Source organism: Arvicanthis niloticus, chromosome 1 (genome assembly GCF_011762505.2).
Source record: "Arvicanthis niloticus isolate mArvNil1 chromosome 1, mArvNil1.pat.X, whole genome shotgun sequence".
In the NCBI taxonomy this organism is placed as follows: Eukaryota; Metazoa; Chordata; class Mammalia; order Rodentia; family Muridae; genus Arvicanthis; species Arvicanthis niloticus.
Window position 1 is genome coordinate 166,111,208 of NC_047658.1, and position 72,089 is coordinate 166,183,296.

At 38.7% G+C, this 72,089-nt stretch overlaps 1 protein-coding gene across 2 annotated transcripts; it reads right to left on the reverse strand.

Annotated features, from left to right (window-relative positions):
• Positions 1 to 11,613: 11,613 nt before the first annotated feature.
• Fam204a (family with sequence similarity 204 member A) lies at positions 11,614 to 39,800 on the reverse strand. 2 transcript variants are annotated; one of them, XM_034487217.1, is made up of 8 exons: positions 39,291 to 39,800; positions 34,027 to 34,277; positions 33,454 to 33,541; positions 33,295 to 33,325; positions 33,006 to 33,105; positions 24,923 to 25,012; positions 12,914 to 13,020; positions 11,614 to 12,431 (listed from the first exon to the last, which is right to left on the reverse strand). In XM_034487217.1, the coding sequence occupies exons 2-8, from the start codon at positions 34,267 to 34,269 to the stop codon at positions 12,380 to 12,382; spliced, it is 711 nt and encodes a 236-aa protein (XP_034343108.1). In that variant the 5' UTR covers positions 34,270 to 34,277; positions 39,291 to 39,800; the 3' UTR covers positions 11,614 to 12,379. The 2 variants fall into 2 exon arrangements, with proteins under 2 accessions (XP_034343108.1, XP_034343117.1); XM_034487226.2 differs by having other exon boundaries at positions 12,239 to 12,431; positions 39,743 to 39,795.
• Between the last annotated feature and the right edge of the window lie 32,289 nt (positions 39,801 to 72,089).

A 72,089-nucleotide genomic window follows, 5' to 3' on the forward strand; every position in this document is an offset into this window, starting at 1 on the left:
CCCATAAGTTTCCCTCTGACCCCTACACATGCTGTGGCACACAAAAACCCACGGACTCATATCCATACCCACACACAAAAATAAAAAAATGAATAACAAACAAATTGCAAGTGGGAGAAGGCAAAGACAGGCAGATACCTCCAGCAAAATTAGCCTACTTGAGAAGTTCCAGACAAATAAGAGATCCTGTCTTAAAAAACAATACAGCAGGTATGTCATATGGAGAACCCACTGCTCCTACACACACACAAATAATAGGGACATTAGTCCATTCCAACAGAATGTTGGGATGCTGACTCTGCATTAACACCATGTTTAGGAAATCTGACTCCCATGCTTAATCTTTGACTCTGCTTTAATTTGTAGTTTTGATCTGACTTGACCCCCAGTACGACAATAGGTCTGTATCATGTGGAACATCCTTGTTCACAGTCCTTGTCTGACTGAGGCTGTTCCAAGTAAGAAATCAGCAGCCTTCTGATCAGCAGCCCAACGTGACATCTCATGTGCTCAAGAAGATAGTATAACAAATGCATTGTAAAATAAGGAGCCCAGAGGAAGGCTTCTGGGGGCTGCCTCCCTCTACTACACACTTCATCTGTGTCAGAGCTAAGAACTTAGGTTTTGGTTTCCCTGGTTTTGCTCCCAACCAGCATTCAAAGGCTTCTTTCTGTGTTTTCTCTGTGCTTGGGATATATCCTACAGAACTAACAAGTAGCTCTCTTTTAAGCATTTCTTCAGTGTGCTTATAATTGCATGAAAAATAACACGACCTCCACTTTGAAGAATCTGATACAACTGTATAACTGAACAGAATTCATTGTCTTTACTTTGCAATCTATGAAACAGGCAGCATCTGCTGCAGTAGAAACTTACAGCCTAGTGGAGAACCGAAACGAAGTCCAACAGTGCAGTGTGTATGGGACAGGGGCAATAAAGAAAAAAGAAACTTTCTGTACCCATAACTGCCCTTTGGACAGCCAACGGCTACAGTTAAAAACCTACAAATGATGATTATAGTGACCATCCTGACATAGCAAAAGATTCGAATTATGTCCATTTCATCCTGGTTACAAAAGCACAAGGCATTAGTAGCTCATTCTAGAAGTATGTCTATACAAATGGCCTAGTGTGATTTTAAATGCTAGTACATTTAAGTGCCCTAAACTGCTCAATGTTCTATGTCCCACCTCAGAGGCACAGGCTAAAATGCAGTCTTCTATGTATGTGCCACACACAGAACAATGAATGCACCCACATGTTAATTTGGAAGGAGAAAGAGGGCCACCTCCTCCACAGCACAAAGGAAATAGAGAAATAAGATTGACACATTGACACAAGGACAAATGAAGTTCAAGCAAGAAATGACTTTTCTTCTACACCAGTCATGGATGCAGGGCATTTGAAGGACAAAGATGGAAGAAGGCCTTTCTGGAATAACAGGATAGATAAGAGGTACGTAACAATCAGAAGAGAGCAGGGTTATAGTTTATTCTAACACAAACAAACAAAAAACCTTGCCCAAGGCCACAGAAGTATGAAAATCAGAACATAGCTGTCCATATACCCTTCTGAGGCCACACAGCCATTTAGTGTGTGTTATATCAATCAAGGAGCTAACTTCATGTGGATGGCAATACATTCTTTAGCACCCAGGCCATGGAATCAACCACTGACTTGCCCAGAATCCCTTCCAAGAAAGGTCCCACAAGCAAAATGCTGAATCCACTGATACTTAAAAGCATAGACTATGAGCAAAGTAGATGACAGGCTAGAAGGAAATCTTTTGTAATTCTGATTGTATATACATTTTTGCTGGTCACGCGCTTTCCCTTATACAGGTAGCTACTGTCTAAAACTGAAATGCAAACAGATTCCTACATAAAAATGCTTATTTTTATAACATGCACATTTCTCTTTATGAACCTGAAGCATTCCTTGTGCAGACAGGTATCGTTTCCACATCCTTTTCATATCTACACATGCTACATCTTCAGGTGTCTACAGAGCAAACAGGCTGGAGTGGCATGTTACCTACTGTTGACCAAGCTGTACTGAAGGAGACACTGCTTTGGTACAAGCTGTAGTGAGGAGCAGGGCATAGCAGAGGATGGAGAATATTCAAACTAGATCTCAGGCTTGAGTTGCAGAATATCAGAGACTATCATCATCATCATCATCATCATCATCATCCTTCTTCTTCTTCTTCTTCTTCTTCTTCTTCTTCTCTCTCTCTCTCTCTCTCTCTCTCTCTCTCTCTCTCTCTCTCTCTCTCTCTCTCTCTCTCTCTCTCGTATGTGTGTGTACCATGAAATATGAGAGGACAGGTGATAAAATGTCTTAAGATTTCAGCAAACTGTCACTATTACCAAATATCCCACCCAAGAGTAATATAACCTTTACAAAATCTTCACATTTTCATTGTTAGTATCACTGGTAATTCTGCTACATTACCTTTCTTGTTTAAAAGTAAATTAAAACAATCTAAGAAGGCAGATAATGTTTAATGGAAAAGGGCAGTAATGGGCTAATGGTTGCTTAGCAACCACTAGACATTGTTTGCTGCTTCACTCCACAGAAGCCACAATGGTGGCTGTAATCCTTCTGCAGCCTCCTGGACAGTGTACAATGCATGACAATTCCCTCTGGGTGCAAATAATTCCATTCTTTGTCTTGTGGATGCTTTCTTTTTCAACCCTAAAAGGAGAAAACTCACTGCTTAACTCCTGAATATTCTAATGCTTGTATCTTTCCAGAACTCCAGCTGAACTTTCCAGATCATCCTTTGGGTGGCACTACTTAAGGATTTGCATTCTTCCTCCCTTTGATTTCCCCTTCCTGTGGACCAATCCTGGTTCGGTATTTCTGGAGGTCAAGCAAGGCACCTGATATGGTTGTTTGCCTTACCTTCCCTCCTGCTTCCAGGAAGGTCTTGAATGCTCAATTCTTTATGGGTAAAGGAAAATCGTAAGTGGTAAAAATACAGAGAATTGTCGGGACTATAAACATAGACAAGAAAATACATTTCTTCTAAATAATACTTAGATTAGTTTGTTCTGACAATCGTAATAAGGAGCCTAAAAATGTCTGAAGTACGTTTACCTTTGCTGTCCCTTAAGTCCCAGTGTGACTGGAAGTGGGTCTTATGTGGCCTCAACTAGAACATACTTAAAAGTGTGGTTGTCCAGGATGGCTGGCTGAGCAGGGCAGCATACACAGAAGCCAAACTGACAGCTACATTTTAGCTAGGCAACCCAGGAGTACTTAAACAAGTGTTTTCACAGATGTAAGAAACTTAGAAGACAGGTGGACTAATGCTGTGTACGAAGTAGTATTTATGTCCATATGCACATCTACAGAGAAGTTTTGTAGTCTTCAAGTAGCTTAAAATTCAGTAATAGCAGATGAGAAAACAGTACTGTAAATGTCTCTGCTTTCAGAAAGACATACTAAGAACAATTTAGTGCAGAAATATCTCAGGAAGGGTAAAATTAAAAAATCTGTTTGTTCCTAAGTTCACTAATTCTATCAGTAGATATTTACTGAACACTTTGCCATATATATGAGACACTGAGAAAGGTCCTGTGATACAGCATAAGAAGACCTGCTGGGCCATGGACCACAGCCTTGGGCAAGGACTGAGCATACTGAATGCTGTATTTGTGTACATTTATATCAAGCTTGTTATCTGACCTTAACCTTGAAATATCCTCTACTGGCACTCTGACTGTTAAGAGCCTTGGGTAGCCCTCCCTGCCTCAAGGCTGGAGAGATAAAGGGACTGGACAAGGATCTTGCAGGCAGTAGCAGGGAGATCACTTCTAATGGACCCAAATAATTTACAAGGTTCCAACTACAAAATTGGTTGCATATTTATTTCATAAAAACGTCTTCCAAGATACACAGACACATCTGAGGACTTTGGGTTGTTCACCACTGGGAACAAAATTTTTATGCATACGGACTTTGGGTTTACTTTAGAAGCACTGCTGGCAATGAAGCAAGGGTCAAGTGAGGATTCCACATGAATCTTTGACATGGATGGAGCCAGCCTACCTTTGCTTTTTCTTTGTTACCTAAGTGTTTTTAGTGAGTGGAGCCAGTAATAGACTTCCTATTTACACTAAATAGCATACTTCTTTCCAAGTGATATTTGGCAATATGTTGGCTGGTTTGTCTGTCTTTCCTATTCCAGTTTCTTCATGTAGGAAAGAGAGCCTGTCTTTAGTGTTAGGATACACTACTATCCTGACTAGTGTTAGGACACACTAGGCACAAGACTGTGTTTTCACATGTATACACATGTGTGGAGGCCAGAGGACTTCAGATGCTGTTTCTTGTGCCATCTACCTCAAAAAAGGACCCTGACATTTATATTTTAACATATGATTCTGTAACAAGTGGGTGCTGATGACGCCAAGGACCAAGTATATTATATATAAATCAGGTTATTTGGTATACTATTATGGAGGCCAAGAAGTCCATGTGGCATCTGCTTAGCATCCAGAGAGGGTCTCCTTACTGTACTGCACAGAAAGAGCACACATGCTAGCTTGGGTCTCTTCCCCAACTCTCACAATCTCACTTAATCCTAGTTAACCCCAAGAGGCTCCTCCAAATACCATACACAAACAAAATCTATCTGGATTGGGGTCAGAGGATGTGAGCACCATGCTAAATACCAAGCAAAATCTAGAAGACTAAGGGTATTTAAGATGAGACCCAGTTTCAGGAACTCTGAGTCAAGTCAGAGTTTAGCTTCAGACATCTAGCCCAGTATATTCCTCACCTAATCCTGGCGGCCAGGTAGACTGGGCATTATCTAAACCCTTCTGGCTTTGAGTTCATCACTGCATATTGCTTTGTCTACATAGATCTCCTAGGACAGAGGCTGACCCACTAGCCACATCCAGGATGTCTTGCCCAAGTGCTTGCTGCACACTTGAGCACTTCTCTCTTCAGAGTAGCTATCATCTTCAGTATACATCAGATAGCTATCTCAGTGGGTACATTCTCCAATGTTGTCTTGCTTGGTAAGTTCACCACTATTCTGAGAACTGCCCTGCACTGAGGAAGACTTCTCGAGCAGAGGCTGCCTTTCCCGACTCTAGTGTAAAGAGACATGGGCAGGATTCATGTGGAGCTCTGTCTGCCCCTGGGTGTTAGTGTTGCTGTTAAGCCATTTCAATCTTGTCAGCTCTGCACCATTCTCTTTAGATGTTTCAAGTACGTAGTGTCTACATTACTTTCAGAACAGACTTGAGGTATCACTTGGAGGAAACCTACCTAAGGCACCACACACTTCCACCCCAGCTTAAGGAGACCATAACTTGACTCCCTGCCATCTGATGCAAACAGCCACATCTTCACTGTCCTCTTGCTGGAAGGTATTCTGCAGCATCCTTTTCTGGCCCCCATGTTTCTAGAGCTGTCCATTTAACATTTCTAGCACATTCCCTAGGATCCTTGAAGTAGCAAGTCTAAATTATGACTGGTATTCCTTTGACATTACTTAAAATCAGAAGCCTGCTTTCTTCCTTTCCTTGCCATGCATCAGGATTCCGTGAATACCCCATTCCAACCAGGTATGGATCCAAACTCCCTGGATCATCTACATAGCAGGGATCTGGTTCAGGCCAACTCTGAAGCTTCATAGCCTTCCTGATTATCTTCCTTTGTTGCTCCTCAAGTGCATCTCCTGCTCCTTCTGCCTGGGATGCTTTCTTCAAATGTCTTCATGAGACTTGGCCTCTCAGTGCCTCTACCTCACTCTCTGAGCACAATGACATCCATTCAGCACTTGCTCTACCCTGCCACCACACACTACATTGTCAAAAGAGGCTATTTTAACAAAGCTTTGACAACACACCTGAGTGAAAATGACTGTACCAAATGACAAAGAGTAGTCTGTGTTTCATATCAGCAAAGCTTATCTCACCACAGCATGGCCATGTGTGATTGAAGCAATGCAACAGATGCTTCCAGCCACTCATTTAAGTTGATTTCCTCTTCTTCCTGAAAGCAGCAGCCTGCATTCCTCAGCCACCCTTGTTGTAACTTCTGGATGATTAAGGTGGTGACACTTAGGTTTCCTAAGTGAAGGTAGAAAGTTGCTGGCAACCTGGATCTTTCAATGATTGCATGGAGCAGAGGCTCCTGGTTGCAGAATCAACCTTTGCCCCTCAGGTGAGCAAAAAACCAATTCCTACTATGTTTGAGTTATTGTATTTTGGAAGACACATTCATGACAATTTTCTAACATGGACAGGCACTGAGACAGCCTTTCTAATGTAGAGATATGCTAATACCATTGAGAAACTCCCAGCTTAAAATTATGAAGGGATGTATAAAGCAGTATGCTCATTCTTTAGTCATACACCACCAATAACAGCTGGGACAGTAAGGGCATTGACACACCTGTTCCCCATGAGCACTAGAGTACCAAGTCATTAAGCTAGACAGCAACTACAGCAGCTAGGGACCGGGACATGTGGCAAATGACCAGGAACTACAGTCTGTAGGCCTGAGCTACTTCAGTTAACACATGTGGATCATTTCTTTACATTCAGCAAAACAACTGAGTCATTAATAACTATGTAAATGCTAAGTTGTCTAAGATTTAGTCTATAGCATTTCCTACTAGAGTGCATTTACTCATCTTTGAATGCACCAGAATCACTTCAGAGCTAACAGAGAGGAGGACTTCAAGAAATGTTTCTCAGATATTACTGGGGCAGGAATTCAAAGGAACTCAAAGCTTCATGGTTTCACCACTCCCTGTGACATTCATAATTACTTCTAGTATCATCCACTTTACAAATAAATACACTTTTCTTTCTGGGCACTCATAATTGTATGCTATCCATCAAATAATAAAACCTCGAGAGCTGAGACATTTAGCCTGGAGATGAAGTGATATATTAACTTCTTGATCAAATGCCAGAGCTTGCAGATGAAAATAAAACAGACATCAATAATTACAGCTTGTACTGAAGTTGGTTTCTTAAGCTCCAGGTTCAATGAACAAGTAATAACTGGACAGACACACCCTTCAGAAATGAGAGGTGGGAAAGGATTACCTCATTCCATCCTCATACCTGGAACTGAGCAAGCCCCTTACAGCAATTTAACAAGAGGTGGCCCACAAACTCAGGAGGTGGCAGGCAGCAATTGTTCAAGTTGTACCAGACAGACACAGGAGAAACCTGGCACAGAAGCATTCGAGAGTGGAAGCAAAGCCCTCCCCCTTTTCATTCCTGTATATTATCACCTTGAGAAGTCTGATCTGAATATGGAAGACAGATACTAAACACCCAATGCTTAAAAATGCCATCTTACTTAGAAATTTTTATTGTTTTTTTCTTGACTTTAAAAAGGGATTACTAACACTAATAAACTGCAATTATGTCTCAGTTACTTCTTAATTTTACAAGATCTGAAAACATAAGGAGCTTTGTGGCATTTCATAAACTGTACCACCAGAGCCTGTAGCTGGGTTCCAGAGATAGATTCACCAAAGCCAGCAGGCAAGAAGTTACTCCAAGGGCATAAGTACAGTTGAAGACACCCTGGGAACAGCCACAACCACCTGCAGAACACTCACCAATGAACAGAAGGGGGAGATGGCAAAGAGGCAACATATTTCATTCCAACTCCAGAGCAAATATCAGTGAGTCTAAGTTTCTTCATGGCCACCACAATTTGCCACTGCCTTGTTCTTCACTGAGTTCAAGGGCTTATTCTACAGTCAGTCTGCTGGTTCTGGCCACAACACCAACATGTAGATCAACAGTAAGGACAGGAATAAAACAATACAGACTAAAGGATGCAGCTCTGCATATTTGTCAAAACCATACTGAATCTCCAAGGCAGAAAATGATTGTTCCTTTAGTATCTTATAAAGATCAAGAACACATGTTCAAAGCTCACTGAACATTGTAGACTAGGGAACTAAAGCAAAGAAAGAACCAGGGGATGGGAGGATGCTGTCACATGCTACCTCCTAGAGCTGAGGTCAGCGCACACGAGGCCTGCACAAGATCAAGTCAGTGGACATTCCAATACAGGCAGGATGAAACTCATGAGGCCCCGCCTCCCTAGCTGGAGAGCTATTGGCTGGTAAAGGCTGCTAGATGAGGACACTTCTTTGGGGTAGTGATCGATTGTAGATTACCGAAGCTCTGGTGGAAGGACTCACACCCCTACGTATGTAGGCAGCACTAATAAGACCCAGAAGATTATTATTATCATTGTCATCCTCAATGTCATTATTTTTACGTAGATGAAGGTGAGGGGGCATGTTGGGAATGGGAGGAAAGAGGTAGAGTGGATATGATCAAGATATATTGTATATATGTATGAAACTGTCAAAGAACAAAAATGTTCTTTAAACTATTAAGAAATTTTAAAAGTAAACAAATACATTTTAAAAAATGCCTTGATACACTAGGATAACATTAAGTTTGAAAAATACAAACATGTTCTGATTAATTCATGATAAAAGTAAATCAAGTGGCCTGAGGAGATGATGGCACAGTGCTGCGAGTTAGAGGCCTGGAATTCAGATTCCTGAAATACATATCAAAGTCGGCATCCATAGTGGCCTTCTAATCCTAGCACTCGGGGTAGGCACAGGATCCTCAGTCATGCTGACTGCTGGACTGAATACAGACACACACACACACACACACACACACACACACACACACACACACACACAAATATGCATAGTGAGTGAGGAAAAGCACATAAAACGTGCTTGCTGCCTTGAGTCTTTAAAGCCCCCAGCTTTACACAACACTTTAGGCTTGTTACCAGGTTAGAAGGCACTGATCCACAAAAATACCAATCTACATTTGCTTCTGGAAAAAGATTTTGCACATTTTGTCCAAGTATTGCTATTTATTTCATCAAAGTCAGAGCTAAGACTTTAGTAGAGTGTAAATTTTAAGCCAATAAATAAACTGCTGGCTTTAAAAAATATTAAATTGACATGCAAAGTGTTTTTTTACCCCTGCCAGAAACTAAAAATAGGCAAATTCTGCCAACACAAAAAACTTGAATTATATCAGTTTGTTCTGAGTTTGATGACCACGTTTCAAAATGGAACCCAAAAAACCATCCATTTATTGCCTTGTATAACATAGTTATTAAGATATATATTTCCAAAAGCATAGCCATTAATTTTTTCCTAATAAAATAAATGCAGACATTTTGAAAGTAATACACTTATATTTTGAGAATGTTAATTTCTTAGGCTGGAAGATGACTCAGTGGATAACAGCACTTGCTGTGCAAGGAGGAGGCCCTGAGCCTGGATTCCACAACTCATGTAAAAGCCAGGCATGTCCACGTGCAGTCCTGCCTAACAGGCTCTAGTCTCACTCCAAGTTCAGTGAGGTAGAAAGGACTAGAGAAGAATGCCCAGGCCTGCAGCAGCACACACCACGCATACACAAACAAGGGTTCCAAGTTTTCCTCAGCTGTTAATAACCTCAGTTACTACAGTACTTACTTCAAAGACAGTTTAGACAAAAGGTGTAAGTGGTATCAGATTTTAAGTGTGAGGTTTACAGTTGTTACCTAACATTCAAACAGCGTTTTATTTCTGTCAGAGGCCTGTCTTTCCTTCATCTGCCTGTCCCTAAAATAAGTGCTTGAGATTTATTATCAGTGGCAGAAGTCAGACTTTAACTGCTGATTTACAGTCTTGGCTGAGGTATTTAACTGTCATCAGAACTAATTATAGCAAGCTTGAGATTATATATTCAAACTCTCCTTTTGGTGAAAGAAATAGAATGTTCTGCTGAAATCAGAAACACCCCGAGGGCTCCTCAACAAGAATGCGCTACCAACTTTACTTCTCAAAACCAAGCAGTAAAGCTCAAAATTACTGTTCTTCAGTACGCCGTTCTGGCCTCAAGTACTCAGACAATAAATCATGGTATATTAATGCCATACCAATGGCCTAAAACATATTAATCTCACTCAACAGTAACTGACAATCACATTGCTAATCTAATTGAAGTGTTCTGGAGGTAGTAAATGCACATGTTGAAGCTTCAGGGACCAAGGTTATTACTGACCCACTGAGAATCCTTATTTTAATGTGGCCAGAATAGGAAGACCAAATGACTACACCCTGGGGGCAACACTGGTATTCTAGGAATAATGCTACCATTTTATTGTTCTAATGAATAAAGTACCTATAAATTATATTAAAGCTCATCCCAAATAAAACTAATACCAAACAGGAAACCAGCAGATATACAAAAGCACCGTGACCCTTCTCCACCCAATCCTTCCTTTCTGGCCACAGCAGCATAATTTAAAACTCTCTACATTCCATGCCCACGAGACTAGGAAGTTGGGAGATGTGACAACTGAGTCCCCTTCTCTGTCTGACCTGACTGACTATTCTCCACTCAGTTAAAATGTCCTCATAGACACAGCCAGTCCCAGAATGCGGGAGTGGCATAGCTAAGGTCCAGAAGTTAAGGGCACTGGCTGCTCTTCCAGAGGATCTGGGGAGCCACATGGTATCTCACAACCATGACTCCAGTTCCAGGGATATGACGCCTCCTTTTCTGACCTCCACAGATACCAGACATGCACATGGTACACAGACATACATGCAGGGAAACATCCATACACATAAAATGTAAATAAATATATCTTAAAAAAAAAATAAAACCTAGAATGGGCATTGAGAGGCAAACTGCTAGCACCGGTGTGGGTGAATAGGGCTTTGGTGACTAGACTGAGTCACAGGCTCCTACGTCTGACCCAAATGGAAAATATGGTGTCAAAAGTCACTAGACCTACGGAAGTAAATGTATAGAAATAAAAAATTTATGGCAGTGCCCTAAGAAGAACTCATGTTCTAGGGCCTTACATACAAACCATCCATACTAGGAATTAAGTATACAATGGGTGGAAAAAAATATTTCTCTATTGTTAAACACATATTCACCCACTAGAAAAAAGTAGGTTGCTGTAAGTCAACAGTCCTCAGTAACATCTATAAAGACACCTTTTCAGTAAGACCAGTCACTGGATATCCAATCTCCTACTGGTTCTTCTCAACTAAATGAAGGTAACATTTGATATTTGGACTACTTTTTTAAAAACACTCATTGGCTTCCTTGATTGATTGATTGATTGACTGATTGACTGATTGACTGATTGATCTGAGTACACTTTAGCTGTCTTCAGACACACCAGAAGAGAGGATCAGATCCCATTACAAATGGTTGTGAGCCACCATGAGGATGCTGGGAATTGAACTCAGGACCTCTGGATGAAACCTGAGTGCTCTTAACTGCTGAGGCATCTCTCCAGCCCCTGATAGTTGTGCTCCTAATTACTCACTCACTCTTCATATAAGGGAAACCTTAATATCACCATAAGTTAAAAAAAACGGTGACTATTTTAAGTCTAAAATGATATAATCCCATTCACAACTCAAATGATTTCCAAAGCCTCTTCCCCTAAGGACTGCAAACACACACCTAAAGACAATGACTTCCCAGGTATCAGTTCTCTCTTTTGTCTCATTAATTCATTCCATCTTTCAAGGAGTATCAGGGAGAAGGAGTTAAAACAAACAAGCCCTTAAAGACAATCCAAAGTTATGTTATTTTGAGTTACAACTGTCTGTCTAGCACAATCAGACCATTTCCTTTTCATAAACAATCATAATTTAAAGAATGGCATGGTTGAGAGATATTGAGAAAGGCATTTTCTAGGCAAATCTAAATTTAAATCATTCTCTAGATATTATAGTATGTCCACCTTTTACTCTGATTATTTCCACAGACATTACACAAAAAAATTAATCAACTGCTTTTACATGTAACTAAGTAATATTAATTTTACCTCCAAAAAGAATCAGTAATTATTTTTTAAAGCATTAAAGTAATTAAAGTTATTTGTAAAACCACTAACAATTGAAAAAACTTTCTATTTATGACTAATCCATTATAAACAAAGCCAATTTTAAACACACAATCCTAGGAAAAGTGCAGTTATGCTAAGAACAGATAAGAAAGTCCAAGGACCTCACAGGCTAGGCTAGACCAAACAGATCAAACACAAAATTGATTTTAAACTGTATCCTTATACAAATAAATAAATAAAATCCTACCCTTTGTTCTTGTACATGTGTTTAGAATTTCTTATATAAATATAAAAATGTTCTTTTCCTTCAAAAACTTATGAGAAAAAAGACCAAAAAGGGTTTATAATCAGCTCTGATGTTTTATGCTTATCTTTTTCTATCTTTATCAATTTCCTGACATATTTAACCTAAGCAGAAAATCTTTTCAACAAAGCGAAGCATGACAGCCTATAAATAAATGTCTTGAAGAACTCTGCAAGGTCACATATATCCCATGTTGCTTTTGGTTTCCCATCTCTTCTTTGCTTCAAACCTAAAATGAAGAGCATAAAAATCTCAACTTATTTCTAAAATAAAATACTCTACTAAAATAACATGTTCAGTAAGCGCCCAAAGCACTGCCCTTTCAGACATCACCGGTTGAGGAAAGGCCTCCACATTTATAGCCTTACAGCTACTTCACTGAGACAGAAGACCTTGGGTAATCAGCCTACAAACTAGATTACATGGATGAGCAGACTTTCTACAATTCCTACCAAGTCAACAGAATCATGATTTCCTTTTTTTTTTTCAATTTTTAAAAATTATTATTATTTTACGTGCCTGGTTATTTTTCCTGCATGTGTCTGTTTACAACATGCATGCTTGGTCCCCACAGAGCCCAGAAGAGGGCATCAAGTCCCCTGGAACTGCACACTTGTGAGCCACTATGTGTGTGCTTGGAACCGAATCCTGGTGCTTTTAAATGTTGAGCCAGCTCTTCCATCCCAGGACACAAGTTTTAAGTGGACTTACCCCCATGCCAGTTTCTTCTTCTTTCGAGCAGCCTGTGAATTTTCAGCCTCCTTTTTGGCTTTAACAAACTTGTGGCAGGCAACTGCTTTGGCAATTTTTACACCAAGCTAAGAATTATGGAAGAAAAAAGGAAAAAAATGTGAAAAGAAATATTCTAGCTAGTGCAAGAATTATAATAAATAGTACAAAACAATGGGAGCACGTGGTTCAGAAGCCATGTCTAAAACTGAGAATCCTATGCTCAGGCCCCTTGAACAAAGCATAACAAATGTATAGATATGGTCTCTATTTCTCTCCACTACCCAAATACCCTGTCCTACTTGCCCCATCTTCTGGACAGAAATCCTTCCCAAACTCAGACCTTTCAAGGTCCACTAAGGTAGTCATGGGACCCTTCAAGCTCCCTCAGCAACTCTGTAGGCTAAGCAGGAATTTACCCTGATAAGGCTGAAAACAGACTGACAGAGACGTCAACTTTCTTTGCTCTGGGCTAGAATTACAGCAGCTCAGTATGGTCACACCAGTTATCTCATGCTGATCAGAGGCTCTGATTGGCAGTCACAGATGGGATTAATGAAACATGGGGAAGCTAATTACTACTTCATAAATACACTCTGCATGATGGGCAACAGCTTTTAAGTCTCTCAAAGAAAAGAATATAGGGGAAATCAGAAAGTAGAGAAGCTGGACTCCAGGACCCAGCTGTTCCTGGGCAGCAGTCCTGCTCATTCTTCCCTGACTGCTAACTGCTGCCCTACAAGATTCATTTAACATGAACCCCAACCCAGATGTCTTCTCTAGCTCAGCCCTAAGTCTCTGCCTCTGTACTCCTAGCACTCGCCAGGCTGCAAAGCATTTCCTAGGCAGCAATTCCGGCACACAAGTTTAATGGAAACTCTGTGTGTGTGTGTGTGTGTGTGTGTGTGTGTGTGTATGTTTCAAATCCATTAAGAACTGGGATGAGGCCAGGTTGGCATAGTGGGACACCTGGAATCCCAGTAAAAGGATACTTACTATCCAGTGAGGCAGAGCTGTACGTACTGCACAGTGAGCACCAGGCCTCTCAGGGATACATAGCTAGACTGCCTCAAAACAAAGAAAGCTTTATACCAACAAAGGCTTTCAATCTTTCTGATGTTTCTTCCATTTTCTATTCTTTCATTCAACTAAACAGATATTAGAAGACAGGTAGACTCGTAGAACAAGAACACATAGGCAGGCAGTCAAATTAGCCTCTCAAAATCTGAGTTTTAGAGATCTACTTAGCAGCTTAGGAAGGCATGGTAGGAACTTAAGAGCTCATGTACAAGATGTCAACTTAGGAAGGTGAAATCTGCAATGCCTGACACATCTCTCAGCTGATCTTGGCAGATCTCTAAAACTCAGAAATACCTCCTCTAGGGCAAAACACACATCTGGCAAGGCAGGGCAGGGTAGGGGACCATGACATAGATCTCAAGCAAGATGGAAAAAACAATATTCGAGGCTATTCTCTCTCTACACCTGAACTATAGAACATATGTGTACATATGGGGGGGGGGAGAGGGAGGGAGGGAGAAAAAGAAGGACGGAGGGAGAGAGAGAGAGACAGAAAGACAGAGAGACAGAGAGATTGAGAAAAATGTTAAAGGCTAATCAAGAGGCTGGGCATCACTATACCTCAGGAGAAAAGGAAACTCAGAGAAGATGCATCATTTTTCACTAAGATGAAATTCCCTTTACTGAAACCCTATGTACTTGTCATACATGAAAAAACCTTAAGTTAGCACCGATGCTCAGGTTAGTGCAGTGGCCACTGTAGTGTCAAACGAACCCACAACCAGCAAAGGCTTAACTTTTATTTGTTTCACTTAAGTCCCAGAGGGCCGACAGGGCCTTCACACACCTTGTAGTACCAGAATGTGGCAGAACCAGCGGGTCTAGGAAAGTGACACAGACACTGTTTCTGATCAGAGCTAATCACACAGCTGCAGCTAAATGCAAGAGGACTGAGAAGTGTAAGAATAAAACTGGACACCCGAGGAGCACTAAGTGAGCCTAAGAAGTTGTCTTCTGTCACAAAAAGCACCTGTGACCTATGTTGAAGATGCACAGCAAGATGCCAACATTCACGTGAATGGCAATGTCCCATTCCCTGAATATAATCCCACCCCTTTGTATTACAAACCAAATAAGATGCCCCAGTGGTACAATCGGTTAGCAATGGTACAATAAACCAGATAAAACAGCGAGGGGTGATACAGTTTACTAACTCCCCAGGTCAAAGTCCTATTTACCTCTCAGCTACTCTGTATTATATTTAAATTCACAATATGATGGAAACCATATATTTGCTATACACCATTACCATGAGTGAAGTTCTTTCCCAAACTGTTGGAAAACCAAGCTACAGCTCTATTATTAACTTACTGAAGTTCCCAGTCTGAGTTGCCCAGATATAATACAGACAAATCAAGATGCTCCAATGAACTGACTCTCTACCTGACCACAGCCAAATGGAATGCTTCCAGTATTCTTACAAAGCTAAAAATAAAGCCAAGCACAGAATCACCAGCATTGTGATAAAGTTACAGAGACTACAATCAAGGCACAAAATAACCTTTTAAGAATTCTTTATACTGCACAGTGGGCTCCATACCAGGTTCCTAGGAGCACTTTCACACAATACTCATAAAGGGTGTGTTTTCTACCCACTTTAGACTAAGGGCCAGGTGAAATGAAATGTTCTTCACTCAACCAATAAACATTAAAAGCAAGGCTGCTCTATGTAGAGTGTGTGTGTGTGTGTACTTACAGAAAAAAAGCTTTTGGTTTTTAAGGATGGTGAAAATCTATAGTAGTTTTGATCTTTGCATGCTTAAATGAATGTGTTTTACTTATCTCTGTGGAGAAAGAAACAGAACAAGGATATCTAGAAATACAAAAGGATAATAAGGCCTTTAATGAAAAACCCATCAAGAAAAAACATATTTTTTAGTCAAGATGACAAATCTGAGTTTCAGAATATAAAAGAATATTGTACTGTATGTCTCTATGACAAACAAATAAAATAGGCAGACTAGAATTACCCTTTCACTTCTATAAAAGGAAGAATTCATCTTCCTGGCCAACATAAACACCCCAAAAGCTTGTTCAATAGCTTTTATATTAAATAAAAAAATAATAATAAAACAGTTTGGGGTCATCAGATAACTATAGTAACACAATGTGAGAAGACTTTTTAATGAAAAAAAATGCATACAGAATTTCTTGTATGTGTAGCCAAAGTATCAGCATTTTCCATATAGAACATCCAATATTTTGCTGCATTTTAATTAAGGTGTCTAAACATTATCACAAAGAACTGCAAATTGGTCAGAGCATGCGGTAAGGAAAATTAAGCTCTAAAGGCTTTTTATCACCATATTTCAGGAACCAAGGGTGTAAAATGTTCTAATTTGGGATATATTAAAAGCCATAAAAGGTCTTTCAAAAAGATTAATGGTACTTTGCTTGGATTTAAGATAAGGGCTTTAGCTGGTTGGAAAAGCAGGGCCCTGGCTGGACCCTTGAGGCATTCATCTTTACAGCCACTTGGAAGATTTGTGAAGGCGTCTGCACAACCTCGAGCAAATGCACCGCGACATTTTTTTAATTCCTTTCAATTTAAGAGGTTCAGTGTGTGTAAATCATATTGGGTCATAAAATAGATATAATGGCACATCCTTATAAACACAGTGGAGATTTCAAAAAAAAAAAAAAAAAAACCTTCAAAATAAAGTTAGTACCACTTGCAAATGTTGCTATAAAGTTTCCTGATAATCATTTGAAGCATCTGATTCCAACAGCTTAATTTAATACAACTATAAACTGCTTATCCATTTTATAAAATATTTTAGTCATCTCAAAATTACTAGCTTGTAACAGAGTCATGAAGTTTTTCTCCCTTTTGAACACTTTCAAGGCACTTATTTTAAAATACCAATTATCATACTTTAACTTTTTATAGAATAATAGGTCTCTATGAAAAATATTTATGCCATTCTCTTTTGTTCTTTAATTAAATGAAAACAGATGTTTTCTGAAGTAAAGCGGAACCATTACTGGAGTACTTAAAGTGTTAAGGTCTTTAATTTTTATATCAGTTTGGTCGACAATTCCTGATTGTCTTTACTCAAGCTCAACATTAATGTCAAGCAAGTTACCTAGGAGACGAAAGAGATCAAAGAGACAAAAAACCCTCCAATGTCTGATTAATCAAGCCTGCAAACAGCTTATTTCTTTTTGCCTGCATGCAAGTATGAAAATGAGATTCTGGGAGCCGAACATTGTGCAGATTTGTTCATTCTTATCAGAACAAAGCCAGCGGCAGCTTATTTCATGGATCATTGGCACTGTCATCAGCGCTACACAGAACGGGTGACAGCTCCTCATTTTGAAGCTTGAACAAAATTAGCAAAAAGTCGGCACAAATTAGCCTCTCATCTTTTTAGTAATATGACATTATTCATTTACTTTTTATCCAATTTTTAATTTTTTCCTTGTCAGCTATCCCTTTCTAGTGTCTCTCGCATGCCATCATAAAATGCCTTCTAAAAAACAAGCAAAGAAACAGTCAGAGTTGAAATAACACACAAAGTTCAAGAGCAAAGAACAAGCATTTCCAATGGCCGGTTCTGCTGTGTTTTAAAATTAAGTTTCAAAACTTTACAAAATTGATTTTTAAAAACAGCTTAGGATGCCAGTGTATTTTAAGAAAGGACATAGAAAGGACAAGGCTAATAGGTTTCATGCAAACCTACCCTAAGGTGTGTCTGCCACAGTAAACTTTAGATGCTTATGTCACATGGGTCTTTCTCTCCATGGCCACACCTGGGATGCCAGAGTTCTGACAACAGCCCAAGCTATGGCCCACCTCACTGTTCAACAGACTTTTCAATCAAATTCTTTTCTTTGTATTATTACATCTTGTTTCATGGTCATCTTGAAGTATGCATACACAGACTGACATGTTTGCCTATGTTTATATACCACATTAGTGTCTAGATATACAACTAAATATATACTTATTTACTTTCATAGTGACCTATAATTTCCTGCCAGTTTATTTCAATCATAACCAACAAATCCCAATTTAAAACATACTAGGAAAATAGATACACATATACAAATGCATATGATATGACCCATACACTCAACTTTGATTTAATAGTAAAATAGTTTACATAATGCCTGTTTCAATAACTTCAAATCATATGTAGATTATAGTATTCTAAACAAAAGGAAAAAATGTTACACTGTTGAAACTACTCCTGGATACTGACATTTATATTCAAGCAACTTATTCCATTCATAAAGGGGAAAAAGGCATTAAAAAATTAACCATAAGCTGTTAGATGCTTTACACAGCCCCCATAAGAAAGACAGTTTTTTGAAAGAACTGTAGTACTGTTTTCAGCAATTTCTTTATCTCTGTTCTTCTAAGTAAGAAAGCCTATTAACAAGCTTTGAACTTAAAATCACATTTACAATAATGTGCCATCAACAGTTTTATAAGCTAATTAGAAAAAGATTAATTAATGACTGGCTGCTAATAAAATGGCAATCATGAAGAAAGAAACCAAGGGTGCTAAGCTTCAACTACCACCAATTAAGAGCTAATTACAAACAAATTATATATGTGTTTTGCTGTGGGCTTTAATTTACTAAAATGGTTTTAATTAAAAGAGAAAACATGCTGATTAATTGAACTGGAGAAAAAAAATCTACAGTATAAACTGTGCTTTGTCTGTCTCTTTAATTAGACTTGTAACATCTGAAATCTTTTTTAAGGTTAGTTAAAAGCACAGATAAACATAATTAAGACAGCACATAAGGAATGCCATTCAAGGTGAACACCCAGCCAGACCCCAGAGGTTAAAAAAGCATCCACAATGCAATGAGATATGAATGAGCACACCTGAAAAACACAGAGATGCCCTTCCCTAAATACCAATCTTACTTCTCTGAAGCCAACAAGCTCTGTCTTCAAAGCTGCAGGATTTTTATGGGAAGAAAAACATCTTTAAACTAAATGTAAAGGAATTCACCCAGTCCTTCTCTTACAGGGTCAGACAATGCTTATTCCATGCACTGTGCTAAGTTCCTCTACATGTAACAACTGACTTATTTGTTAAAGTTAAGGAGAATAAGGCTTTAAAAAAAAATTAAGGCTGCCATTTTAAAGCACCCAAGACTGTGTGCAGACAAGAAGATAACACGAAGAAATGTCTGAATTAAAAAATACTGAGAGATGACTGGAGTGTTCGGTTCTGGATGATCCTCAGCAGACACAAACTGCCCAAAGGACAGAGATCCCGCCTCCACTAGGCACTAGGAGCTGGCAGAGTTGTCTAGCAGCAACAGCCCATTCCCCGAGAGAGGGCTTTTTCTCCCCAGTGCCCCATCCTCTTTCCTACTGCCAATCTACCAGTGAAATACACCAAAAAGAAAATGGTGCTAAGCTGCACTTGCTACTAGAGAGAGAATCAATCAAGAAAAGGTCAAGGACTGGAAGGCAGAACAGTATTAAAACACAAAATATATTCTGCCAGAGTCTGCAGATACCCACACAAAATGACTGTAAGTAAAGCCTACCACCTGCTTTTAGAGAAAACTCATAGTTGACAGCATTTGTCAAACATACCTCCGGCTAACTGCAACAATATCTCCTTTCCATAAATATAAAATATTAGTTAGAATAAAGATGCGTTTACGTGTGTATGTGTGTGTGTGTGTGTGTGCGCGCGCGCACGTGTGCAACATGCGCGCATGCTCATAAAATCCACTGTATTTTCACCCACTCTTCAGATGCCAGAAATCACAATATTTATAACTGAAGAGAAGATCTGAACTTCTTTAGCAGGGCTAGATGTTCTAGCAATAAATTTTTATAATGGCTAATTGGAATATATTGTTCAGCACTGTATATGAACAGTTTTAAACTCAGAAACTTGGTTTCAAGATATTTCTTCCCAAAAGAGTATTTATGGAAATAGAAGCAGGCCCATTTTGTCCATTTTGACACTAGACAGATAGACTGAAGTATATCTGAGGAATATATTTAGTTAAAGGAGCAGTGACTCATCTGAAGGTGGGAACATTGCTTTGATACCAAGTGAAGTTGGCTTTTATCTCCACAAGCTAAAAGATGCTTAGAAAAAAGTTCTTTTTGCAATATGTAATACTCCAACGGACATTCAGGCTTTAACACTAAATTTGTTTCTACAGGTCTCTAAGACTGGAGCGTGCCTTATGATGAAAGTAAAAGGTGGAAGATGTTATTTTCAAGGCTCATAGTCAATGAACAGAATGTCCTGCTCAGTCAGGGGTCAGTTCAGCCAGATAAGCCCCAAACAAGAGTTTAAAAAAAGAAACTTTTTTTTTCAAGTTGGAACAGCTTCATCAGTGTAACATAAGTATGGAATGGGCAGAGGAGCAGGAAGAGCATTCTCAGAGCAGTCTGCAGCTACACAGCAAACCCTGAAATGACAGCCCAGCTTAGGCTTAGACATAAGACACTTAAGTCACCCTCTTCCCCCAAACCAGATTCCACGTAAACTCAGTCATCACAAATGTTTCTGGGAAATTATGTGCTTTGCTGTGTCACAATGAGAGTGCACCAACAGCCTAATTTTGACATACTCTCTCAAGGGATATTTTCAAGGTCTATTCAGACATGGTTCTACTTTTAACTCCATTTTTCTCAAAATTGATGCTGCCCTACTCGCTTCACAGGCTTTTAAATGTTAAACATCAAAATGAGCTTCACCTATGGCTGGAAAGGGCTTTAAGAACTCTGGGGTCTGTGCCTCTGAGCAAAGGCTTTATCAGCAGGTCCCAGTCACTGCTTCTTGAGAAAAGCAAACGGTGTTGTTATTAAAAACCAATCTACCTGAATTTCAAAAGGACACCTACCATGCATACATACACTCTATTCATAGAAGGTTTCTGCCCCAAACTCACACTTCTCTAAAATCCCATCTCATCATCACAATGACTGGACTAAGGGATAAATATGAGAATCTAATGTTGGCAACATTTCTTGCCGAAGCTTTTCTTGACTGGACATTCCTGAAGAGTGCTCCAAGAGTGGACACAGCACTGGCATCTTTCTGAATCTGTGTTACAATAGCAATCATGACCCAATGGTCCTTTCAGTTATCCAAGATACAAATTACTCGTTTTCCTTTTAATCAGAATTCATTAAACACAATACCAGAAGACAGCTTTACATATATATCAAAGTAAAAGGACAATTGAGAAAAATGTTATCTTCACACCTGCTGAAAACAGTTTTTCTAAAGCAATCTCATTTGTGATACAGTATGACAGGAAAGGTCAGACCTTGAAATAAAATGCCTAGTTAGCATTATAAAATTTCAACTTCTAAAACAACAAAATGAGAAGACACCAAACTACAATCCCAGTGTCCTCAAAGAAAATCCCCATTTCTAAAGCCCTAGAGGGACAGCTCTGAATGCTCTTTCAGCATTATGTAGCTGAACACATACATAGCAGGCAAGTTCACCAGGGCCAAGGTGGAATTATTAACACAAGGCTGGTACACAATATTGCATGTAACTCCTTCCTAACCCAGCACACCATTTATAAACTGGCCATATTCATGAGACTTGATATGGATTCAGAAAAAAAAATCTATAATGTAATATCTCACACTTAAGCTAACTATTAATCTTAGTTTGCCAAGTAATAAAAGTACTGTCAAAAGAGGGGCTAGAGAGACAGCTCAAAGTTAAGAGCACTTGCTCCTCATGGAGAGGACTAGAGTTCAGGTCCCAGCACCTACCCCAGTTAGCTCACATCTCTTTTAACTCCAGCTCCAGGAGATCTGACACCTCTTCTGGCCTCCTTGGGCACCTACACTCACTTACATTTTCATGAGCAAATGAACATACACGTACATGATTAGAACTAAAATAAATCTTTTTTTAAAAAGTAAAGTCAAACATTGCTTTAAAGATCGAAAGTCATTTGGCAATCACAATTTGGGAATCACAATAATAACTTAGAATAAATAAATACAATAAAAGAACCAGCAACAGATGCTGAAATAGATGAACTATAACAAGGGAGTGCTGTGGCCTCAAACTCCATACAGTAATTATTCACCACAAAGGGGAAAATCTCAGGACAATCACCCTCATCAAAGTCAAACCACCAAAATGTGGCAGAGATAGCATGTGCCTGTCAAGAGTCTGAGAAGGGCTCATGGTCACTGCTGTGACTCACCAACAGGAAATACCAGACAAAACAAAACTGGGGGTGTGTATTAAATGGCCTCTCCTCAAAATCAAGGTCTTGAAAAATAAGGATGAGCAGCTATTCTAAATTAAAGGAACACAGCAACAAAATACAATGTTAGAGAACAGGATATGCCTTTGCTAACATGCAAATTAATGGAATAAGTGCAAATTTAAAGTATATGGATCAAAGAGAACCTTTTTTGTGCAAATTTTACAACTTTCTTCTTAAAAAAATTAAATTTTTTTGTGTAAGCACATACACATCTAGGCCAGTTCTCCACTTCTACCATGTTGGTGCCAGAGATCTAACTCAGGTCCTCAACTGAACAACTTGTTGGCACTTTTTCTGTTTAACATTCTTATATGGGTGTATATGGTGTGGGTTTGTAGGCATTCACTGTGTATGAAGATCAGAAGATAACTCTAAATAGTTAGTTCTCCCACCGTCACACGAATTCTTGTGGTCAAGCTCAGGCTGCACACAACTACAGCAGCAGCTTCACCCACTGAGTGACCTCCCTGGCCTCGAATTGCACACTGTCTTTAATAGCAAATAAAGCTCTGCTAAGAGGAACTCAGGGCCTGCAATGAAGGGCTAATAAACTATGCTTTGCCTTGTCTTTTCTTCCTCAACCAAGACAGACAACTGACTGAGGGAAGAAGTCTGCTGTGGTACTCTGTATTTGGAAGAGATCACACAGTACACAAGTCTTGGGTCTCCAAAAGAACAACGGACAAAAAAAGAGAGAGTACTATTTTGTGACCTGTAACCCTGAAGAGTGCGATGAAGACAAGCACACAGCATTTCTAAAAACCAGCAAGCAACCACACACCAGAGTCCTGCTGGTCTTCTTAGGTTGTGTCTTGGGCTTTACCAAAACAATTCAGTAGGCCCAGACTAACATTCAAAACCAACATCAAACAGTCCTGGAACCTTTCAAGCCACTCAAGAGACACCTGTTCAACAAATGGCACAGGGTGAGATACTTCCTCAGCAGAGACACAGTTAAGCACCAGATCCCTCAGAGGTTTCATTCCCAATCCACACAAAGCTGCCACCAGGTTCTAAATCCACAACTTTGTAAGGACACAACCTGATAATTGGCTGCAAGTACCCGATGCGCTGTCAACCTCATTGGATCCCACTCTTCCCTAGTCCCATTCTGATGTCCTCCTCAGTCTGAATCTTTAGAGCCATGGTAGAGATCTAACACCTGAAGTCCTGTCTAAGCCCATAAGCACTGTTCCTCGCCACCATTCCCTAATGTGTCTATGGCCACCCTGTCAAATCCTGCAGGTGACATTCGCTAATTAATATAATCTTGTTATCTCAGGAATTAACTATATTTTCAAGTAACCAAGTCACTACTCACAGCACACCTATGGATGAGTTCCAAGCACCACACCACTAACGCACACACTATGTTTGTTGAATGAAGGCAAAGATTAACATATAGGGATAAGAAATAAAGCACAGATTGACATGTAGGGATCTTACACTGAAGAAGCCACAGATAATCAATGGCTATCAGAGGGTCCTACTAAACCTGTAGCAACACTTAATACACCTCCAAGTTCATTTTATTAAATGAACTGTTATTTTTCCCTCCCAAAATAGTAATGAAATACTACTGTATCAAGTAAGAGCCACACCCACTGATTCAAAATACAGTATTTTTAAAAATAAAATAGATCAACTGTCAAACTAAGCATAAGAAGCATTAGAAGATAGAATAAAATATAAGACACACACTCTCACACATTCTCATTCTCTCTCTCTCTCTCTCTCTCTCACACACACACATGATGGCTGTAAATGGTGGTTTTTAGACGACTGATGATGAATAAAAGCACAGTATTCTACAGAATGATCTACTGAAGAACTTTCTAATTTCAGATTGGAAAACAGAAAAACCAAAATAAAACAACAACAACAAAAAAGTCTGTGAGTTAGAACACTAAGAAATGACCAACAATTTGCATAGATGAGTTATAATGCTTTTTATGTGACTAAACACCAAAGAGTGCTATGCGCTAAGGAGACAGGGAATCAAGTACTAAGAATAAAAACTAGGATACAGATTTTTCATGTTTTTTAGTCTATAAAAAGAAAAAAATTATATAACAGAAAATGCATTAAGTATGAGAGACAGGTCTACAGGACCCCCACCTCCAAAGACAACAGAAAATGTATTAAGTATGAGAGACAGGTCTACAGGACCCCCACCTCCAAGGACGTGAGTCAGAAGCATCTTGTGACCTTCTGCAGCTGGAAATACATTAAATTACATTTAATTTTACACTACTACAGACCATGGAAGAATTAGCTGAAACCCTCCAAGACTGAGAAGTATGTACAGTATGTACAGTGAGGGACTATAAGCAGGTGGAAATAGCCATCAATTACTCGACTAAGAAAAGGCTGTAGGTGTGACTGCAGAACACATGGCTGCCCCCAATGAGGAGAAACATGAGAATGATGAAGGCACTTTTTGAATCACACTCAAAAAACAATGCCAACCTCAAAAACAGATACAGCAAAAAGTCTGCTGTAGGCCAGGTAAAACTAGGATCAAGTATCAATTATGCATAATTTTCATCCTAAGTTTTAGACCAGAATAAATTTAAAACATTAAAAGCAACACAAAACCTAGATTTCAAAATAAACAGTAGAATGGGAAAGAAGTGTGAGGGCAAAAGGAGAGCTGGACTGAGTCTGATTTACCTCTCGAGTAGCTAGCTGGTTGCTGAGCTCCTCAGCCTTCTCAACATCCCACTCCTCCACAGCCTGGTCGATCCTCTTCTCAAGGCCTGACTACAAAGAAAAACAAAAAACAAAATATGAGTAGGAGAGAAAGTCAATCACTTGCTAAGCAAGACTGTCACAGGTCTATAGCAAATGTCACTTCCATTCACTCTCCTAAACAGCCCTATACAGGTTTGCATCAATTCCCATTTACAGATGTTTCTAAACCACTCAGTGGCTACTCAAGGTCCCCAAATTTCTCAAGCTAACAGTAAAAAGAAGATGCAAATTCAGATTTGGGGGCTGGGGAAGGTGGGAGAGGTGGAACCAGAGATTGCTATTCTCTAATAACAGCAATGTTAATGACAGCAATGGATCAAAATTACAGACTGTTCACCAGATAATAGAACCTGGGCTTATTCTACAAAAGCTGTCACTTGTATCCTTACAGCTCCATGAATTGTTTGCAAAAGGTAGAAATAGCCATAAACCACTCGACTTGGCTGACATCAGTCTGTAAGGTGTAAAGCAACCCACATCAAGGTTTGCAGTCTGAATTCTCAACCACAGCCTATTTCTGCAGCTCAACACTTCACTCCATAGCCTTTTACCATCTTCAGTTAGGTCTGCTATGCTGACTACATACAGGGAAGAAAGCAACAAATAATTATTTTATTTTCCTATGGGAATACTTAATTTACTAAAAATACTTCAAGAAATCAAAAATTTAAATGTCACGGAATTACCAAACTTATCAAAAGACACTCAGATATAAACAAGGTCTAGCTGTGAATAGTTACTACAGAATACAAAAATTTTAAGTGACCTAATATATGCTTCTTGGAAGACAATTTTATCTTAGCAGTTGCCTCCTGTTTCTTCGTTTTAACATAGTGAATCTTGGACCTCACACGAACTTCCTGCTCTTAATGTAACAGCAAAAGTCCTGAGAAAAGCTCTTCCACCAGTAAATGCTCGATCATAGCCGTCAAGAGAGGGAGATTTTGTTCCTGTACAATTGTTGAGATGAAGACTTTAGTAACTGCAACATAACCTACCTAAGACTAGAAGCAGAGACCAGTTGAGTACTTCATCTGACATCTGGGTATCTGGAGACTTTCACTAAACTAACTGCCTTTCATTATCTCTGACTCAATCCACATGATTCTAATGCCTGGTTTCTACTCTTGTACAACCTCCAGAAATTTCCTTGTCTTGTATGTCTTCAGAATTCTTCTCAGGCTGGTGCAAATACTATGGTAGACTCTTTTTGAATACCTTCCATTCTCAGGAAGCTCTGACTGTCTACTCGAGGCCTGGCCACTCCATCTGAGGTCTGTGTATCAGCTTTCACCAGCCAATAGTGCAAATCTACAAACTGTTTATTTGGGTTCATGCAAAGCTAAGCTAAGGATCTTGTACCAGAATGGAGATCAATAACCTAGTTAACAGGTTTATTATCTAGATAGCTCTTTCTCAGCCTCATCTATAGCAGTGCTAATACTTCCTAATCTCTGGCCACATGTGCCATCATATTAATGTTACCAGCACTTCTGACATACTTCCCTTTACAAAAATCCTTCCAATTTTTTCAGGCTCACATCAGATATTACTCTGTATGTTGCCTTACCTACTGACCTTGCCACCTTTCCCCATGTCCCACACCAAGACTGCTCTCCTGACTGCATCACTAAACTTTGTATCTGTCCCTTTAGACTTGTTCCTCTGACACACTATCTTTCTCCTTTCTTGGGGTCTATGTTCAACAAAGGCAAACTCTATGGATAACTAGCATGGATATCCCCAAATCTCACCCAGTTCCACCCACACAGGAGGCGCTCACTCAGCCAGTACTGGTGCACTCAAGCTGCAGTGCGGTAATTCATGTCTGCATTAACAGTGGAAGGAACCAACACTGCAGCACTGAAAAGAATTCATGACAATAACTCTGACAGTCAAACAGGGATCTCATACTGTGTCATGCTTATCATACAAATTTATCTGTAACAAATTAAAAACTCTATTTGTTGGGACTGGGCCCACGGCTCAGCAGTTAAGAACACTAGCTACACTTCAGTAAACCCAAGTTCAGATCCCAACACCAAAGTCAGGTGGCTTACAACTGCCTTAACTGACACTTTTTCTGACCTCTGTATCTCTTCAGGATTCCAGGGTATCTTTATCTTGAGCTCTCAGTATAGTACAATTAGAAATGTATAGTCTCCATTTAGAATTTCATCTTTAATCTATAATGGAAATGAAGTTATTTATTTACAAAATGCTAATACAATAGCATTTACTCCCTTTGCAGAATAGAGATTTCCTCAAATGCCTCTGAGACAGATAAAGTAAACACTAATATCAACTTTAATTTTCTTGTATGACAAAGTCTGAGGTAGCTGAATACCTCAATTCACTGTTTACCCAAGCAATCACCCAGACTAGCTCCATTCTTCCACCTTAGTAACCTGCCCACTAACCCTCCCTTAAGACACCACACATGTCATGCACAGTGCCTGTGCTCCCTTCCAATTATCTAGGCTTCTTGCCTTCCTGTGTATAGTGCCCAGAGTAACCCATAGATCCCAAGACCTGCATAAGTCCAAATACTGAACCACTCTACTGAATCAACTTGTTAATGTTCCTCTGGTACATAGAGCTATAGCTTAGCACTGAATGTCACAAAGGGAAGGGATAAGTCCTCTATCATAGAAAATCTTATAAATTGCTGAGCTTAAATAAAGGTACAGTTTCACTTGAAAATAAAATCAGGCTGGGCAACATCTCTTAGTAACAATGCCTAAATAAAACCATGGGTTTGATCCCTAGCACTGCATTTGATCTAGTATAATGGTGACATACACTGGTAATCCAAGCATTGGGAGTTGGATCTAGGAGAAGTTCAAGTTGCTTGAAGGTACATTCCTTTAACCCCAGCAAAGGGAGGAAGAGTTCAAGGCCAGCCTGGTCTCCACAGTGAGTTCCTACAAAACCAGAAAGCTAGTAGGAAGACCTTGTCTAAAACAAACAACAAATAAACAAATGAAGTTGTTAAAGGTCTTTCTTGGCTATATAATAAAGTATGAGGCTAATCTGGGCTTGTCTCAAAACCAAATATAAGAATCAGCTTCCCAAAGACAGTAAGATTATTGGCTCAGATGAACAAAATTTATTTCTAGAAATAAAATCCTAAATTTCTATTACAATTTCAACTTTGTCTCCAATAATAATTCTTTTTAAAAGATAACTCATTCTTGCATTTTTTTCTTCTTTCATACAATCTCAATATCCCTCCCTCCCCCTCTTTGTCTCTCCCTGCTCCCCCAGTTTTGTTTTCAGACAGAGTTTCACACTGTACCCCATGTTTGTAAAAGTATCTTTTATTCTCCTGTAGTAATTGTCGGCTTGGAGGCCTACTGCCTCTATCTGCTAACCTAGTCCTAGTCCCGGAAGCTTCTAGCCATCATACCATCTTATTTAAGATTAGAATGCTTTCAGCCTCTGAGACTTATTGCTAAAGACTCACCCCTTCCTAGTTCTTTCTAAGCTCTGGCTGGCTGGTCAACTCAGTTGTCCTGATTCAAAACTCCTTTCCATACTGGCTGATTCAAATGGCTTGTCTCTTGGCCTCTGGCTTTTGCTCTGCTAGGTCTCAAACTAATTGTGGCAATATGTTGTCATCTTTTGGCTCTCATTCTCTGGCTTGTTCTGTCCTCACTGTGTCTAGCTTATTCTCTCTTCTCAACCTGTCTCTATACAACTGTCCCCATAAAACTGCCTGCTCTCCCTCTCTGCACTGCTCCTCCAGTAGCTTCTCTCTCCTGTCTTCTTCTAAGAGTCGGGCACATCCCATTCTGTCAACCCCTTCTCTAATTTGTCACTGTCTGCCACTCAATTAGACATCACTTTCAGTTTCAAGCTTTCAAACCTTCCTTGTTTGGAATTAAAGGTATGTACTAAGGGTGTATCTGTATTCCAGACAAAGGGATTAAAGGTATGTGCTAAGGACTGAAACACAACCAGAACAGTTCTTTGGGTTTTGTTGTTGTTGTTTTGTTTATCTTTTTTAGTAAATAACACAGTGTCATCAAATATCCTGTAACACAGGTTGGCTGGAAAGTTATTGAACTACTCATGCCTCAGAGTACTGAATTTATAGGCATGATGTATGTATGATGCCTGGCTTGTTCTTATACTTTATTAAAAGTAAAACAGAATAGCTTCTTTAAGTTCTGAAAAAAATTTTATTCTATTTTGTATCTATTAAGAATAATCACCTCAAGTACATTCAAAATTCCTTTATTATACATGTCTATCACCATAAGAAGACCATAAGTTCATAGCACTTAGCTTATAATGCTGCTGAAAAAGTCAAATGAAGTAAATCTTCCCTTTAGGAACTGAGCAATCTGGAGTGAGTCTCTAAACTTCCATGGCTGTAGTTCTCTCACCGAAATCAAGTAAATATAAAGCCATACTCTCTGTTTAGCAATATATAATATAGCAACCATGCAGTAAAGGGTTGATCTTATCTCTTTCCAGTGAGGTTAGACTTCAGGGGCTTAGATCCCAGACTCAAGAATTCAACTCTGGGCTAGTAAGTTGTTTCATCAAACAGGACTTAAGATTCCAAGCTTTTTGGACTTTTAGGAAGAACCCCAGAGTAGTCCTGACTTGCACAGGATGTTCCATACAAGAAGCTGGAGCTGCAGGCTACTGCTATACCTGCAGTGCCTTACTGTACTCTGAACATTTTTTACTTGAATGAGAATTAAGTGTAAACATTAGAGAACAGGGATGTTTAGGAATGGCAATTTAGCTACAAGTGGAAATTTTATCTATAGGCATTATGTAAAAGGTTCCTATAAGACAACAGCTGACTTCTAATCAATAAAGCTGTCCTACAGATGCCAAGAATTCATAATAGAAAACGTGTGTAGTATTTCCCAAGCACTTGGCTTAGGGACTGACTCCACATGTGCACATGAAGGATTCCTTTTTATATGTGACTAAAGCTCGTTAAGCTCAACTATATCACAATGTATTTTTACATAAATCTAACTGCTAAATATTTATCTGGATAATATATCCAATCTCTAAAACATAATACAAATAAATTATCTACTGAAATTTGTTTAATTTTGACTGAATTTAAATATCTAGGAGCAAAATGATGAAATTTTTCCATAGAGAAGAGGAAGGAGCAACATTATGAATATAAATCTAAGTTACATATTAAGAAGTCACATGTGATGATTTTGTTATTTCATATGTAAGTCATACAAAACTTAGTTAAGTTAAAAACTAAACTTACTTTAGAAAAATTCAGGTTGGGGCAAATGACTTAAGTTTAAAGTCTTACACCTTACCTGCTGTTTGTTTTTAAGCCAAATAATACTAACCCTCTGCTTCTTCACCTATCTTAAGAGGCTAACATTAGCCCCTAGAGATATCATCACAGGATCATAAAAAAAACAAAACAAAACAAAAAAAAAAAAAACACTGTGACTCTTACTCCACGAAATTTTTCCCAAACCCCTGTGCCTGCCTCCCCATGCGCTCAAGACAGTCAGGTTTTGATCTAATCTATGTACTAGAGTTCCACATAAAGGTCTAAATGGAAAAAGAATTCTGCCACCAAAAAAACCAAAAACCAAAACAAACAAACAAACAAAAAAAACCCCCAAGTTTGAAAAACCTAAAACCTAACCTATATAACAGCACTTTCCTCTCATAAACAACTTTATACAAACATCAGAGATAGTCTAAATAAATAAATAAATAAATAAATAAATAAATAAATAAATAGAAATGATAAAAGTAGTGTAGTTTTCATGCCCAGTGTCCATTTGACATAGCCAGGACTACTTCAACAATGATGCCAACTAATAAAACTGAGTCGACTACAGAATACTTGAGACATTTATAGTGAAATGAATGAATAAAATTTACTCTTCAGAAATCCCCATGTAGAAATAATCATGCTTTGATTACAGAATTACTGACATCTATTACATCTGTATTTACTACAAAGAACACTTTAATACAGCACTGAATATTAGGAAGACTATATGTAAAAGAATTACAAGCGTCTCTACATTGTCTGGCAAGCAGGTGACAGCAGTGTTATAATACACATTCTGGGCTGAGCATCAGTTTGGCTTGGCAGGACTCCAAAGAAGGGTATGATAGACATGAGATTAAGAAGTTATGTTTTGCTTTGCTGTTCTTGAGGGTTGAGTGAAAACAAAATAAAAAGACTTTCTAGTAACAGATCAGCCTCTGCTCCAGAGAATAAAATGCTAGGCTGGAAATCCATGTTTGTTTACACTGAACCACATGTCTGCACAGTTCTCACCAGATTCCTAAATATCTGCTGGACTTACATGTATTCAGAGCTTTTATCTCAGTATGGACATTTCCCTTTTACTTTTTTTAAAGTTTACTTACTTTGCTGGTCTCACAGTAGAAACGTCGGCAGGATCCCAAAAAGAAGCATCATGTAAAAACCATGCCCCCAACCTAAAGAGTGAGTGCAGACTGCTGGCATGCACTTATACTCAACTCCCAAGAGACGCTGAAATTATTCAGCTGCACTAAATCCCTCCTTTCCTTTCATGGCTGCATTTACTTGTAGAATATTAAGCACTGGCTAAATATAAGCCTGGCCAATAACAGTTTCCCTTGTCAGAAGACCCACAACTTTCCTCGACATGTGCCATTTACAGAGGAATCTGCAGGAAGAGTCCAAACTTACACAATGGATGCACTTGTGACTACAATCTGACAGACTCACAGCAATTTTTGTTAAATAGAGTTCACACTTTTAACTGATGTTTGACTTTTCTAGAACGCATGTGAGGCAAAGTGCTAGGTGCTAAGATGGAGTTTCTTCAAATGATAGGATGAAAAATCCTTGTAACTCCATACAAACTCTAAATTCTACATGAATAAGAGCTAGCTAGTCATGTCTAGCCAGTACTGAGATTATACAACTTCAAACATACGGTAACAACAGAGCTGTCCTCTAACCCTAGGAGCCCTGGATTCTCATGTTTAGACTCTACCAACACTGCCTCCCAACCTCGAATATGTGGTTTGTTCCTTCAAGGCCTGTCCTCATTTCCAGCGATTAACAACTACAAATACACACCGCAAGCTCATACACTGCTCTGAGCCCCCACCACATTACAGTCATTGGTCACTCTGTTCTTGTGTTCTGATTAACACTCCTGCCCCAAAATGAATTCTGAATAGGTTCTACTCTAAATCTTCTCTCCTCCTAACTTTTCTCAATTTTCTAACTAGAATTATTGTGTGTGTCATCACTAATAGTACAAAGGTAAATACTTTCAATTCTACTTTCACACTGAAACTGCAAAGCACTCACACTTTTCCCATCATCATCAACACCGATCTCACTCAGGACCGTTGTCCTGTGGCTGAGTCTACTGTCCTCATTCACTTTCACTACATCACCACTTAGCTATTCTCCACCACAGTCAAGGAATCTTTAGGCATGAGTCAGATCATGTCACTCTCTTAAAGGCCAAGTGCACTGTAAACAAAGCCCACTTCCTACATCTCTGAGGCTCCACCCATGTTTGGCAGTTCTACAGGATTATCTTGAGTCTTGAGCTACCCTCCCCCTTCTCCTGACTTCACTCCAGCCAATCTAACCTTCTCACTAAGAAACAAACAGGTCTCACATTAGCCCTTCCTCTAGAGTCCTCACCAGCTTCTTCAGTAGCCTCAGGCTGGTCACTATGTAAAGGCTTTCACCACCCTCCAAGTCTCAGGGAGATGGCCTCTTACAATAGCTTTCTTTCACTACCCAAGGCAAAGGGAGGGAGGCTCTCACAATATCTTTACAACTTACACTTCTGAACAGTTTTAAACTAGACAGCCACTAGTTTATCTAGGTACACATCAGGACATTTTAAGTTTCTAATTATATGAATTAATGAATGAATTATATGAATGAATGAATTATATGAATTAATGAATGGATATGTTCTGTTAGCTATGGTAGAATAATATAATAAATATAAAAGGCTCTTACCTTTTCAACTTTTTTCTGTTTAACAGGGGGTTCAAATCTATCATTGGCTCCGAAATACTGAGTAAGCTCTTTCCACTGGGTCTCACTTGAGGACTGCTCACTGCAAGACGATAAATAACTCTGTGTACATAAATTATGGCTCTTTTTACTTTGTCTATTTTTAACTGGTTGCAATAATTACACTTCAATAACTACTTCTCATATCTGATCTTTACCAAAGATAAGTAGTGCGGCAATCTAGAAAATTCCACAACACTGCTGAATAGTAACTACTTTAAAATCTACCTACCTGTGAGATTCCTTTTCATTCTTCGATTTGCCTAAAAGGAATTTAGAGTGTCAATACTTAATTATGCAGCTATTATTTCAAAATCATGTTTTAAGAAACTAACCCAATTAATCAACTTAGAGTTAGCACAACTAACAACCTAAATTTAAAAATAAACACCTTTTTTGGAGCGTTTTCTTTTTTTCTGTCTGATTCTTGGCGTTGAATTTTTCTGTTCAGAATTTTTTTTATGCAATTCTTGAAATTTCTATGTAAAAAGAGAAAAGATGTGTGTGTGTGTGTGTGTACACTGAAGATAAACATACCGTTTAAAAATAAACAGAGTTTTAAATAAAATCCTTATGCACTGCCATTTCTAAAGACACCAACTGAGAAATTCTGTTCTTGAGATACTTCAGTCCTCACAACTCTCAGCTGAATTGGGACATTCACTGGTTTTGATATAAGCTGTTTGATAATGGAAAATGAAGCTCAGTAACTCATATAATTAAAGGAAGGAATAAAAGAATAAACTTATTTATCATGTTAGGTAGATAATCCTATGAAGTTGATAAATTCTATGAAGGTTTTACTACTTCTACTTAAGTAAAATACAACTAGACTGGAGCTAGTATCCAACAGTCAAATACTGAGGACCCCCTCTGCTGTCTGTTGTATCCCAACATATTTTGCCCACAGCACAGAGAATACATGTACACATGCATGCTTTCCTAACCACAGAGGAAAACCTACATTCCACATGTTTAGGGGAATCCCAGAAGGACACTTCTCATATGCATCTGCGTCAGCCTGTGTTCCTGTCTCTGGCTGGCCTGCCAGGAAGTCTGACACTGCTGCCTTCGTACTGCTGCCAGTCTCTCCATCTTCCCGTAAATTAACTTCTGAAGGTTCTGGGTTCTCTAGAATGATTTCGTCTTCAGAATTTGACTCAACATCGCTTTCATTTAGTCCAGGAGGTAACAGTCCACTCCACATCTTTTCTTCTAATAGGAGAAAGGAAAGGATGAATTCAAACTCAAATAGTAGCCATGGAAACTATTTTAGAACCACTAACAGATACTACAGGAGATCAGTATGTCTGTCAATGATCTAGGGACAGACAATTTAAATTTTAAAATCTAAAATGAGTTTTAAATTTAAAATGGATAAAACAGAACTTTGATTTTCTAAAGTATGAACTATTCTGCCTAAACAAAACTCAGTAAAGCCCTCATGGCTCAAGAATGTCAGTAAGAACTTAAAACAATGTACTTTTTAAATTTTTATTTTGTTTTGTTGGTTTTTTACTAAGACAGGGTCTTACTCTAGAGTCTAGGCTGGCCAAGAATTCCTGAAGACCCTCCTGCTTCAGCCTCCTAAATGCTGCAATTATACTCATGAAGCATGACAGCTAATTTAAGGCTTAAAATACCATGTTTCTCACGGTACCCATAAAAGAACAAAATAAAGGTAGATGTGTCATCTACACCGAAGCATATATAACTTTCAAAAGGTGTATTGTCTAAGAAGCAGGGAAACAAAGAAAAAAACTAAGTTGCACATCTATGTTTTAAAGGGTGTGGCAGTATGTGCCAACAAGATGGCTCAACAAGTAAAGGTACTTGCACCAACCCTGACAACCTGAGTTCCACCGCACATGGTAGGTGGAAAACAACTCCTGAAAGATGTCCTCTGACCTCCTCTATCTGTGTGCTATGACATGGACATCCACACCCATAAACATATAATAGATAAATGTAAAAAAAACATAAAAAGTGTGGAAGTAAAAAAAAGATATCCCTAGTTTTAAATTTTACACTGGTAAAATAAACCAAATGAAATATAAACCTAAAATTTAGCAAGCATACAGCTTTCTTGAGTAACAACAGTATTTGGGAAATAAGTTCAGTACAGTATTCAGCACTATCTGTATTCCCCAATGGTACAATCATTAAGTTCCACGAAAATGACTTTTAGAATTCGGGTAACCATGCACAAGGATTATCAAAGTTTCGCTTGATCTCCATAGTATAGCCTATTTTTCATACAACTGAGCCCTACCTAACCCACTGCACATCTCATGACTCACCATCAGCCTGAGGAAGAACAGAAAGCTATCTTGCTAGAGGTCCTTATTCTCTGTGGGTCACAGACATTAGGATCTCGGCATTACTCTGAATTACACATTTCTTTTAAGGACCTCCTCAGATTTTAAGAAGCAGTGTTTTTGTGTTTTAGGACAGGTTTATCAGTACTTAATTTTCTGAAACATCCTCTTGCTTTTTAAGAAGACTCAACTAAACTCCTGACTCCAGTTCCACTAGAGGCAGAAGGACATTACTTAACAACCCTGATCCTCAGTTTCTTCATCTGTAGCACAGGGTAATTACACTGGTAGTCTGAGGATTAAATGAGATACAACACTTAATAGTATTCAGGAGGTTCTAGGGGCTCAATAAACGTTTAGTGTTATTTTTTTTTTAAATAAATTTGAACTGCACATCGAAAAAAGGGAAAAAATAACAAATAAATGTTCAGTAGTTCTTGCTATTATTTCTGTAGCTATGAAATGCATTTTTATCACTCCTAATATGAAAGAAGACCCCAAAAGATACCTTTGAAGTTTCTAGTATTTGTGGTGTGTCATTTATCAACCTACACAAATCATGTTCCTCCCTGATCTCCAGTCTGCCATGAAGCTTTTCTAAATAAACCTAGTACTTGGCCTTCTGAATAGAGCAACAAGAGACAGATAATCAGACAATTAATGAAACTCAGATATTAATGTTTCTCATAAAGGTTTTTTCCTAAACCACTGTGTATAATTTTCTATCCAGAATTTATGTTCAGCTCAAAGTAGAGACCCCAAATTATATGTGTTTTGACTTAAAAAACCTCCATCTCCCCCCAAACTTGATCTGTAGGTTTTAAAAGATGAGATAAAGCAAGTCTTGAGATATGCTGTGAAATATGCTAGCAAGGAGAACAGAGTAGTAAAGCATCTGCAACATCTTTAGGTTCATTATCTAGTTGAGGATATTAAAACTGTAACAAATTTCAGACATTTTTTAAGCATGCCTGGGGACTACTGTAGAAGTACTGACCACGGTACTGCATGCTAGATACTCTCCAAGAGTTTGAGAACCAAAATACACAAAAGAGGAGAGAACCAGGAACTTAACAGAACAGTATCTAGACCATGGCATGGAAATGTCACTCAGCCCAGACCTTAGAAAGCATGGCAGACCTCTGTTTGAGTACATCTGGAGTTTATAATTCATATTCTAGGCATTCAAATATGATTCCCCAACGAAGGCAGTCTCAGGTATCCTATAGAAGCTATCTTTTCCTCATCAGTTTTCAGGCAGCTACCCAGTTTCATGGCTTTTTGAACTTGCACAAAATTACTTTTATTGATTGCTGATATGGCATCCAAAACTGTCTTTAATATGGTTATTTTCCTGGCTTGATAGTTTCTTAAATGGACCTGGAGAAAAAGAAAAGTTAAAAGATCCTCCAAATCCATACTACAAAACTCAAATAAGGTTTTTTTTGTTTTTTTCTTAACTCAGTCTCTAAAACTCAAATAAGGTTTTTTGTTTTTGTTTTTTCTTAACTCAGTCCCTTAAAATCTTTAGTCACACATCAGTCTCCCATGATACTGGAAGAGGGGGTGGTGGCACAAAACAAAAAGAAAACAAAAACAGATGTAAGGGAGATTAAGCTTTCTGCTGATAAACACAGGTAACTGCTGGTAGTGAGCCTGCAAAAGGGAGCTGTCCAGTTAAGAAGCAGCTCAACTGTAAACCAGTCATTATGGAGAGGACGACTAGTCATTTATGCCGTGGGCTCCTGTTTGAAGATACTGTCTTTCTATTCCCTGCATATTCATGTCATTCATACATTTTCTAACTGGCGTCATATCTGGCCTCCTGTTACTCCTATTTGGCATTCTCTGAAAGGTGATTATTTCTTTGAAGTGTGTCTTTCATTCCTTTCAGGGTATATGTCTTTATTTTAAGGTAGAAAATCCTAGATTAGTCTCTGGGAATATTCACTCAGTCATTCTAAAAAGATGTGGAATACCAGACAAAAAGAAACTCAATTCTTCTATGTAGATTATAGCCAGGCCCATAGCACAGAAAATGAATTAACTTGTAAGCTTTCAGTTTTTAGGCTGTAACCCAGTATTTAATCATGTCAAGGAAAATGTAAATGAGCCATATTCCTCCTTTTTTCTGAAGTTTGAAATATCATTTCTTCTTTCCCTACACTCATCACCACTGCAGTTAGGATGTATTCCATCTACAAACTATTTTGTGTACAACATGGGACATATCTTCTAGTTCTGGGCAGACATCATTTGCTATGAACTGAACATATTTACATACTATTCTATGTCTAAATAAAGAAGGCTTTCTTTCACCCTTGAAAACCATAGCCATTACTGAGCATACTTTGGGAGAAAACAATGCATTTAAAACAAAGTGGTTCAGCACCTGGTAATCTATGTTTTCTTACAAAGTTTTATAATGAAAGTACTGGAAGTCACTACGCTAATTATCAGTATTTCTTTTTTTAATCAGTTATTTTACTTTCCCCCTGGTAGCACAGTATCATCTACCTTTAGGTAAGGAAACGTAAAACCAGTAAAGCATTATTCTTCACCTGTTACCAGAGATGTTGACTATACACCTCATTCTTTATAAAAATTTTAAAAAGGGTTTAGTAAATACCATCTCTCGAGATACAGAAACCATAGAAATTAAAAAAAAATACCAATTATAAAAGTTCTAGTTTGTGTCACGTTTGGAGATCACTAGGGGCAAAAATAAAGTCTTGAAAGTCAGATGACTTCCATTTGCCTGGGTCTCCATTCTTGCTAAACTCTAAAATGAATGTATGATCAGATACCAGTGAGATGTCTCACACACACACCTTTAAAATGTTTATGATCTTAATGGTCTCAGCATCCTATATGCTCAGAGTTGCCTTACTCTTTATCAATATAAACGCCGCTTCTCTCCTCTACCTCACAAGATGACCAGTTTTCAGAAGCTCTGTACCGGGCCACTGATAAGGGGCAGGAAACCAAATTACAACAAAAGACAGAAAAGCAGCAGAAGAAAAACAAAGCAGACATGTCACACATGGCACAAAAACCAAGAAGCAGGCATTAATCCTCATCCTAACACTCATGAGAAATTAACAACAACGCTTTTTACAACTGGCCAAAATCATTATGACCCACTTATGCCTGACAGCTTTAAATGATAACGCTTTAGAGGGCAAAGTTGGTGATGAATTCTTGGAGACAAAGATTTGGGACACGGGCCAAAACAGTGGTTCTAGCCTGTAATTATATGATTGGTAAAACTGACAATTTTTTCTGCACTTTTTGCATATGAAAAAACATGGAAGATATTATACTAAGTAACACACTGTGAGTCACATTTAGAGACTGGGAAATGTATTTCTTGACCACAGAAATGCTTGTAAGCAATACCCAAAGGATAAAATCTGCACATCCAACAAATTTTCTGTCTCTACTATGCCAGATTTAAACTGCATTTCCATCAAGTGACTGTCTTATGCATTCAATTTTAAATAATCACAAAAATCTAAATTTAATCTTATTTGTAAAATAATTATAACCGCCTCTAATCTATAAGAGCATAATAATTTAGTTCCTGAACGTTGGAATTAGTTAACTGATGTACTTTTAGGCTTAAGACAGCAACATTAATGTAAATGTCTTATTCATTGTTAGAAAATGTGTCCCTTTTTCTCAAAACGATACAGAAAGCACGAGGGATATCAAGGGCCTGAGTTCAGATTTACTCCAAATAAACTTTACTTAAGCGGAACTTTTTTTATTTTTATTTTCAAGGGTGAATGAGCTTTAATTAAAAAATGTTTACAGCCAAGGCCTGGAAACCACTTTTCCCCGAGATCCTCTCTACCTTGTGTGGAAAGATGTTAAACTATGCAATCCATGTCACTGTACAAATACTCACAAAGTGAAGACTGAGAGGGTGGCTCTAAAAGGCACACCCCTTCTCGCTCGGCCGGGCCGGACAACCAGGAACTCTTCGGCACTCGCCAGGTGGGAGGCCGCACCAGGTTCAGCTCTCGAGCCCCGTCAGAATTCGCACCGGAACGCCGGCGGGGCGGCGAGAGGCGAGCCTCGCTCTGCTTAGCCGAAGTCGTTATCCGGGCGCAGCGAGTGCACCAGGAGCCCGCGTTTGCGTTCCTCGCTCGCCGCGGACCGGACGGCTACCTCCGACGCCCTCGGAGCCCAGCGGGGCCCGCCCGAACCCAGTTTTCTCAGCCTGCCCCGGCGTCCGCACGGGAGATCTGCGAGGACGAGCCGCCCGGACTCCTGCGCTGCTCTCACTGCTTCGGAACACAACCCGATAGGCCGCCGCGAATCCTGCCGCTAAGTTGCGCCACGCCAAGCCGAACTTACCAGGGAGGAAACAGCGGCTCGGCGGCCATCTTAGAACCCCGCCAACATCGTGCCTTCTGATTGGCTCCGACGGCTTAGCCAATCGGCTGCGGCGGTTCTGGCTCTGTGGTCGCCTAGGGAACAGCCCGGCTTGCCTTGGCTCCTCTGCTGGGAGGAGGGTGTTGGGTTTTTGTTTTTATTTTTATTTTGTTAGTTTGCTTTTCTCCTTTTCCTCACTTTGACCGAGCGATTTATTTCTTTAAAAAGCTTTGTTTTTTCCTCGCTCTTTTCCTGTGCTTGTGAGCCTGGCTAAGGAGAGTGCTGACTTCGACGCCCACCTGAGTTCAACGAGAACTGTAGATGATCTCTTCAAGGAATGCTTTGCTTCCTTCGCTTCCTCGCCTCCCCTCACCACCACCTCCATCCCCCGCCCTTTCTATCTTTTTGCGTATATTTAAGTGTCCGCTGTGTTCCAGGCCTCATGCAATTCTCAGTCTGATTCCTGTTCTCCGGGGACTTACCAATCTGGTTAACGGAATCGAATGGAGCCAAGCAACCTCTACTCAAAAGTTTGTTTACCAGGCTGGAGTAGTGTATAGACCCTTATTTACAGCGTGTAAATGAGGAAAAGACCAGAAATTTTCACCATGTGAAGACAGTAAATCCAGGCAATGATACGGGGATGAAGTAGGACCACTTCAGAAATGCTTCCATTTTTCTGAAGTACTGTTCTGTAATCAGATTATGTTCCTATTTTCTTGTGATGGTTATATAAGACACTACAGGGCTGAGAGAGATAGCTCAGTGAAAACCATTCTGAGCAAGCAAGAGAACCTGACTTCATCCCGTCCTCAGAATTTGTATTTTAAAAGCCAGGGGTGGCAGCCAGCACTGAGGAGGCAGACAAGCCGACTAGCCTACTTGGCAAGCTCCAGGCCAATGACCACAAAAGACAGGTGGACATCCTCTAAGGAACTACAGTTGGGAGTTGTCTTCTGAACTCTATACATGTGCATCAGAGCATATATATGGCACATGCACACACAAAATACAAAGCCTTGAACAGGTTTAAAAAAAAAAACTTATGACAAATTAAATTTTGCAGAATTTATTTGAACAAACAGCTGTTTCATGAATTGAGGAGTACTCTGACCCAGTCAAAGTTCAGAGTGTTTCATCAGTGAGCAAGCAATCTTTGCAGATTAAGAAAGGAAAAACAAACTGATATAATAGTGTGGTTGGTCATGGTATTTACCTTATAAAAAGCATGGTCTGATCAGCTGTCATACTGACTGGCTAAAAGGCAACTACTATGACTAAGACTCAGCAACATGTTATAAGAATACTAACATACTCTTAAGTTAGGCTTCAGTTGAAGCTATTTAGTTATTCAAAGCAAGGAGTTAGTTGTAGACCAAACTTAATACACACATTACTTAACTTACAGTAATTTTCACGTATTAACATTATAAACATGAACCTTTTAAAATATTCTGACATACAAAATTTTTGCTTGTATTCAATAATGTGAATGGATTAAACATTATTGCATATTTAATCCTACAATTTAAACACACATACCCATGCATCGTCCAGTATCTTCTGGAAGATAGGCCAAGTTTATGATGTAGTGTTCGAAAATCCTAATTTGATAAGTTTGCATGGTGGAAGGCAGATGATCCCTTTAAAGCATTCCTTGATTCGAGAGAAAGCAAAGCTGTCAGCAATTGCTGTGTCAGTTTGCTGTGAGTTGCTATAACAAAATACCACAGACTGGGTATCTTAATGCATTTCTCCAACTCTGGATACTGTAAGGTCTGATAGCATGGTGTTTTCTTTTTGGCTTGTAAGCCACTACTAGCTAGGTGTGCTCACATGACCTCGTTGGAATACAGAGTTGTCTGGAGTCCTCATAAGGACACTAATGGGACCAGGTTAGAGACCCATCCTTTCAACTTAACTTACTCCCTTAGAAAGCCCATCTCCAGATATAGCTCTGTGGTGGATTAAGGCTTCTACAAGAATTTAAGGGAAAGAATACACCTATTCCCTAACAACCACGAGAGGCAGAGGCGTGACCAGAATAATGAGAGGGCAGGGAGGAAGCTATAACGTGGGGTAGAGATAATGTCAGCATGATTAGTCCCTAGTTAATTCTACATACATCCCATCCACGGACGCCCATCACTCACCCCATATGACTGTGTATTTGGTAGAACTGGAATAAAAATGCCAAAGATTTACAGTCTTAGCATGTATACATTTATGTATGTATATAATTACATGTATATTTTTTCTAAACGTTAATATGAAATGTCTTAAATACCCACTTATGACACTAATAAAGTTTGATAATAAACATAAAGCCATATCTCAGATTTCTGTTCCAGTTCAAGCCATGAGGCTGTCAACTTCTACATATTATGTTTTGCAAGTTTCCTAGGGAAACTGTCAGCGATTTGATTTATTTTAATCAATAAATTTATCTTCCCTCCAGAAAATTCCTACTCTGGAAACCTGCCAAGCCATGTGTTTTGTGAATGAAATACTTGTATTTTTGAGATTTCAGTGAAACATAGATTTGTTGAATACTTTTTAGTAAATCATGGTGAAATATGCCATGCAGCTAGTGAATTGTGCTGGAATTGTATTGCATCTGGCACTAATTTCAAGCATGTAAGTTTCATTTAGATTTCTCATATCTTCAAAAACACAAAGCAGTTTTTCTCTGTCAAGGAACATTAAAGTTTATGAACAGTTTTCCCTTATATATTTAATATTTTTAGTACAGAGATTATAAGTCACACCCATGATATAAATATGAATTGTGGAATTCTTTTTGGTAACTGCTAAGTCTCTGATTGATGGAAATGTTCTCCAAATATAATGAAGTCCCTCAACTATTTCTCATTTGGATAAAATGAATACAACTTTGTTGAACATGTAATAAATGTGCTTCTTGCTGAAACTGAGAGAGAAAAATTAGCTTCTTTCTTTCTATACAAAGTACTTCTTTTTCAAAATTGCACAAGTATGGTCTCCTGACTTATGTAGAGAAATTGAAACCAGGGAGTCTAAATCTCATAATTGTGTTGCTATCCATCATGATCGAGAAATGACAATTTATCTGATTTTTTTTTACATTTTCAGAGAAAAACATAAACAATGTTAAAGCTTCCAAGAATACAATTAACAAGCAACACTATGATAACAGCAAGAACTGACATCTGAGGGAAGAAATTTTCTGTAATATAGGGTATTGATGAATACCTTATATCAAGGAGCACATTTTTCTTATTTTTCATGCCTAATATTTTCAAATTCTTCAGGTCTAATGAGGAAAGACAACAGAAGAAGGACGTTTAAGGAGTATTTGAGTATATTTTGCCTTTAGTATCTTACACAGCCCTATGCGATACATATGTGTGCATTCTTTTTATAAATAAGAGTTGAGGAAAACTGTCTAAGCCATACATCCGGTGATGTTCAGAAACAAGAGAAGGCATACAAAGTTAACTGAGGACACAATGGACTCTCTGGACACTGAGTTTCTGCTTCCCACAACTGTTAAATACTGCCTCCTCATAAGAGGAGGTTCCTTAGAAATTCCAGTACAGAACAATCAAAGTGTAGACATCTGAAATGATCAGTGTAATGGCATATCCAGTGAGATCTCATGAAAAGAGAAGTTTCTATCTCCTTCCTATTACCATACAGTGGTGAGTGATCACAGTCTATCAGCAGCCTCCTGGTTTGATGCACTGAAATCTGTTAGCCTCTCCCTCTTCTTCTTAACACTTTCACTTTAAAAAGCACTCCACTACCTACTTCATCTCTGTATATGAAGCAACACATATCAAGTGTAATACGAAGCCCAGTATATGAGACTTTGTCAATAAGTAGTTTTCTAATAGATAAAAACCAAGGAGCTCGTGAATGTTGGCAGATGCTTGCATTACACTGTTAGCACCTTTCTGGTCTTTTTCGTATGTCCAGTGTCATCTCTGTCTAAGAAATACATAAGCAGGCTTGTTAAAAGCTTGGCAGGGGTAAAATAAAAGTGTATTAAGTAAAGCGAAACGGGGACTATGGCTTAGAAACATCACATATACAAGTAAAGAGTACCAGGAATAACATGATTTAGCAAAAACCTGAGAAATCAGCTTAGAACTGGGCATGGTGACGCACACCTGCAACCTTAGAACCTGGGAGGTGAAAGAGGAGATATTGCAAGTCCACGATCATCTTGGGATGAATAGTAGAGGCCCTATGTCAAAAAATAGTCTTGGGCTAGAGTTGGCACTTTTACACAGACAAATGCTCAAGCTCTAGTGGATGTAACAGAAGGATTTATAGGATTCTGGTGAATGTTAGGTAACCTTGTGTGTTTGAAAGTTAGGCTTGGAGCTATGTGAAGCAACATACATAGCTAAACGACCATTCCAGAAGAAAAACTAGCACCTAGACAAGACCATGGAAACAGAGGGAGAGGGGGATTTTGAACACCAACTTAAATAATTTCCCCTTCATTTTTGTATTGCCTTATATTCTTCTTTGCATTTCATTGTAACTATGCACTTCATTCTTCTACTCATGTAAACTATAAAAAGGCATTAACTAAATGTAACATCCAAACACCATCCACCATCAGCTGTTTACCAGATCCGAGCTGCTTTCTATCCTCTGTACCATATAGTAATCTCCACCGCTTGCCATCTTGATCTGACTAGGGTTAATGAAGGGATGAGGGGAAAGACAGGCACTAAAGAAGGGACAGACATAGGGACACAGAAAAGCTGGGATCAGGTGGTATGTGTGCACTGTCATGGAATGGTACTAATTACTGCAGCCACCCAACCTTGGCATGCCTATTTTCTAAACCAAGAGGGAAGGACTCAGCTAGTTTTGGTAGGGATCTCTGTAGGCAACAGTTTTAGGGAGTAAACATATAGGAGGAGGAAATTGCAGGTGCTAGATTTGCACACATTGATGAGTTGTAAACATTTGTACTTGCACACACTGGTCAATCCTTCATAGACACTTGTACTTACACCCCAGTACCAATTTCCTACGATCTGAGACTTTGGTGCTTGACACGGCCGTGCCCATGTCAAACAACACAGGTCTTCAGCGACTCTTACACGTCCCCTTATTGCTTCCCAAGCTCCTAGTAGAACTAACCATATCCCTTGTTAGTTCTAAACCACAATAAAGCTGTGTCCCATGACTAATGCCCATGCAAGTGGTCTGCTAGGACTCTTGGGGACTGGGCCAATGTGTTTTCTTCTTGCTATAAAAAAAAATCTATAAGGAACTCTCTGAGTGTCCTTGTATTTTCATGGTCCACAGTGATTGCCAACTAATCACGTCCGCAGAGGAGGAGATCAGCTAAGTACAGGCACAGCACATCCAGGAACCTGTCTATCAGATAACTATAATTATATATATACAATGTAGCTTGTTCTCCATCATCTTTTTGTGATTCATAAAACACCTGGAATCCTAACAACCTTACAAGCATGGGGGTGAGAGGACATACCTTTTTTAAAAAGCTATAAATTAAAAATGAAAAAAAAATATATTGTGTGTGACCAGAGGACCCCTCCAAAACCTTTTTCAAAGTCTGCACTATTGAAAGTATCAAGGGAAGAGAAGTCACATCTTATTTAGGGTTGTTAATTGTTTTGTTTGAATTTGTGATGTGGTATTGTCTTCTGAGGCCCAGGAATCAGGTCAGCTAGAACACTAACTCTACTGAAGCAACTATATTTGCTAAATTGATGGTATCCTGAATGATCTGTCTCATTGGACCTCACTCTTGCTATACTCTGTCTTAGAAAGATTTTCAAATTATTTTATGAGTTAATTTCTTATCATAAGGAAATACTAATATAAAAGATGATCTAAGAAAGCTTTTTACCTACCTTCCCCCAAATCTTTTTAAATTATGACAGTACAAGCATATATGCTCATTTATTCTCATATATATTTGCGACCATCAAATATATATCATACTCATCCCCTAGACAAATGCTTACATCTGCTTTCATTTATCTCTATTCTAAAGAGTTTGTTTCAGCTTGTCATATACAGTAAGTCCATGGGCACCAGAGTCTCTTGATTTTTCTATTATCTGAAAATGTCTTTATTTCACCTCATTTTTCTCAGTTTTAACACTAGGATATAATCACACACACACACACACACCTTATATTGTAAACTGTGAATTTTAAAGTATGTATGTAGTCGAATAAACACTACCACAGTGAGTACATGGGGTAGTGGTTCTTTCTGGCTCCACTATAGTAAAAAACTTCCTACCTCCCAGCTCCTATAAACAGCTGAAATATTTTATAGTTTTGACATTTCCTGAATAGATTCATACAAATAAAAGCAAATAGTAGTAGATTATTTGTTCTAGCTTATTTTATTTAGCTTAACATGGTCAAGGATCATCAAAGTCTCCATATGTATTTTGTTGCTAAGTAGCATTCTCTGAGTAGGGATCACATGATTTATCTCTTCACCAGTTGATGGCTACTTGGACCATTTTGGGGTTTAGCAGTGACAGTGAAAAATGCTAAGAAACACTTTATATAGATTGTGTGTGGTATGAATAAAGGTTTCAATTTCTCATGAGTAATACCCCTGCATAAATGGTTTGGGAACTGTATGATAAGCCTAAGTATTGAAGGAATTGAAGCTGTTTGGTAAGTGAACAATCCACTGTGCACCCCATCAGCAATCAGCAATGCACAAGAGCTCCATTTGCTTTGCAGTTTGGCAACAGACACAACAGTCTAACCTGTTTAGGTATGTCTAAGTATGACATTAATTTTTAAGAACACTAGTGCTTTTTGATGTGTATGGCTTTGGATTCTGATTTTCTTTACACTGGGTTTCAAAGAGTGATTTTCTATGTATGAATTTCAATTTCCTGATATTTTCCTTTTGTGAGATTAGGTTGTGTGTGTGTGTGTGTGTGTGTGTGTGTGTGTGTGTGTGTGTGTGTGAAAAGGTTTTGTCTTATTCAAGGTCATAAAGATATTTTTCTGTTGCATTTGTAGATTTTTATGCTACCGGATTTTAGGTCTATGAACCATTTGGGTCAGTTCTATATATATAGCTCTATATAATAGAACTCACCCTCATGTCCAGTTGTCCCAGCAAGATTTTTTAAAATGTTTCCATTCAAGTCGATTTGTACCCTTATTGAAAATCAAGTTAATACTATGAATGTAAGTATATATTCTAGACCTTGAATCCACTTCTATTGATCTCCAATACCATACTAATCTTAATTACACTGGCATTATAATACATTGAAACAAGGTAGTGTGAGCCTTACAGCCATTTTAGTTGTTTCAAAATAGTTTTGATTATCTGTTTTCTTTTTATACAAATTTGAGAATTTTTAAATTTCTACAAAGCGGCTGTGGAGATTTTAGTTGAACATTCATCAAATCTGTATATTAGTTTGAGAGCTGGTAGCATCAGCGTTGAGACTGGTACTCTTATTTAGTTTGTTTGTATTATTTATCTGTCTACTGAGTTTTCTTATCTTTTCATTGCCTTACATTCCTTTCTACCATAAAAAAATAATTACTCATTTTATTCAAACATTGAGATGATCTCAGAATTACCATTCATTGACTTTTATACTGAAAATGGTTTGTTTTTGCAAAATGTCTCAACAGGTAAAGATAATTAGTATCTATTTTTTTCTATCAATACAAGATAAATACACCCTAAAAAGAGGATATTTTATTTTGCTTATGGTTTCAGAGCATATTTCAGTTCATCATGGTGAGGAGTGTCTGACAAGTCACATCATGGTTGCCAGGAAGCAGAGATAGGAAAGACTCCCTTGCTACAAGGTTTCTTTTTCCTCCTCCATCCTGTCTGCAGCCCAGTGACCTTTCGATACTACCTGAATTCAGGGTAGGTGTTAGTGTTTCCTTTTGCATTGCTGCAATAAAATACTGTGACCAGAAGCAACTTAATGAGATGTTCATAATGGTGGATAAGGCATGGCATGCCAGCAGAGGGAGGAAGCCAGTTGGCTACATTTTAATCCATCCATGGGAAAAGGGAGGGAGGGAGGGAGGGAGGGAGGGAGGAAGAAGGAAGGAGGGATGGAGGGAGGGAGAGGGAAGGAGAAAAGGAGGGAGGGACAGAGAGAGAGAGAGAGAGAGAGAGAGAGAGAGAGAGAGAGAGAGAGAGAACAAAGACAAAACAGAAAGTAGAATGATGCTATAAATCCTCAAAGCCCCCCCCCCCCCCATGTGCTTCCTCCAACAGGCTGCATCTTTTAAAGACTCCATAGCTTCCCCAAGGCACCACCAACTGGTGGCCATGTATTCCAATATATGCATTTACAAGAACATTTCTCACTCAGAGCACCACAGCAGTCATCAGCCTTGTTTAGTTAGTTGCTCCTCTCTGGAAATACCCTCACAGATACACCCAGAGGTGCAGTTTAATAATCTCCAAGGTGCCTTTCTATGCAATCTGTTACCACAAATGATTTGAATTCTATCCTGTAAACTTTGTGAATGATGTGTGGCAGAAACTTGTAATTACAGTACGTTCCTCCAAAGAACATTGGTTGGCTATCACAGTCAGGAAGTTAATTTGGCTGAACCAAATTTACCAGCTCTATGTCTTCAGAAATAGGAGGCAGATTTAAATTCTGCTTTTGCTAGTTTGTTTATGTTTGGCTTTTTTTGTTTTGTTTTGCTTTGTTTTTTGATTTTATATTATTTATTTATTTATTTATTTGCCTAGCTGTAAAGTTCTGCTGTTTTTCCCTAGCTGGATTCCTTGAGAGTCTGCCCTTCACTTGTATGGTACACGGTCAATCCAGAGATTAGGCCATTACATATAAGTAAAATTTGCAATCACATTCTCTTCTTTCTAAAATTCTCCTATGTGTTCTAGCAATAGCTATTGGGCTAGTTCTTTCTCATGTAAGACCAAGCCTCACTAAGTCCTCTCCAGCATGCTGACTTTATCTTGCCTTCAGAATAAAACCCAGAAATAGCAATGAACTCACTTACTGTCCTCTTCCATCAAAGTGTCTGATCTCTCCAGTATCTACCAGTTTTTATATCCCCCCAATACATTTTGTTGCCACAAAGTTATTTTGCTTCTTCCAAAGTGTACAGATGTCTTCTGTGAAGATGTTGGTCAAAAAGCAACTTATTTGGCTATGACTGAAGTAGAAATGTTCTCTAATGCATACAGATGCAATTCTTGTAGTTCTCATGGAATCATATGTACATGTGTGTGCATGTGCATGTAGGTGTCAGAGGTCAACATGAGTCTTCCTCAATGCCTCTCCAGTTTATTTTATTTTTTTTGAGACAGTCTATCGTTGAGTCTGGGGTATATCAATTCACCTAGACGGACTATTCAGTAATCCTCGGGGATCCTTCTGGCTCTGACTAAGTGCATACTGTGCCATATCCATTTTTATACAGTTACTAAGTATCCAAACTCATGTCCTCATGCTTGGATGACAAGCATTCTACTAACTGAGCCATCTTCCTAGCATCCTCTCATGGGATCTCTTTGAAATACACATACACACACACACACACACACACACATATGGATGAGTGTTTTGCCTACATATATATTTTTACTGAGATATTTACTATTACTATGATTATATAATAGCAATATTAAATGTATTACTAATTATGTACTTAATATCTTACTAAAATAATATATTTACTATGATATATAATGAATTGCTAAAATGCATCACATGCATATATATTATTTGACAGTTCTGTACTTGTATGTAATTCATTTTAGTAATTTTCATATGCTCTTTCATCCCATTCCCTCTTCCTCTGAAACCTTTCTTCAGAAGGGGTTTCCTTACAACTTTCACATCAACTGTGTGTCCTTAGTTAGATTTGATCGAATGAGCAGACGTGGGAAGTTAGAGCATGGACTACCTTTCAGCGTGTACACCACTGACAAAAATGGCACCCTCTCACCTAGCAACCACTAACTGTCAGTTGTATACCTCAGGGAGACATGACACTTATGGAGGTTCCCTCTCTTCCCCGTAATGGAACATAGAAAGGCCTTGTCTTGGTGCAGGTCTTGTGCCCATAACCAAAGGACTGTGAGGGCCATAACATACTGAGGACACACCTTTTTGTGGTATACCACCTCATTCTCTAGCTCTTACTTTCTTGCTGCTCTCTCTTCTGTGATGTTCCTTCAGCCTCAGCAGCAGTGATACAAAAGTCCCACTTAAGGCTTAGCACTCTACCCGACTACTGCTGGTACTTGGATCAACTATTAACTTTAAAATCAAGAACATATGGATTCTACATAAAGTATAACCTTGTGCACTGACAACAGAGGTAGACACTGGAAATTTGAAGAATGGTTAAACCTAGTGTAAGCTTCTCAAGGTATAAATGTTGCCAGGGCCCACTCTACAGGAAAAAAAAAAAAAAAAAAAAAAAGCCCAAGAGCAGGCCACAAAATCCCACCAATCCCTGAATCTGTCCCAAGATCAGGATGCAAAATCCCACCAATCTCTGAGCCTGTACCAGGATCCCACCTCGGAAAGCTCCATCCCCCAAAGAAAACCCTATGTAAAGCCTGCCTCTTGCACAGTTCTTTGCTACTGCTCACCCAAGCAGAGGCAGCAACCCTCTGGTGTCTCATTGTGAGATGTGACTGTGGTATTTCTTGGCTCCTGACTGCCAGGATACCTTTCCCTTCAGAGCGCAGCACATCCACTGTAGAAACGTTCCCTCTCAGCTGTAACATTAGCATATGTTTTCCTTATATCTACAAAATATAGTCTTGTTGAGGAAAATTGTCTTATGTGGAAAATTTCCAAGTTATTAGTCACTCTTTTTCTTAAGACCATATTACTGGGAAAAGCTCTGAACTCTTACAAAACTTCAGAACTTTTCAAATGGAATTTTTATTCATTTATTCATCATTGACTTTAAACTTGATTAATATTGATTGATTAGATACAAAGCACTGAAGAAACAATGTTTGAGACAGAAAGTGGAGATGGTTAGCTAAGACAGATAAGCCACCCAAGAATCCAAAATCTGTTTGGAGAGATAAATAACCTTAATGTGAAGCAGGTAATACTAAGCACTGTATAGACACTAGAACAGTGTCATTACCATATGTAGTAGGGGACAGAGGGATCAGATTGAATTTCCAGGAGAGCTTCTTGATGAAAATAGGAACTATCTGGTAGTTCAAAACAGGATAGGATAGGAAGAACAAAACAGAAGTGAATGATAGGAAATTTATTTAGGGAAATTTGGGGACTTAACAAGCTCTGTTTACAAAGACCTTACATTTAGAATTACAAAGCCATCTACATTATGTTTAAGTATCTAAAAGTCCTCGAACCTGTGTTTTATCAAAAAAATTAGAAATATGATTAGACATCAAACTGTGGAGATCCTTGAAACAGACATTAATAAAGGCATGTAGACTGGAGTTAAGACAATCTGTTAATTAATGGCAGTGATGATTTAGCACTGAATTCCAAAGCAAAACTCTCCTGTATTCTGTTTCAGCTATGGACTTGGAAAAACAGTTTTAAAACCATGAATGTAAAAGACTTGAAAATCAGTTCAATGGAGATGGGAAGGAAATGAACCATGGAAATAGTGGTGCAAGGAAGAACCAGTAAAGGAAACACACAACCTATTCTCCAAAAGTAACATTATAACAATGATTATGGTTCAGTGGAGAAGGGAAGAAGTGGAACATGGAAATGGTGGTGAGAGAAAAACCACAAACCCAGTGATCTCCAAAAGTAACATTGTAACAATGATTACATGCTACTCCAGTATTTTAGAATAACTTTACCTAGGGTTCATTATTCTGGATAGAAAAGCAACCATCTAACACATAGTTTATATCATGAAGAGCCTTTAAGGAGTAATGAGAATTTAAAGATGCTGAGAGGAAGATGAAATTATATAATGTTACTTGATGATAGAATTTATATACTTTCTTTTCACTATATTTTTCCTGGAGTCTTTCAGCACAGACATCGTATTTTTCAAATACTCAATCTTTCTTTATTGTGATAGCCTATTCACCAGCATCCTGTTAAATATTACCAAATTACTTTTTCAAAATAATACTATTGTAGTTTTTATTTATCTGTTTGCCTTGGATCACCAGAAAGTATTCATGTAAAAAATAAAATAGCTTTCTACCTCAGAAATATAGAAACTTAACTATTTAAATGTCAATAAGCTGACATCCATATTTGATTATGTAACTGCCAGAGACAATTTTATATTTAGAAAATTGTACCTTTGAACCTAAATATCTGTATTTTGCCTTACTGGAATTGATAACCATAATTCATTAATATGTGCCCACTGGGTACATAGCACATTACTAAGTAGACACAATCTTCTTAATTTTCATGATAAAAACATGACATATTCCAACCAACTCTTTTTTACCCTAAAGGAAATTAAAGTTCAGAAAGATTATGTGCTCACCATCATGTGGTCCAGATCTGTGCCCAGAATACCTGATTCTTATGCCCATGTGAGTTCCTCCATACCACACCACCTCCTTTAAAGAATGAGGAGGAAGTACAGAGGAAGGAAAATACAAAATGAAATGAGTTCTCTGAAATGTCAGTACTATTCCAAGTGGGTTTATGCACACACACACACACACACACACACACACACATATTGATTTAATCCCCATAGCAACCATATGAGCAAGCTTTCTGTTTATCCTCACTTTCTACATGACTAGACCAGGCCAAAATATAAGTTGTAATATGGACCAAGAAAGCAACCCAGCCTTCCACATGCTATTCAACAGTTCTACAATGTCCCTATTGCTTGGGAACTCTGAGCTAAGTCATGCCATTTGATGGTATTCGAACGTTTTTTCCTGGCCTATAAACATTGGCTCTAGGATTTAATCCCTGTCAAAATAAAAATACTGCTGGGGATGAAAGCACACTAAGATTTATTATCCAACTGTGTGACGATGTGTTTGAATGGCCAACTTGTTTCAGGAAAGTGGTTCTGAGAAGTAATGGAGGGACACAGGCCACAGGGCACAGGGCACAGGGCACTCAAGAACAGGCAGGGCTAGCTGGAAAGAGAGACAAGAAGGAGACAGACCTGAGGACAACTGATGTGCTGGAAACCTACCTTGCCTACTTTACATTCTTCTGAGCTTAGTTTTGTGAGAGAGAATCAAACACTTGGGATCCATAAGTAGAAATGAAACAATGGGGCAGACACACTATGTTCCCGAGAAGATGCTACAGAGATACAGTGAAGTACATCCAATCCTCCCTTAAAAGCACATCGCACTTTAAGGGCGATTATGTGCTAAGAGTCGTCCATCTGGCTCTGCCAAATATTAACTCAGGTTAATTGCAGCTGCTCCATCTATCACCTGCATGATGGTTTCATAGTTGAAGATGACATATGAAACTGCTCCTCTAATTGGAAGTTGCTCCCAGGCTGTAACCTGTCTTAAGTATTCCTGTCTTAACTATTGTGGATATGTAACATCAGGAGTGACCCTGAGGCATGAGAAGAAGATTCTGGGGCAGTTCTCATCATGCTTCCCTCAAGTGTGATCTTTACTGAAGTTAATCTGGAGGGTCCTTTTCTTAACCATGAACAGAATTTAAAAAAAAAAAAAAACCTCATTCCCAAGAAGTTGTTTTGACTTCTAAGTAGAGAATAATATAAAAGGTAGACTATTATAAACTCTCCTGCAGTAAAATATTTGCTTTATGTAAATCACCTTTTCAAGCTAATAAATAATTAAAGGGGCTTCTAAATAAAACAATGTATGAAGCTTTGGATTTCTAACAAAAAAGGTTTCCAAAGATTTAGCTTGGGAAATGAGCTCTCTTTAAGGAGAAATACTGAAAACACACTAAATACCCCCTTCTACCCCAAGTGCCAAAGTCTCAGTGGCAATTAAGGGCAAGAATTAAAATAAGAGTTCCCATCAGCACTTGCAAAACTCCAAGCACTAATTCCTTTCTCCAGACACATTAGATAATCCCCTTGACCCTCAATGTTCTCATAAGGCCACAATGACAGCACACAGCACACAGTCTAAGAACCACAGAAAAAACAACAGCATACATGACATGCTCTCTATACCAACAGCCCCTACGTCTACACAAGATCTGATGAAATCTGGAACAAAGACCTACGTGTCACATTGTACCTCGTGGTTGGTGCCTTGCCGCCTCATTTAGGAAAGCTTGTTTGGGAAACTGGTAGTCAGAGAGAACATCGGTGCCAAAGGAACAGGAAATGGTCTTGAATGTTCTGTTGAGGAAAGAAGAGTGAACGAAGCTAAGGTACAGCTGCCATTCTGGAAGTGGGCAAAGTCACAGAGTTGGGGCAAATGGGACAGACTCCCTGTGCACCTTCCTTAGAGAGAGTGGAAGAAGGATGTGATCAGTGACTTGCCATATACATATACACATACACATATACATACACATACACATCATATACTACCTATATATATATCATATACATATATGCATATACATCATGTACATATATATACACATACATACACACATACACATACATATACATCAATACATATACTACATATTCATGTACATATACATATATATCACATACATATACATCATACATATACATTATATATACACATCATATACATATACTACATATTCATATACATATATATCACATACATCATATACATATATCATGTACATATATAATATACATATACATTGTATATATATAGACATATACATACATATACACATATACATACACATATACTTACATATACACATATACATATACAAACATACATACTACAGCTTAAGTTGACTTGGAACTCACTGCATAGCCCAGGGTGGTCTTGAGCTCTCAGTGATCCTGTTGCCTCAGCCTCCCAAGTACTGGACACACAATGACAGTCTCTTGTCATCTACATAGGGTTAAGCAGAAAAGTCCGTTAAAAAAAAATAGATACCAGACAGCAGTTGTGGCTGTCACTGTACTATGGAGTGAGTGTGATTTTTTTTTAAATCTATTTCATGTTTATATATTCTAATTCTTCCATGAGGGGGATGCATTACTTTTACAATGTTATTCGTGTAAAGGTAATGTAGAGGTTAAATGTCATTTTACATGTTAAAAGCTCCTGGATTCATTTTTCAGTGACGAGGCACAGAATTTTATAGGTAACTTCTTGAAGGTGGTAAATGTGCCTCTTGCTCCTACACAATTACTCAAGACAACTAGTCCTTCAACTCTTTTTTTCAGTCATCAACACAGGGCCTGTCATGCTCAGAACAGGATTGGCTGGGTGAAGGGGTGTGGTACCAGTAACCCTCAGGAATACAGGCCACAGAGCTAATGAAGAGCCCCAAGGAAAGAAAGACCTACCCATCGCTCTGAATCCTCTCCCCCACCATGCCACAGACCTGAGGGCACGTGACCCAGGAATGTGCATCTGAAGATAATACTACCTTCAGAGAACTCTACTTATAGGTAAGTAACTCTCCTTTATAGGAGGTATCTTTGTGTGGCAGACTGTTTATGGGAGCAATTTGAATTGAACTTTAAATGAAAAAGGCATATCTCTGTAAGTGGTAATAATTTTAGTCATCTCGCTGTGGCTAGGGGTTGTGGAATTCATTAGCACAGATTAACATATAAAGTGGATGAGATATCTAATAGCAAACGGAGAGGTTTAGGGGCCTTAATTCATCACTGAATGAACAGCGTGTACAGTATTAGGGACTATGAAATTTTTAATTTACACAAAGTGTCCAAGAATATAGGGAATAAATTTAAACCCAAAACAGATAATGGAGCTATGCCCTGCCTGGCTGGCAAGTTGAATTGTTTTTACACTGAGTGAAGAAAGCTAATTATCCCAAGCACAAGGAGACTGCTAAAAATAATAAGATTATAAAGAATAATTTGCTGATATAATTACAACAAAATTGGGTACACACAATCGTCAGATACATGTATTGCTTGACCGGGGTGAGAAAGTGAAATAAATCCTCCTTCTATAGCCTTCGTAAATTTGTTTTTATCATCTCCAAGTGGTGTTTGCACAGGCAGCACAATTTGCATGTGTAATGTGGCTGTACAAATTGACAACAAGTAAATTATTCAAGGAAATAGGCTGGTCGCGGGTCTGAACTATCTTGCAAAGCCTATTCATTTTGAAGAATCACTGAGACGTGAAGCTCATACATCAACCGTTTTCTGACAATCCTCAGACTTATTGTCTCCTAAAATGTCATTATGGCTATTATTTATGAAGCTAATTCATTTATTAATATATATTTAACTCTGACTTGTCATGCACCTTAGCAGACATTCTGTGCACTGCATATTTTTGAATAGATGAAAGACTTTTGCATGCTTTTGTGATTGCTATAAGCTGCTATAGATTTACAGAATTCGGCTTTGTTATCAACTTGCATTAATATTTTTCCCAACCTTACATTTTTTTCTTGCTTAAGGCCATCAACTATAAATGGCAAGTGACATAGTCAAAAGATTGTGTGGAATAAGATTTTCTGAGTGTTTGTTGAATTTTAGAACAAAATGGGCTATCTGTCAGTTAAGGTCTAATTCACCTAAAAAGAAAAAAGATAGGTATATTCCAATTATGTTGAATTTTTCTGCAAAATATAGTCTGCAGTTTAAAAAAAAGATTCATGACTCTTTAAGCTCTTTTCTTGTAAGAAGACAGCCTACTCTTTCATGTGCTGGAGTCGGGAGACAATTCCCAAGGCAGCTATGACAAAGCTCTGAGTTTTTCCTTGGGCCTTGAACTAGGCCTTTACACTGTTGTTAATCAATAAACATCTATTGAATGAATGACTGAATGGATAAATGACCCCCAGCTCTTTGAATAAAAGTAGAACAATTAAACATTTACTTCGAATACTAGCCTATAGACTTCTGCTTTCCATATTTAGGGTCTAACCTCTAGATTCTCTAAGAGAATGTCTTGTAACTCTCAGTGTTTTGTAGAAAAAAATCCTATGTACATGGAATACAAAAACACAGTATGTTTACTGTATACAGAAAAATACACTTATACTGAACATGTATCTCTTATGTGGGTTCACAGTATGATGATGATGATATCTCTGACTCTGACTCTCTCTGTGTGTATGTGTGTCATCTCTCTGTGTCTCACTCCTCTCTCTGTCTCCATCTGTTCATTTGTCTCTGTCTCTCTGTCTCTCTGCTCTCTGTCTCTCTGTCTCTCTCTCTCTCACACACACACACACGCACACGCACACACGCATACACACACGCATACACATACACAGACGAGGAAGTCTGAATAAAAAGGAGTGATCCAGTTGCCTGAGATACTCTGCTTTGAGTCCTTGAGTGCATTTCATAGTTGTTCACACCCTTGGCATCTTTCTGCTGTAACAGCCCAGCTGTATCTGTATAAATAGGAAAGTGATAGTAGAAGAACTGAACACACAAGGATAAGCAGTCCTGTCAGCTGATCAATGACTTTGGGTGTTTTCTACCAGATGCTTTATTTAAAGGTAAAAATCCTGACAAGATCTTTCGAAACTGCTATAACCTGGCTATAATATTGAATGTACTTGTTCTAACAAGGCCTTAAATCGTCAAAACTTTAAAATAATTAAAATTTGCATTAAAATACCGTGCATGCTGGCACAAGCTTGTAATCTTAGCACTTAGCTAAAGCAAGGTGACTGAGCTCTCAGCCAACCTAACTTATGTAGTAAGACCTATCTCAGAACACCAAAAATAAGTACATAAAAAATTTTAAACATTGCCTAAATTATGGAGCAGAAAGTAGAACAGTGAGGTCCAGGGCTGATGTAGTAGGAAGAGATTTAGGAGTGGCTGCTTATGAACACAGAAAGTCTTCAGGGTGATGATAATATTTTTAAATTAGGTTGTGGGGCTGATTGCACTGAGTCTTGTACTCTAAATGGATAAACTACATTATCTCGAAAAGGCTGTTTAAAAGTGACTACCTTCTGTAATCGAAGCTAAATATTTCACTATAGGTCCAATCCCACATACTATGGCTAATATTGTAAGGAAATAGCGATTTAAGTTACATACTAGTGTATAAACAAAATGAAATTAATATAGAGAATGTGATCTGTTCACAAAAGAATATGCTTTCCTGTGTTCCCAAAATTGAATCTTTAACAGAAGCAACATTTTTGTTCAATTGGATGAAACACAGAAACAAAAAACGGTGTCTCAAACTGTCATCTAAACAATCAAATGACAGATTTTTAAATGCAAGACAAGTCTTTTCCAAGTACAGAAGAATGTTAGTCCGTTTCTCATGAAGAATCATTGTAGAATATCAACAAGGCATCAAGAACTTCTTAGAAAAGGTGATTTTCTTATATTAAACAGTCTCTCAAAAGGTCTCATAGAGATAGAAAGAAAACCACATACACACATGCAAAATGTGTTCCTAGCTGCGTCACCTTAGTGGGGAAGGCTGATGACATTTTTATTAGTAATATTAATCACATGCTTAAAGGGGAAAATGTCTCACTCTTGCAAGAGCCATAATATTTACCTATTTACACCTTTTAAAGTTTCAATAACTCCAACTTAGAACCCATAACCCCATAACCTTCAAAAGACAAGTAAGATGGACATTAATAAATGTTCCCTGGTGTGCTATGAAATGTTAATTGTGTAGACTGAAAGGCTTTAGTCTAATAAGAACCATGCCTTCAACAGAAACAGGAAAGTTGTCGGATGCTCACGATCTAATGGCAAAAACGCGCAGTGAGTTTTCAATGAAGTTAAGACCTATAACCCAGGAATGTTTTAGCTTACAGATCTTGCAGGTAACTAAGGGACTTTGAACAGTGAACAATCTGAAGTACTGAAACATTCTCAGCATGAACTGAATAATCCATGCAGATAGAGGCCTGGTGATAGAAGCGGTGGAATTCCAGGAGTAAGAGAAGATCAGAGAGGGATTTGGCTGGCCACTCCAAGTTGCTAATCTTACAGCAGGATAATTTTATCAGCAATATTTTAGAGAAGAGGTATTATAGCAGGGAAACATGTAAATAACATTATGAACCACAAATCTCATATATTTTTTTAAAAAAGTAAACTCTAGGCTTGTGAGAGAAGGAAGCATGGTTCATTCATGCAAGTAAATATTTAATTCTCATGTCATGAATCGACTCAGCTGGGGTAGATATTCTTGAGGTGGGTAGATGGGAGAGATATAGAGATGAAAAATCAGACTTCTTTGGTAATTTAAAATCATCAGAGGTGTGTGATATATTTACAAAAGTTTGACATCATTGTTTAAGCAACATTTTACATGAAAACATTTGAGTGGAGGGGTATATCAGTCTGTGAAGTGTTTCTCTTGCAAGCACAGAACCAGATTAATCCCAGAGCTCACAGAAAGAAGCCTGTTACGCTCATAAGCAGTAAAAACTCTAGTGTGGGAAGGTGGAGACAGGTGAATTCCTGAGTAACCTGCCAGCCTACCTGACCTATTTGTCCAAGCTCCAGGCCACTAGGGAGTGGGGGAGATGAAGGACCCTGAGGAATGTTAGCATTTTCTGTTTAATGTTCTCCCTCCCGTGTTAAGGCCTGATCATGAAGTTGTGGCCCTTTATCTCAATAAACCTCATTTCTAAGGGACAATGATGTATCTGCTCCCTTCGGAAACCAACCAACCCCTCTGGCTATGTCTCCTCTAGTTAACACTTTGCTATGGCACAGGCTCCCCATTACTGACGTCTGGTTCTCTTATTAGATCCCCAAAGCAATAAGGCTGCTTGATCTTCATTGGAGTTACTGTAATCTTGAGCTAAATAAGCCCCAGGTTTATTAAAGATACTGGAAAAAAAACTTAGGTGAGATGTGGTTTGAACATTCAGTCAAAGCTAAACAACCATGTGAGCAGAAAGCAGCAAAGTTAAAAGTTGGAAAGGATATTACTGCATAATTCGCCAGGGCTAAACGTGAGTGGGAAGGAGGTGTGAGGGTAGACCATTAGGCTCCAAGAAGAAAAAAAATGAAACAGAGGATGAGGAAAAAGATGGGAATGGAGGAGACTGTTCTGTAAGGTGTGTGGAGTGTGTGTGCACTAGGGAGAGGTCTTGCTAAGTATATGAAACTCAAGGGCAGCTCAATACAAAAACTGAACAGTATTTCTTAATAGCTGAGAAAACTCTTTGTAGAGAAAATATATTCATTTACTTATATATTTATTTATGCATGAATGTATGTATGTATGTATGTATGTATGTATGTATGTATGTATATATGTATGTATGTATGTGTGTGTTTGCCTGTTTGCTTGTTTATTTAGGTTATCCTTGCTGGTATAGTCTCACAAATAGAGACAGTCGATGGCATGTGCTATGTATACACAGAACAGGTTACATTGTAATCTGTGGCCCTTTTCCTCCCAAGACATCCCCTTACTTGCAGTCACTGTAGTCACCTCTCCCCTCTATCCTGCCTTGTGGCGCCAGAAAGACCACGGGACTTTTAAGCCATGTTAAAACATGTTTATTTGTCATGAGGCTGGGTGCTGGGTTCTTGTATAATGAGGAGATCTTCTCTTGCTGTTCTCGGTCTCTGCTCTCACTTGTCCTCCATGAGCTGTCTGGCTGTTCTCCGGTGCGTTGGATGACAGCTTTTTGTATCTTGGTCAAGATTTGCCGTGTGTAGGAAGCAGGAAGTTTAAAGCTGCCCAGAACCCGTTTTTAGTTTGTTTATATCTCATAGTTTTTCTTCTCATTTATCATGTTTCACTTCTTGGGAACACGAGCAGCTCTTTTGGCACCTAGACTTCCAAAGTCTCCACTGAAAACAATTTCAACAGGCCTCTGCTTTCTCAGACCGCAGTAGGCTGTGCCCTCCTTCCTGTCTCGCTAATAACCAAGCCAATTTACCACAGATGCGCAACCAGGCCATTCTCAGACTGGGATGTCCACAACTGAGTCTTGTCTTAGATGACTCTTGGCTGTGTCAAGTTAACAAGTTAACTAGAATATTTGTCATGTTTGTGGATTATTACCATAGAAGCAAATTTACTGGGGGAATAGAGAACCTGTGTTTTTGTTGGTTGGTGGTAGTGGTGGTTTTCATTCAGGCTGGCCTTGAACTTGATATGTGAGTCAGGCTGGCCTTGAACTCGAGCCATCCTCCTGCCTAAGCTGGCAAAGTGCTTGGAATTATAGGTGTCCTTCACCACACTCAATTTCAGTCCATGCATTGGTTGAATGAGGTCACCAAGACTGACTGCATCCACTCCCACCCATCATTGTATGAGCTTCTGGTCTTTCCCATTCTTATTCATACTTCACATGCTCAGAATTTTTAAAATGGTTTCTACTCCAATTTTATCTTAGTTTACTGAAGTCTAATAAGATTGACCATCTCTCTTTTTGTTAGGCATCTATATATCCTGTTCTAGGATGTCTATTTTTATACATTGTATATTGCCATTTTTACTGAATTTTAGTAATTTTTTTTGTTGTTTAGAACTTCATTGGTTACACATTTTTCTTCAAATGTCTTCCACTCTGTGGCTTTACCTCTTGTACTTAAATATGTATAATATATAAAATATAAATTACATATTTTATTTAATTATATATAGTCACATAGTTAATTGTATAAATTAAAATTTGTATTTATTAGTTTTATAAAATATAAAAAACTGTACTTAATGATATAAAAATATTATAATAAAACATATATTAAGTATATATAGCTGTGTAGAAGATACATAGTGATACAGAAGAAACGAAGTAATAGAATTGATGTTATAGTTTTTAATGACTTTTTGATATACAAAAAATGTCACTGTTTATAGTCACACTAAATATTGTTTGTGAGGCTTCTGTTTGTCTTTAAATCTTACTTGATAACTTTTTCCCTATCACGAGGTATTAATTTCTCTTTCATCTTCTTCTAAAAGTCTTAAAATTTTGATTTTAGGTTTTTAAATCCACAATAGTTTTATTTTGTAAGTGTTATAAGAGATGCACTGGTTAGCCAATTGTCCCAGTCACTGGAATCTATAAACTTTGGGGAGGAGAAATGATGTCTTTGTCATACTATGTTTTGGGGGTTTTTTTGTTTTTGTTTTTTGTTTTTTTGGGTTTTTTTTTTTTTGTTTGGTCTTATGTAATCTGTCTGCTTCTTTAATTAGCCTTTTAAAATGTATTTTAATTAGGTATTATTATTATTATTATTATTATTATTATTATTATTATTATTATTATTATTTCTAGACATCCTTTTTTGCTCTCTTCTGCATGGTGTCATTTCAAAATAAATTTACATTTTCCGAAAGTTTGGTGCTGGAATTTAAAGATTATTTTTGTGGCATAGTGATTAAGAATAAACTTGAGCTAATAGCACTGATGCTATAAAGAACTTGCTAATAGATTTGCTAATAATTACTAATAATTAAATCACACAAAGTAGAATTTAGCTAAAGGAGCACTGCCTCCAAAATATCCCCAAGATAAGTAATCTGCTAACCATGCCTGCTAGAGATAAGCAAACTTTAGGATGGAAGAAAATAAATGTTGGTTCACCAAGATTGGCCAGCTATTAGCCTCAGTTCTCATAACAAAGGAGATCACCCTGACTTACAACCAGCCTTTAGGCCTATCCCAAAGAACATGCCTCTAACAGGTAGCTCAAGGGGGCAGCACAGGGTTATAACTACTGGTAAGTTGTGGCCTGCCATAGAGGCCCCATTTCTCTTCTGGAGAAAAAACAATCCACCAGGTGGGCAAGATGACCCTGGGTAACAACTATTTGAAAAATATCATTGATGTACTTAAAATAATTCTAGCAATATCTTTGTTGTGTAAATCTCCCATCTTCCCAAATGGTCAGACTTGCAGTCTCCTATTTTTGTTTAGATTGTCCAAAGTGTATCTTGGGGCTGTGACCATAAAGAGACTTAAGAGTGACAGCATATATAGAATGCATAAACCTTAGATGTATAGCAAAATCTTCTATTCAAGACCAACTCTTCTTTGGGCATTAGCCAGAGTTGGACGTGTGCTATATTAAAGAGCCTTTTCTTCATTAATCTCTAAGTGTGAGATGGCATATTATTCTGTAACAACAGTCTTCCAGCAAGTACCCTTGTTTAGTTACAAAGTGATACAAACCAGACTATGCTTGTATTTCTCTGTTATTGAAATAATTGGAAGTTCCTGAAATAACAACTATAGAACTTTTAGAAAAAGTCTTGCAGATCTTAGGGTTTAGGCCAGTTATCATCTTCCACAAATGCAAAAGAAAAGATATGCTTAGATTTGCAAAGCTTCAAACTTTTATTCTATTTTTGATGCTCTCTTGAGACCAGAGTACTAAGAAATGTGTTAGAATTTTAAAACATTGGATATATAACTACCACAATGAATCTGAGGCAATCACTCCTGGAATGGAAACAAACAAATAAGAGCTGAAACAAGAAGGTGGCTGTGACTCTTTGGTTACTTTGTTAAAAAACAATGGTGAACAAAACAGCTAAACATCTTAGAATAAAAGGAGGGTAATAAGAAGAAACTTCTCAGTACCTTAGATCCACAGGAAGGAATGACGGCCACCAGCATGCAGAATCCTGTCTTCTATGAGCAGCAGTATCCTGTCATTCTGTTCAAATGCATTTCCAGTGTTAGAAACAGCATTGAAAAACACTCCTATCTGATCAGTTAATAAGAAGCACAGATTTTTGTGTTCCAAATTGTCCCAAAACATCAACAAAAGAATTGCACATGATTAAAAGTGTAAAGACAAAGATGGCAAAGAGGTATTTAAAAGAGAAAAATAGTTATATGCAATTATTATAATGAATAAATTTCCCATAGGCTCATATCAAATAAAAACAACCCTAATATTTTATTTAAAAGGTCCTTTTCCCCTTTAAACCAAAACACTACAAATGTGATTGAAAATTGATGGTTGCTCCACCCACATAAAAATCCACTGAAGAGAGTTGTTTTATTGGGAAAATAGCTGTGAAGTTTTGCTTTGTATGGGTACAGAGACATATGTTTAATGTTGACTACAAACGGTTCCTATTCTCATTTCTTTTGTTTATCAAATATTTATACAGTGCTTACCACAAGCCAGCTATTGTTCTAAGTGCTTCAGAACGAAGACCTGGTCCTATTAATCGGGATCCTGGCAAGGAACAGATGGCATACACAAATTGGATACATTGAAGTGCACAGAATTAAAAAAAATGCAAAGCTCTGCATGGCTCTGGGGAACTCAGTAAGGGATGGTGCAACACCCTGCCTCACCGCGGCATGGCGCCTATCACCCCTACACTGCCTGCAGGGACTCATAAGGGGACCCTCACACACACACACCCAGAGGTACCCCAGGGAGAGCTTCTTCCCAGAGGCAGCTTGGCAAGAGTCTTGGGTTGCAGACAATTCCTGGCCACCTGGTAGAAAGAGAAGGGAATAAACACCTCCAACCTCACTCTCCTCCTGCCTTGGGCCCTCTGGCTACTGCCTCCTCTCAGTTAACCAACAGAAGACCAGAAGGCAAAGCACCCCTTGATGCCCAGTGTATGAGTTGGTTTTCCAAAGCATAGAAGGGGGAATAGAACTGTTGAAATCTGGGTCAAAGGGACAAAGAGAAGATCATATGGACACTCTCACATCAATCCTACCTAAAAGATCCTATTGCTACATGCATTCTATAGAAGCAGACATACAGAGAGGTTACATACTTCTTCCAAAACAGAACAAACCAGAAAAAACAAAACTTGGTCAAGGTCATAAGTGCTCATACTTGAACACATGATCACAAGAGCTCATAGGTGACAGACTTAGGCGTTTATCTCAAACGTTTAGTTCTTTCGTAGTTCACACCAGACACTTATGTATCTTACTATAGAATCCTCTTAATTAAAAAAAGGAAGTGAAACATATTTCTTTGGTGGCTGAAGAGATGGCTCAGCAGTTCGAGCGCTTGCTGTGCGTGTAGAGGATCTGGGTTCATTCTCAGCACCCACAATTGTCACCCTCTTCTGGTTGCCACAGATATCTGTCAAAGAGAATTTTACTAATGGATCAATTCCATGGTTGGCCTGGGTAGAGTCTGGTGGATGACAGCTACAGGGACACACAGGGGGAAGAAACTTAGACCTCATTTGTAAGGGCCTACAATGTGAACTATGAACCCATTAAGTTTTCTGTACATGTCTTATTTTAGATTCCAAAAATAATTGTGTGACTCTGGCCCTTCTTAATAATAGGATGAGAACTCATCATAGATTTTGGGTAGGCATTAAATCTATTAAAAAAAAACAAATCTTGAGTTTAGTATAAAATAAATGTATCTCAGCAAATAAACTATAAAGCAGATTCTAAAGGAAGCCATGCTTCCTTATTGGTATCTGTCATGGGGTTGAAATAGTTTTGAGTAAATCTGGCTAATAGGAGACTCAAATTCACACAGCCAGCAGCATAGCTAATTGCAGTAGGGCTTCCTTGGATGTGTTCGTACTGTAAGTGAATTTGTTCTTATCAGAGCTTCTGTGCTGTTCTGTCAATTCATACACATGCCTTTCGACCTGCTCCCTTCTAGCGTTTCCACACACTAACACCCCAGGCAGACTGCACGGCTTCCTGCTCCCTGGAGCAGATGTCATGGCCCCCAGCTGCTCCCTCTCTGCACTTGTAACTCCCGTTCTTCATCTGTAAGCCCAAGTGCTGACTACTGTGAAGTCTGCCTGCCTTCCCTAGAAAGAGGGTCTCCCTCCCTTCCACAAACTTTTAGAGTTTATAGACATACCTCTTTTGAAATCTTTACCATGTAAATTTAGTCTGGCTTGTTCATATGTATATTTATTAAACCATACTGTGGCTTCTTTTTTAAACAATGGTTAGATTTATTTATTCAGAGAGAGAGAGAGAGAGAGAGAGAGAGAGAGAGAGAGAGAGAGAGAGAGAGAGAAACGAGTGAGCATGCACCTGCCTTGGCATGAATATATAAGTCAAGGGAGTTGATTTTATCCTTTTATCATGTAGGTAGTTTCTCAGAGACTGAACTCAGCTCATCAGGACTGATAATAAGTGTCTTTACCTGCTGAGCCATCTCACGGGCCCAAATTGTGACATCTTGGAAACTGAAATCATAGACTGCTGAGGAGTTTTCAGATATTATTGGGTGAAAAACTGTTGCTGGAGCAGCTAGGGAGAATTTGCATTGTGATGACTGACCTCCATAAGTAAATTTGAAGTCTCCTTCAATACCCACTTGTGCTTTTCTCTGGCCACCACTTGCAGAAAGACACTCAGAGGGACATGGGTGTGGCAGTGCACATCTATCATTTCAGCACTTGGGAGATGGAGGCTAAAGCGTCAAAAGTTCAAAGCCACCCTCTGCTATATATTGAGATCAAAGCCAGCCTGACCTACATGAGGGTTTGTTGAGGGCAGGGGAAGACTAACTCAGAGAGGAGTCTACTAACAAGACTAATAATGTGTACCATGCTTTGCAGTTTACTAAGAAGAAGATCTCTGAGTCCAGTAGACATCTGGTGTAATTATTTCAGAGGTTAGGTAGATTACATAGGATGGCCTATGCAACCAGACTCCCTAAATTCTTAATGAATTCATTGGCATTTTGTTTCTTATAACAAGCCCTTTGATAATTCATCCAATTTGGGGCGTATAAAATTATATTCATGCTTAAAACAATACAATAATCTAGGTATTATTTCTAATTACTTCTCCCTCAATGAATATTAGAATTAGAATATGTTTAGTTCATATTAACATGAATGGAGGTAAAAATGTAAAAATACTCTTTGAGGGCTGGAGAGTTGGCTCAGAGGTTATGAGCACTTGTTGCTCCTGCCAAAGACATGGGTTCAATTCCCAGAACCCACACAGTGACTCAAAACCATCTGTAACCCCAGTTGCAAAGAATACAGCATCTTCTTCTAACTTCCATAGGTACATAACATGTTCCTCGTTCACACATACATGCAAAACACTGCTTTCAGCTAAAATAAAATAAATTAAAAATAAGTTTAAAATAAAAATACTGTCCGGGACCCTAAAGTGACAATAAGCACATCTTTGTAATTATGCAGGATAGTGATCCTTTTAAAGGACAGATGTGGACTCTCCTTGGATCTGCCTTGAGATCCAGATGCCCTCCCCAAATGTGTCATTTCCCACCACTAAATTCTGAGCTTTCCAGTTTCTATCCTGTGGTAACATGGTTTTACCAGTCTTCTCACTCAGGGTTCCCAGGTGACCAGTGCCCACCCACACACTTCAAGTTCTGTCTCTGAGACCAACTATTTGCCTTTATTCTGGGTCCTATTGTTCTTAGCTGTCCCTCCCTGAGGGAAAGTGACCAGTGAGGCCAAGCTCGTGCATCAGGTTAGTTTTGTCTTCTCTCTCTCTCTCTCTCTCTCTCTCTCTCTCTCTCTCTCTCTCTCTCTCTCTCTCTGTCTCTCCAGTCACATGGTGAAAACTTCACTCTAATCTAAGCTTTAAAAGAAAGACAGGCATTGCAAATCACTTTTGAAGCTAGGATCAGTACCAATGAGGAAAATCGTTCCATGGAGGCATTTACTCAAGTGACTCAAGGACTTGACACCCAGTAATTTCTCTTTTTAATTCCAGAACTACATTCCTATTTACTGAGAATTTGTGGCCTTAAAAGTATTATCAGACATATATACACAACCACCATATATACACACCACTATGTCCACTAAATCCCAAAGCACGCGCACACTCGCACACACACACACACACACACACACATTCATATACACACACTGAATATATGCTAAAGATAGTCTCAAGCACTCTCACTCTAATAATCACTATTATTTATGGAGAAAGTGTTATCCAAATCCTCACTTAAACTGGCTAATGAGTTGGAATCCTTTTCCAAGGTATTAGTTTGGTTTTCTGGTATGTCCTGTCCTATAAACTGCTATATGACATCTATTTACTTTTATCACTAATGCAAGTTCAAATTAATCTTATTTGGGGAATTTGGAAGAATTTCATAAAATCATTTGAGGTAGCTGGCAATGCCCTAGAGGGAAGCAGAAGATGAGAGAGTGTTGGGAGACAGTACTGTAGACTGAAGCTAGGAGAGAGATCCTGGCTGCCCTCTTCCTTCAGAGAGCTTGCTGCAAAGTGGATCAGTTGCAAATAACAGTTAATCCCAGTGTACCGAACATAATACTTATTTCTTTAATATTTCTCTGAAGGTAACTTTTGTGATGAAGCCTTAACTCATTTTTCTTTTGGTTTATAGCTCTTAGTTGGATGTTCTTGGTCAGTGAATTATGACTCCTTTGATGACACTTTAAACTGTGCCCCAAATCTACTCATGGTTTACTCAAATGAGTGATCACAAGACACAAGACGAATATCTTACAACAAGATCAGTTCTGCCATTTAAATGCACCAGGGATTAAAAAGCGTAAGATGGATGAATGATAGGCGCTTAGGGCTCTTTTCTGTTCTTAGCACAATGGTGACTCTTGACGGTAATAACTTGGCTTTATTGTGGCAAATCTCATCTTGGATGTTTAAAGTACTTTGGACAGAGTTTGGGAAATAGATCAGTGCTATGTACACACAAGGCCCTGCATTTGATCCCCAACACCACATGAATGAACATATACATAAGTAAATAAGGTGAAATACTCCCCATACATTTGATAGTTACAATCCAGGGCATTCCAGGTCCACGGACGATCTTCCTTAGGAAATGATTTGCTTCATCAAGAGTTAAAAGTGGGTTAGGACTTAAGTGAGCAAACCTTTTGAAAGGGAAACAAGGGTTATACCAAATTCCAGTTGATACATTCTCCCCAAGCTCATGAAACAATACCTCTCCTTGAGCCCTGAGGTGAGGAGGCACAGGAAGCCTTTCCTATCTGCTTTGGAATATGATAGATTATTCCACCAGATGTTAACTCTCAAAACAGCTCTGACTATGAACACAGACTAGGTCAGCATGGGAGCTGGGCTTGGAAACTGTTAATCAGTGAGTCATATTCTCAAATTGCTCTGCCCTTTTGATTCTTCCAGCTCCCCACAGTATTCGCCCCCCAGCACACAACATGTTGGTTAAATACTGGAGAACTACCACAAAACTTGGTGCAGAGGAATGCTCACATATACACAAACACACACGTATACTCATGTTCACAGTACACATATGTTCACACAGGGATATGCACACTTGATTAGACCTACATGCACAGGTGGCTACACATATCTGTATGTGGGCACACATATATGAAGATGCTCAGACACAGTAGTTACTTACTGATGGGCCAGATGAACGATTATCAATAAGTCATTGGGAAACTGAATCCCTAAAGCTCCTTAGCTACCATTAGGTGTACTAATACTATTAGGTAGCAGTTCCTAAAATTGGGGCTGGGTCCCTCTGATTCTGAAAACCATTAAGGAAGTGTGGTATCTTCAGCATCTATAACAGGCACCTCACTTTACTCATGAACCCTCTTGAACCTGTACAAAGTAATGGACCTTGTCACTCAGGTTCAGTGTCCTCGAGCAGGTAGTTTTCAGTTCTTTTGCGTTCAGCAAAGATTACTGGTATTCCCTTAGTTCCCTCAAATAGTCTAGCAATTTTGTACCCACAGCCTCAGCAGATGATGACTAAGTACCGAAAGACACCTAGTCCCATCTTTCCTTTTGTGGATGAACATGATTTCTCACTGTCGGTAGCAGCTATGTGAAGCTTAAGGAATGTTGAGACACAGGATGCAGGTGGAAGAGAAGTGGGTAACGGGATTGACGACATGACTTTGCAAACAGATTACCTCCTGATGTCAGCTGTTCTCATACTGCACTGAACTCTGTGAGCATCCGGCTAGCAAAGCTGCCTCAAGCCCATGCTTACACGATACATCCCTGTTTCACCAATAGAAACGTTGCTATTTTGAATTTCCAGGTTAATCTTCGATTTTGTAAATACTCTCATAATTAGTGTAAGTTAGCATAATTAATTGAGAATTAATTAGCACACTTTGTTGAGGATTGTTTGTTCAGGAATTGTGAGCACTGTGGTATTCTGTATAAATAAGCTTAGAGTATTGCTCAGACCTGAGGTATCACATCTTAGGTACCCATACACCTTCCATACACTAAAACTCTTACCTCTGACTTTCTGAAGAGAGACAAAGATTATTTCCAAGCATTGTTTTATCATTCAAAATTGGATTTTGTTGACTGGATTATAGGACAGTTATTATTGATTAGAGACTTAGCTAAAAATAGTCCCATTAAACTATATGGAAATAGTAAATATTGTCTTAATTATCTCAAGGACATGAGATTAAAGATGGCTTCTCCTTACTAGGGTCTAACTCTGCATCATAATTTCATGTCTGAGGCATTGCTAATGTTCAGATTCAGAGTGGAAACAAGTATCTGGGATATGAAACACTTTAATTACAACACAGCAAAGTGTTTGCTCTCACATACTCAGAATCCCCACGTACTGCCAGTCAAATATGATCTGCTTAGCTGCTTTCTTTAGCTGGGGTCTGAAAACCATAGATCGTTCACATGGTTCTTTAAAAAGGATGTATTTATGTATTTCGGAGGCAGCATGTGACACGGTGTGAACATGGAGGTCAGATTCGGTTCTCGACTTTCATCCTGTGAGTTCTAGGGATCAAATGGGTTGTCTGGTTTGGTGGCAAGTGTCTACCCACTGAGCCATCTTACCAGCCCTGATATTTTTCTCTACTTCACTTAGAAATATTAGTGGAGGGGGTGTACTTGTATGCACATACTCGTGCATTGTGGAGGAGAAGACAGTTTTTGGAATTGTCACTTTCTCCCCTCTCTAAGATCTCTGGCTAGAACTCAGGTTCTCAGGCTACCATGGTGGGAGCTGTCAGTGCTAAGCCATCTCACCACCTTTCATATGGTTCTTCATGCAACATAAAGTAAGGGTGATATTGAAAGTGGTGAACCTGAGGTAGGCTTTTTCTCTGGGTAGGAAAACGAGATCTTTTTCTGACCTACTCCTAAAAGGTTACATTAGTGTTCTGGCCAATAATGTTGAAAACAGGAACTACACTGGACGGCTTACGAGGAGTAAAATAACAGAGTCTTCCGAGTTAGGTTGGCTAGGAGAGAAAGGATGTGGGGGAAAGCCAGAAGAATGTACCCCCTTCCTGTCTACCTTTTTTTTTTTGGGGGGGGGGGCGGTTTTGAGACATGGCTTCACTGTATAGCCTTGGCTGTCCTGGAACTCACTCTGTAGACCAGGCTGGCCTCGAACTCAGAAATCCACCTGCCTCTGCCTCCCAAGTGGTGGGATTAAAGGCGTGCACCACCACTGCCCGGCACCTGTCTACCTTTATAGATAAAGGAAATAAACTGGGAGGCACTTAAAGCTCAAGTTAAAAAGCTAGCATGGTAGGGTGGGCGAGATGGCTCAGTACTTTAAGATCATGTACTGCTCTTGCAAAAGATCCAAGTTCAGTTCCCAGCAACCACACCAGGTGTCTCACAACAGCCACAGCTTCAGAAAAAAAAAAAAAAAAAAAAAAAAAAAAAAAAAAAAAAAAAAAAAAAAAAAAAATCTGGCGCCCTCTGCTGCCCTATACGCGGGTACGCATGCTCAAAAGCACGCACCAACGCCCCCTCTCCTCCCCCCCCATACTTAAAAGTAAAACAACTATTTTTTAAAAGTAAGCAAGCAAATACAGGCTCTACTTATCAGGCCTCTAGTGCCTGCCAGATCCATGCACACAAAAGGTAGACAAAGGTGCCAAACCCCAGGAATCAGAGCTTTGTATCTGTTTTCCAGGTTATCTAGCAGGATGGAGAGCCAAGGAGACAGGGCAAGGGAGGAGATGATGACTTAGTGTCATTGCAGTTGTTTTTGATGAGAACAAAAGCTAGAGTGTGGGTCCTGAGTATCAGTTCCAGCTCCCTCTCATGGGAACCGCAATGTTCTTCCGACCTTTGAATTTCATCATCTGTGAGTTTGGTAATAATAGTACCCAGCAGAATAAAAACATCTAACGTTTACTAGGTGTTTTCTCTGTCTGTCTTTGTGCTAACCTCCTTGTGTTTGTTATTTATCTTAATCCTAGTATTTATTTCATTTTCTACATAAGGAATCCAAGGCGTGGAAAGATTAAGTTCACCTAAGCCTTGGTTAAGTGAAGAAAAAAAAAAAAACCATCTTGAATATGACATGTATAAACGGTACTCAACGCTTACAAGTGACCACTGCGATGATCCCTTCCCCCC

Excerpts from the sequence above, each read along its gene's own strand:
- Fam204a (XM_034487217.1), bottom strand. The coding sequence starts at position 34,269 with ATGTGGAGTGGACTGTTACCTCCTGGACTAAATGAAAGCGATGTTGAG. Across the intron at positions 25,013-33,005 it reads AACAGAAAAAAGTTGAAAAG|TCAGGCCTTGAGAAGAGGAT; the intron begins GTAAGAGCCTTT and ends TTTTCTTTGTAG. Across the intron at positions 13,021-24,922 it reads ACCAGCTAGCTACTCGAGAG|CTTGGTGTAAAAATTGCCAA; the intron begins GTAAATCAGACT and ends CATAATTCTTAG.